Source organism: Idiotropiscis lumnitzeri, chromosome 9 (assembly GCF_059441095.1).
Source record: "Idiotropiscis lumnitzeri isolate Australia: NSW breed Sydney's pygmy pipehorse chromosome 9, RoL_Ilum_1.0, whole genome shotgun sequence".
Classification (NCBI taxonomy): Eukaryota; Metazoa; Chordata; class Actinopteri; order Syngnathiformes; family Syngnathidae; genus Idiotropiscis; species Idiotropiscis lumnitzeri.
The window spans coordinates 11,969,635-12,037,999 of record NC_142399.1 but is presented as its reverse complement, the minus strand read 5'-3'; the positions used below and the strand labels follow the sequence as shown (position 1 = coordinate 12,037,999).

The following is a 68,365-nucleotide window of genomic DNA, read 5'->3' as shown; positions in this document are numbered from 1 at the left end:
AATTTCCAAAGGTTGTCATCTTCCAAGAATGGTGTTACTTTTTTTTTTTTAGCTGAAAGTAATTATTTCTATAAATGAAGTCCATTTTATTGCATACAATCAAAAATCTGTTTTTAGTCATAATTTAGGAAAATATAGAATTGTGTTCTTTTAATATTCAATGAAAAAAGCAATATTACTGAAAAGTACTTATTTATTACAGAAAAAAATAATATAAGGAGCATAAGTTCTCATAAAAATCTTGAATCATGAAAAAAAGAATCCAGAAAACTATTATTTGTGAAAACACAAATATTTTTTCATGAATTTTTTTTCCCTGCAAAATATTGATTTTGTTTTGAAGAAAAAGTGCGATAACAATGGTGATTGAACACTTGAATAGCAGAAGTAAAAAGTCCGTTGTAGCTGCCGCACAGTCCTCAAATACAGTGCTATAAAACTTCTCAGTTAAAAAAAAAGTGGAAAAATTCAGAACTCCCTCAAGTTTGACATCCCCCAGCAGCTTTTTTGACAAAAGTTGTTAAATTGCTATAGGCAGAGTTGCGCATTTGCTCATCAATCAACGGTCATTGCCATTGCCCATGTGTCCCCTCGACAAAGGTTCTTCTTTTCTTTTCTTTTTTCCACAACAAAGATGCCACTTATTGTCCAACTGCAGTGCATCGTAGTCTAGCCAACCCTCAGGAAAAACAATAAGACAAATGTTGTTCATGTTTTTAGGCCTCGTTTGTGCTTTTCTGGTCCAGACGGGGTTCATAATCAGCTGTGTCAAAATGATTGACCACTAATTGTATCTTCAAGGCTAAATAGGCCAAATTTTCCTTTTCTTTTCTCAATATAAATATATTTCTCCATCTCTTCTGAGAAAGGCCTGGGTTCAAATGTTTTTGTCATTGTGTGAAATGACGTTTTTTTTAAATCAAGAGGTATCGGTACTTGGTATTGGTGAGTACTCCAAGAGGAAATACTTTTTGAGAAAAAAGTGGTATCCATCATCCTTACTCAATTTCATAATCAGCCTCTCGAGTGAGTATGATGTATTTTGTTTTCAGTTTTTGTATTCACTTGTATGGCGCTTTTCCACTTATGTGATAGACGATTGATTGTGAGGTGTTCTAGTTGATGTTGTTGTGAAAGTGGCAGTACCAAATTCATGGCCTGCTCGATGACCTTTTATCTTGGTGACCTTCATGCAGCCCATCGTGTTTGTCTTTTAAAAGCTATAAACAGACTGTTTCGCGTGATTCCCATCATTCTGCTTTCATTTTTTTTTTTTTTTATGAGCGGGTCAAGTCTAAAGAGAGGAATGCTTCCGAATGAAGGACCGCAGTGTTGATTGCGCGCATCACAAGTTCAAGCCAGGAGCTGAATGGCCCTCGTTGTCAGATGGCTAGGTCATCGGCTCGCGTTCGGCCGCTGGCGCCGCTGGTTTTGCTCAGTCGCCGTTTGTCCTTGGGGCAGGCGACGGTGTCGGCGGCGCATAGCAGCAGACGCTCGGTGCCGCCGACATTTGGGATCCGCAGACAGCCGGCGGCGTCGTAGCAGGCGGCCTCAAAGCAACTCATTTGCAGCAGGCCCTCGTTGCCGCCTGCGCCTGCCGCCATCTTGTGCTGCTCGGCCGCCATGTTGACCGAGTTCTGCTGGTGGGCCAGCCGGTGGTTGGGGAAGGGCAGTGCCAGGAAGTGAGAGGAGCCAATCACGCACTGGCTGAATTCAGGAGGCGGGGTGGATGGCGGCGACGGTGGCAGAGGCGGAGATAGCGGGACTTGTTTGGATTGAGTTGACTCTGTGGCAATCGCTGACTTCCTGGACGCCCAAAAGTGTCTGCAAAGAGGAAGAGGAAACACTTGTGTGCTTTTTGGTCATAAGAAAACAGCCGAAAATTCAGATATTTACACAACATTACATTTGGCAGGAGTTACACAGGTCAACACATTTTTACTTCATTTTTGATTAGAGATGTAGGTCAACTCTTCTTGATGAATTTCCTGCGCTGATTCCAACTTTTTGTTTTCTCAAGCACATCAGTTTTTCATAATAATCCAAATTTAATGACAATAACGTAATATGCATTATAGTAATATATTTAGTACAATTGATGATGAAGGGTTAGGTTCAACAATAGGTGTGATTTTTTTTTTTTTTGCCATAACTACAAATTACAACGCATTGTAAACTCAGGACTGTGCAAGCTTTTATCGGTCAAAGTTAAAAACAAAAACTGAAAACATTTAAAAAAAGTCAAGTTGTTTTTTAAATCAGCATCATAATACGTTTAGGGACACTTAAAGTTATCTTTGTTTTAAAAGTACCTATTGACCAGTGTTATTTGCTGTTGTATGTTCAATTAAAAAAAAAGTCTTATTTTTCCTTCAACTCTTTTCATTTATTTTTAAATCATCTGTAATATTATGAAAAGAAAGTTGCATTTTATTACAGAAGATAACATGGAATATTCTGAGACCGTAGAAGCCTAGTTTGGGGGGGGGGGGGGTATTCCTTGAGCCATATTTCATTAGATTCCGTTCCAAAAAATAAGTCTAATCACATGAAATGAAGGAAAAAACATTTTTTGTGTAAATAGTCAGATTTTGGGTGCAAAAGCATTTTTAACGTTTTGTTCAGAAAAAAACTTGTAATATTCCGACAAGTGATATTTATCTGAGGGAAAAAGTTTTCGGAAATAATGGATAAGCTGCTTGATTAAAAGTTTGGACAGTGCCAACCAATGTACAGTTGATGATGCCCAACATTGCTCGTGCTAGAAATACGTCACGTTTAGTTCATCTACCTGCAGCAGTGCCTCCAGGCAAGATGATGGAGCTCCAGCACGCTGAGCACGAGGGACACGCCCGATACGGCTAACATGAACACAATGAAGACGTTCTTTTCTGTGGGCCGTGACACGTAACAGTTGACCAGGTGTGGACAAGGCCAAGCCTAACCACACACACACACGCGCACACGCACACACCCACGCACACACGCATAGTGGAACTTAATGGCTGAAATAAAACCTTGAAAATAATGTTTTGATTTTAATTTTTTTTTTACCTTGCACACATATAGAGGGTTGAGGAATATTCCATACAGGAAGTACTGCAGGCACAAGAACACCACCTAAATGGAACAACACATCAACTAGAGAAAATAAAGTACCATATTTTCGCGACCTTTAAAGTCCCAAATCTTCCCCAAAACAAATGAGGCGTCTTCTCATGCGACACGCCTATTATATGGACTGTGCATCTCTCTCGACCATCGACCGTTTTTTCCCATTGGGGTATTCGGAGTGCATGTTAGCACACCCTGCTGGCCAAAGTCTGAGACAGCTATGCTTCGAATTGACTGAGAAATATGTGAATACGTATATTGGGTGATGGTGTAGGAGAAAGCTGGACAAAAAGGGCAGCTGTCCACAATGTTGTAGTCTGTCTTATCATTCATGTTCTTGCAAGCAAGAAACATCACAGGAATAGACAACAGACTGCAAAAAAAATAAAAATAAATAAATAAAAACACACTGCCCAAAGCACACCACTCACATCTCTCTAACCAGCCATCTGATTGGCTGAGGCTGAGGCTGCCAGAATGCATCAGTACTAGTTTTGTGTTATTTTTATTTCTTTTGGGGATATGAATGGCATGAGAGATACATGTTTTGTGATCATTTTATTTCTTTGTTTCATTGTTTGCTTGTATGCTGTTCAGAGATATTTTTGCTTTTTTTTTTTTTTAAACCTATTTATCTATCTGATAGCACCCGGAACATCAATGCTAGTTTGTTTGTCTGTATATTGAATTTGCCATTGTGTGTTAGCATCAATCTAGCAGATTCTTCAACCGGCAAAGTTATGAGGTCTGGTTGGACTCAAATGTTGGCATTCTTTTTGTTTTATATTTAGTTTGACAGTACACTTGGCCTCTTTTTTTTTGAAGAAATGCTCGCCAGAAATGTTGGCTGCAAATGGCGTCAGCGTTTACCTCCATGATGCTCCTGATGAGGATACTCAGCACATACGTCTGCAGCAGGGCCCCCTTCAGGCGCACTCTGCCCGCCGACGGCCCCGCTTTCTTGCCCTTTCCTGATTCCTTGTCGCTCTTGCCTCCTTGTTCCTCATCCTCGTCGCCCCCTCCGGGGTCATCGTCATCGTCCTCGCCCCCCTCATCCTCCTCTCTGTTGCGCCGCTTCTCCTCCCGCCGCACCGTGTGCATGGCGTGGCCCATGTACACCAGGCTGGGCGTGGACACGAACACGATCTGGAGCACCTGGCAATGCAACCATACGTAATAAGAGACTTGGTTTAACTTAAAATTCTCAGAATTTCAGACTCTCGCTCTCTCTGTCTCTCAGAGAATATTCACAGATTTCTATAGTGCATCGTGAAAGCAGACTGATTATCTTCCCCCCCCAAAAAAATGTGAAAGCATGGCTTTTATGTCAACATTTTTGACAATTTTCTGACAAGTTATGGCTCCAACCAGTAACTGAATACAACTTATGTTTGTGCATTTTCTGCACTGTCATTTTGAAATGTAATATAATATAATAAATATAATATAATATAATAATAATGTCCTGTTTATGACTAAAGGTCTGAGAATTATTGTCTTTATTTGATTCATCAATTAATCGAAAAAAAAAATCAACAGATCAGTCGATTATTAAAATAATGGTTAGTTGTAGCAAGGGTTTTAATGTTACAGTTTGGCTCAGGTTGTTTCCAGTGAGGAAACCAATGTTTTTTTTTATCGTGCATTATATATATATAATGTGAAAAATGAATCGAACAGGATTGTCAAAATTAGAGTGTTAACAACAAGTTGGCGAAAAGTCCCTTTAAAGCAAACTTAGTTTTTACCTCCGAATAACGCACATCATATTGGGGCAGCCCTGTGCTCAGGTCATTCCAGGCGCAATGCGGCAGAAACATCAAAATATGAATTGCACTCCAAAAATACACATTGGCTTCTAGCCCTAAAGTGAAACAATGGAAAATGTCATTTCCAGACATTTACGTGAAACATGAAAATCCGCGAACCACTATCAGTGAATTCTCAAGGAAGTTCTCTCAACAAAATAACTTATGCAATAAACAAAAAATACATTATATATAAAATAAATCTTTCAGGATAAATAACTGCATTATTTCACAATGGTATTTAATATTCTTTTTAGACTGTCTGTAACTTCCACTCCCAACTCAGGCTCCTCCCCAAATTTGCCCCTACGAAGACAATAGGGTGAGGATACATGGGACTGCAATGTGTGTAAATGCTGGCAAACCAAAGTGCTGCTTAGCGTACCCAGTATCGTATGTGCGCGATGGGGAAGGCTCTGTCGTAGCAAACGTTCTCGCAGCCGGGCTGTTCCGTGTCGCAGTTGAAGTCCTCTTGCTCGTCACCCCAAGACGACTCGGCCGCCGTCCCGAGTACAAGGATGCGGAATATGAACAAAATGGTCAACCACACCTGCAAAGCCAAACCTCCATTTCACTTTGTGTTGTTTCACTTGGACCACATTCACAGCCACTCCCATCGCTTTGGGAATTTTGTTTTCTAATTTCATGACATCATTTGTGGAATGAAATGTTTTATTAGACGCCAAATAGCAACTTAAAGAACCCCTGAGGGGCTTTCTAGTCTTGTCATGGAATCCACATAGCTTTGTCCAAGCTTAATTCTAACACACAACTTAAAACACCATAGATGGGCTAACGAAAGTAGCATCCACGTTGTGGTGGTTACCAACCTGTAAACAACAACACTTATGGAGCAGCAACACACTTTGACAAAATAACACGACTTGCATATATTCTTTATGCTCTGTGAAAAATGCCAAATTGGACTGCAGCTTACTGAGCTTCGAGCCCACGTCTTCTTTTTGTGTATATTATGACCTGTATGCGTTATACTGCCCCCGGCGGCCAAGGCAAGCACACAAGATGGAGCAGCACACTGTCCACTGAATTGAAGCATAGAATAATCATGCAAAAACAGTTTCATTCTTTACATTCTATTTGATTGTGTTCTTACTGAGCAGAAAGTGATTTCACGGCATTTACATTCATTCCAATGGCAAAAGACGATCGGGATACCAGGGATTTTAGTTGCGGAACAGAACAAATTTAACGTACGTAATTGAATGTACGTTGCTTTTTTTTTTTTTTTTGGAGTATTCCCAAATTTTCAAACATTACTTTAAGTCAAAACATGAACCCTAGTGACACAAAATGACCAGAGGCGTTATCTCGAGACAATTTTAAACTGGTAGTCGTCTGTAAAGCTTTGAACTTTCAAATAATTCCCAATGTCAAGAAGTGTACAGAATTGTGTGCGTGCGCGTGTGTGCACCTTGCCAATGGAGGTGGAGTGTTCCTGTACTTCCTCCAGGAAGTTTCCCAGTAGACTCCAGTCTGCCATTGATTTCCTCACAGGCTGTTTGGATGCTGGCTTCCACTCAGCCAAAGTCACGTACTCGCCTTGAAGTACAAAGCGTCCAAAATCAGTTTACAATCTTCACTGCCGGAAGCTTGTGATGAACGGTGTCAAGTCGGATTCTGCAAAGAGATTTTGGCTGTGGTGCCCTTACCCGTCAAACAGACAAAAAAAAAACATCCTTTAGAGATGTAAAAGTAACTTTTGAAAAGCTTGTATACAAATAGTTGCATCTCTGTTTGTCTTTTTTTTTTTTTTTAATTGACGTAATCAGCCCCACAACGAGTTTCTCCACCAACGACCGAGAAGCTAGGCTGGGTCAAAAGTCAAAGCCATTTTCAGGCCACAGCTGGACAACGCTGCAAGTTGTGCAGAGGTGCTCTGCGTTCGCTTCTCTTCTGCTAAGCAGTACATACTTGACTACTTAACAATGATATGAAGTGCTGCCTGCACCTATGAACATGCTTTTAGCGTCTTTATGAATGCCTGCTTTTTTTCACCGCACACTTTTGCCTCTGCTTCCACAAGTAGAACCTCGTCGCAACACCCTAGCTCCTCACTTGGTCGCCAAGGTAGAGCAAGTCCTGATCTTTGGTCTATTTTGACATCATACATAAAATAAAAAATAAAATAAAAAAAGGAACCTAAATTGATCAAAGAGTTGGAATCATTTGGGCTCATTGTTATGGTTCACGTTGGCTCTCAAACCCCTCAGCTTGACCTTTTTTTAAAAACATACATTTAATGTTATCGTCGTCTTACTTTAGCTTCACTTTCGGTTCCCACACTTGGGCCCGACGCGCTCTTGGGAAGGGAAACATGCATTCCCACTCGCGCACACGCACTCCCACACCCCCACGCACGCACACACTTGCGCTGCTATTCGTGTACCAACACAAGCCGCTGGAATGCCACTCACCAATGGAAACTTATTAATTTGACCACACAAGCGTCGTTACTCTTTAATTGTTGGTTGTTGTGTAATTAAACAAACATCTGTCCACATTTGACATCTCTGTAGGTTGGATGTGACTTCAAATGCAGAATGCGTTCAAAATGTTCATTTGTGCTTGCTTCAAGTGATGTTTCAGTTTTGATGTCATTTTACACATTTGTGACAATGCACATATTTGACAGCTTTCAAGTCAAAGAGAGACAAATATTTGATCAGACCACAAACTTCAGTACCAAGTTTTTTTTTGTTTTTTTTTTACTCCACCTCTAATTCTTAAATGCCCCATCCCTTCCTGTTTTTGCCACACCCCAAGTCTCTGAGATCTGTGTGCGTGTGTTTGTGTATTCACATCTTCCAGAAGTGCTCTTGCGATACTTAATAACTATATTATGTTCTTGTATCAACCATTGCTTGACCGCTGTTAGTGTGTGTGCTTGTGGGTGTGTGTCTGCATGTGTGTGTCCAACACTCAGCATTGTTCTCCATCCTGCTAAAATTCTCACCCTCCCTCCCTCCCTCTCTCTCTCTCTTTCTTTGTGTCTCTCTTTTCTGTCTTTCTGTCTGTCTGACCGTCTCTGTGTTTCTTGCGCCACAGGCATTTTTTTTTTTTTTTTATATGAACTAAATGAAATTAAGTCAGTGAAACCTACTGTTTATGGGCAATTCAAGTGTGAGGGATAAATGCAAAATACTCAAACCACTTGAAACAAAATTGCCAAGCAAATGTGACCAGAACAAAATTCTTCTTTAATCATTCGACATTTTAAAGTTATGAATACTGTGTGCGGGGGGGTGCGTGTGTGTGCGTGTGTGTGTGTGTGTGTGTGATTTCACAAAGCAATGATTTGCATGCATTTTATACGGAGTCAAACTCTTTGTTTGTGTCTTCAAAAGTTGTTAAAGCATAATAACTTTGGATTTCTCTTTTGACATGTTCCCATGGGGCAAGAACACATACCTTTACTTTCCATTGAGTAAAAACAAACAATAAACAGGTGCAATATGACAAATTTACATGTGTTCAATATGTGCAATAAGGATTTGATTTAACCCTTTGATTTCTGTCCATGAAGTACACGCTCTCAAAATTGAACTGTTGACTTCCCCATTTTCTGCCACATCGGTAGGCCCATCTCACGCCCACTCACATACCTACTAGCCAAAGCCAGCATTTGAAGGCCACGCCCCTTGAAGGCACACAGCCAACCCATGACAAAGCAATTTATTTCTCAAGGTTCTCTTTCATTTGTTTTCATACAACACAGTTTGAGTCTTGGTCACATAACGCGTTGCCCCCCCGCCCTTAAAATTCTTTAAAATCTGTTAAGATTACGTATAACGTAATTCTCTAGGTGTATTTAAGTCGAAATACACTAATTTGAAGGTTTTGAGGCTTGTTGCCAAATCTCTTGCCTCAAATTAAGCAATAGTTGCCTTGCTTCATGACTTCTTTTTTCCTATGTAATCCAATATGAACCATCACAATGTTTTTTCAAGCGTGGTTGTCTGTAGATAAGAAAAAAAATGTTGGAGAAGCCCTGCCAGGAGGCTGAAAGGCTACATGTGCGTTGCAGATGCTCAGCAACTACCTGATGACGTCGATGAAGATGATGATGAGGATGATGATGAGGGTGATGATGATGATGATGATGGCGGTGGTGTTACTTGAAGCTTGGCAACTTGCACTGGGTCAGCTAGCAGCAGGTGGTAGCTGGTCCGTCCAGGCGCCCTTGAGCAAAGCAGGAAGGAACCTAGATTGGCTATAAACCTTTGGAAAGTGAGGACACGAAGTTCGAAAGTAGACGCTCCAAATGTTCTAGATGACTTTTGGCCCTACAAAAATATGCCCGCAAAGAAAGGGAAAGTCAGCAAGTCGTTTGCACTCCAGACGCACTTCGTGTGTGCGTGAGAGGGGACGTCGGGGTGACACTTTTGTAGGCTCTCTCTCTCTCTCTCTCTCCCTCTCTCTCTCTCTCTCTCTCTCTCTTTTACTCTCTCTCTCCTTTGCTGGGTCTTTCCCTCCTTCACTCGCCCTGGGCCGTGTATCTAAAGGAATGCCATGTCACTGCGATTCACTACTCATGTACTGTGTGTGTATGTTTATTTGTGTGTGTGTGACTGCACTGTGTGCATTTGTGCATATGGGTATATGTCACACTGAGTCTATTTCTATCTGTGTGTGTGCGTGTGCGGGGGTGGGGGTGCGTGTGTGTGTGTGTGTGTGTATGTATGCGTGCATGCATGTGCTTGAGTGCGTATGTTGGTAAGTGTGTGGCACGGAGAGGAAGTCATATATTGTATGAGGACACAATGGCTTTGAGTCCTGGCCCAGCATTCACTCCTTGTCACTCTTTTCTTATCTGGGCGCTGGTTCCCCTAACGTTAGGCTTTGTGTGTGCGTGCGTGTGTGTGTGTGTGTGCGTGTGTGGGGTGTGCGGGTGTGTGTGTGTGTGTGTGGGTGTGTGTGAGTGAGTAATTGGGAAGTCGGCAAGGGAGCTGTTTTTCTATTGCACTAACGCTACCCGAAGGTCATTTCGATTGTCGACCGACAAGCTATTGTGCTAATGTCAAGGTAATTGTTTTGCCAACGACTGCATATCGCGTTTAGACTTTTGGGGGCGCATAGAACATATTGTAAGGAACAGTTTGGATTTCCCTTTGAAAGTCAAGGTTAGGATTTCTGATTAAGGATTGAAGGTTTCCAGAATAGGCTTCAAACACGGATTTGGCTTTCAAAGTAGGGTTTCGAGCCATGGTTAGGTTTTCAAATAAGGTATAAAAGTCAAGTTTTGAAGTCAGGGTTCTGGTTCCAGATTGAGGCTTGAAGGTTTCCAGACAAGATTTAGGTTTCAAATAAGGGTTTTCAATCATGGTTAGGTTTTTGAAAAGACTACCGTTGTCAAAATAAATTGTAAATCCATTATATTAGTTTAAACGTCCTTTTGTGAGGTCCCCAAAAAAATGTTTTTAAGTAAAGAAATGTAACAGTTTACTTGAAACAATGACAACACAAGCTCATAAACATTGAGCGTGGTTGACATAAACGTTTTGGGAGTTCTGCTAATTTATTTGGGTTGGCAGTGTTGGATTCCTAAGATACAGGTAGAGTTTCAAGTTTCAAGTTTAGAGGTCAAATCAGAGTTTCTAGGCTAGGTCAGAATATCAAACCAGATTTTGTGTTTCAAGTTGAAAGTTACCATCGGGAGTTGGAGAGTAACAAAATCAGGCGTCGCATTGGGAAGACACCAGCCTTATTTTAAGGTGTCAGATACTTGTGGAGGCTGCCGATACAGAAAAAAAATAATAATCTGACATTGAATAAATCATCCTCAGCAGTTTTGACACATAGGTGAATCGTTAGCTGCGTCAGAAAGAAAAGTCTTTGTTCACAATTTTTTTTTTGGCATTATATGAACTGATCTTTTATGTTTTTCAAGACGACTCGAGCTATCAGTATTCAGTATCAATGAATGCTCAATAAGTGAAGACCAAACTGGTCTGGCTGAAAACAATGTTAGGGCTTGAAATTAGGGCTTCACGCGTGTTTGAGGTTTAATTTGAAGCATCAGTCAATATAGAAGGAAGTTTTTTGTGTGCGTGCGTATGCGTGCGTGCATGTGTGTGCATGCCTGTGTGCTATTTTCGAAGAAGCGTGGCTGTCATGGTTTGACTTTTTTTAAGATGACTAAGTGACTTGGTCAGCATGTGAAAAAGCTTTTTTTTTTCCCAGGACAAGTTGGCTCACTTCTGAAGACTTGTGTTTCCAATTGACGTCACTGCAGGAACTTTTGCCTGATGAATGGCATCGCTCCCTTCTTGGGGTTGTTGTTGGTGTTGCGTTCGGAATCTGGTCTGGTCACTCCATGACTGCTGCACCAGAGAACGATTCACAATCTCACGCAACAATCACGACGAAAACTTCAACATGTTTTTTTTTTTAATCCCGCTCAGAACTTGTGACGGCACTGCAAGCCCGCCACGTTCCTGCAGGCCGTGTGCGCGTGCGCACGCGGGTGCACGCGGATTGCAGAACCACGTCCCTGCTAAATTGATTAATGCGGCGATTACGCCATGTGACTCTAAAAGTAAGTTTGGGAACATGGCTGCGAGTGTTTTTGCCCGCTGACAAAAGCTCGATTGTGTTTTTATTTGCGACGTGTGTGTTTGAATGCTGCGCTCCATCAAAGAAAAACTTCTCAAAAATACAAGTGGTCAGAACATCAGCAGATAAGGGACGTACAAACCTCACTGTGGTGACTCTGCTGACATTTTGGCGCATACGCCACATCTGGAACGTATTCACAGTGTGTCGCTTTTTCCACATTTTGTTATATTACGATCTAAAAAGGATTGAAATTATTTTCCACTCAAAAGCATTCACACTGCAAAAGCAAATTTGTTGCGAATTTATTGACAACACGAAACTGATACGGAGATAGCATCTACATTGTTACGAAACAGTCCCTTCAAGTTCAACACATAAAACCCCATTATGACAACATTAACTTAAAAAAAAATAAATAAATATTTCCAAAGAATAAAAAATAATAAATCCCTTTTTGTGTAGCCAGGAAATATTCGCAGTGCTTTCCCACAGCCTTGTTTGGATGCAACTAATTTTTTCTCAGAAATACCCTGCTCCAGGCTCAAATTTTATTCGCTGCACAAACAATGTCAAAAGTCCTTTCATACATAGGGATAAACATGTTAATAACAAAACTCATCTCAGCTCTACTTTATTTCATTAACATTTTACACAACTGAAAAGTATATTATATGGATGCAAATTGAACACAATACAATAAAACCACAAAAGACTATAATGAAAACCAATATATCCATCCATCCATTATCCGAGCCGCTTCTCCTCACAAGGGTCACGGGCGTGCTGGATGGCAGCTAACTGCTGGGCACACAAACAACCATCTGCGCTCACAATCACACCTAGGGAGAATTTAGACTGTCCAATCATCCTACCATGCCACAGTTTGTGAACACACACACACACACCTTCTTGTATTTGTTACCTTTTTAAGACCACCCATAAAATGCCTACTTTCCAGGACCACCCTTTCTAGACATTGCGCACACCCCCGCACGCACACACACACACACATCCACCAGAAGATTCCTTTTTTCATAAAAATACAGCTCTTGGTGACATTGAAACCCTGCTGCAGTGCCTCCTCTGTGTCTTAGGACGAAACGAGAAATCTTCAAGAAGTTAGGCATCCAGGCCTGGGTTAATGGAAGGTTTAGAGTTTCAAACTGAGGTTAGGCCCCTTCATTTTGTAACTAATCATCAACTAATTCTCCTCTTGGTTTAAGAGCTCCCAAAAAAACACAGCTGCCCTTCGGCCACTCTGTTGCCATTGTAGTTGTTATTCAGCGGCAACAGGTCGGTTCAAAATATTAGGAGACAATTCTCAGAATCGTCCCCAAAAAATATTCAAATTGACTTTCTGATTTTTAAAGACTGGATAGCACAAGTCAGCCTTATTGTGGGTTGTTGTCTGGGGACTGAGTGTGGATTGTCCTGTTGGACCAAACTGTGGCATTTGATTCGGTGGAACACAATGTCACGGTGGTTTGGTTGCAGCACCTTGTGGGCATTAACATGAATGGTAGCGCTCTGGAGTGGTTTAGATCTTATCTGGCTGACATAACTAAGTGTGTACGCCTTGGAAGTTCTGAGTCCCATTCGGCTCCGCTGTCCTATGGGGGTTCCACAAGGCTCAATTTTAGTGCCACTGCTTTTGCTGCCCATCGGTTCCATCCGGGGAAAATGTTGGTTTTCGTTTCATTCTGATTCTGGTAACAGTCACATTTATGTCCCATTCAAGAAAGATGACAACTTTCTCAGTAAAACCACGTTTATCAGATCTTCATTGCATAAAAACCTGGGATGCCTCGAGTAAAAGAAAACAGAAGGGATAGTGTTTGGTCCCAGTGCCCCTTAAATCTTGATCCCCTTGACTCAGTATGTGAAGTGTCAAACTTGTCAGTTTGTGTGCGTGTGTGTGTACATATTTCACACTTCGGCTATCATGTCACTGTAGCATAACTTTGCCATACAAGAACACTCGCATGCAAATATGGCTCACCTCACCTTGCGCTAGCTTTATTTTTAGGAGGCGCTCCATCAGTGTCACAGCACACACAAGTCGGGCGTGGGCTTATCTGGACGGCCACACCTCCGCTGACACACGCCTGACAGGCGGGCACACTCACGCATTTTCATTTCAAAGTAGGGTTCCAAGTCAGCCTCTGGGGGGTTCAAGTCATGGTTTGAATCCAGGGTTAGGGTTTCAAATAAGGGGGATGATTTCAAAATGGGGTTTCAAGCAAAGGTTGCAGTTTCAAACAAGCTTTACTGTTTCAAAGTAGGGTGCCAAGACATTTCTAGAGTTTCAAGTTGTGGTTTAAAACCAGGGTTCAGGTTTTCAGAACGGTTTGGGCTTTCTAATAAAGGTTTTGGTTTTGATGTTCGGTATCAGACAAGGGTTTTATATTCAAATTTGCATTTCAGTGAGGATTAGGGTTTGAAGACTAGGTTGGAAATGAAAAAGAGGTTTTCAAGATTTGTTATGAGTTTGGTTCAGGCAGGATTATAACTCAAAGAAGGGTTGGACAAGAATTTAGGTTTCGAGGTTTTTGAGTATCTTGGCTTGGCGCTGCAATATCCATTCATCCAATCACAGTGCACGCACAGAACTGGACATTTTGGGAGGATCCTTACAAGTTTGGACGGCACGTCTCAATAAGGTCTCCACACAGGCTCCTCTCCCCTGAGGGTAAAACACGCCCCTTCGATGTAGGCACTCAAACCCGCCATCACGCCGGCACCGTCGTCCCCCGGACTCTGGATGGCTTGATTGGGCCCGTAGTAGAAGGGTCCGAGGTGGCCGAGCGGAGGGGGGGGCGCCGAGCTGAGGTAGGAGGCATAGGCGGGGGGCTGGGTGGAGTAGGACAAGGCGGGATGGCGCTGGCGCTGTTCCTGATGGTGATGGTGATGATGGTGAATTCTAGGAGGCGTAGGGAAGGAAGACGTCAGGGCGGCCATCTGACCCAACAGGGACGGCTCGCTGGACCACAGGGAGGAGGACGACGAGGATCTGTACTCTGGAGAGGCGGACTGAGGTTACCCAATATGCACATTCAACCCAATCTGGAGACTACAAAATCGGAAATATGGCAATTCCATTTGGATAGCGCCAAGGAACCCGCCTTTGTATTCAAGTATTTTGGAAATTACGCCGCAAATCTGGTTACTCAAAACACTCCTGGAACTCAATCTGCAGAGGAAGTTGGAAGTGAGGCAAATCCACTTGGACAAACAACAAACGCATGATTTTACAAACTCCAAAACACTATTTGCAAATCTTGCACAATTGTTAATAAAGGAAGTAATTTTCCAATCTAGTTGCCATGGTTACAAAGATGCCAATTCAAACCACAAGGACTACTTTTTTTAAGGTGTGCTTTTTACCTGAAGATGTCACACCGCAGCTGGATGACCTGAAAAGTGTTGATTCCATTTCCTTCTGACGCTGTCCTAGTGGCGACATAAAAATCAATGGCCTTTAAAAAAAAAAAAAGAATATATATATATATATATATATATATATATATATATATATATATATATATATAATATAAACAAACAAATATCTGTATTTTTATTTTGCATGTTTTTGCTTTCACATGTGGGGGCATGTACTGACGCCTGGGCATTCGTGGGCCATCTACCGTCACCTTGATGGCCCTGTGCAGCGTGGCCACCTGAGGGGGCGTGGTCAGCACGTTGATGGACAGGGTGAAGCTCTTACCTGGAGAAGAAACAAAAAACAGCAGTGAATGCATTGTGTAACTTAACAATCACAAATGTACATTTGACTATTTTAAGTCGTGCAAGTGTCATAGCTGTGATGAATAGAAATGATTTTGTTCAATACAAGGGGCACAGCACGATGGATGACTGGTTAGCATGATGGCCTCACAGTGCAGACGTTGCGGGTTCAATTCCTGCTCCGGCCTTCCTGTGTGGAGTTTGCATGTTCTCCCCGTACCTGCGTGGGTTTCCTCCGGGTAGTCCGGTTTCCTCCCAAAAACATGCACGGCAGGTTGATTGGACACTCTAAATAGCCCCTAGGTATGAGTGTGAGCGCGGATGGTTGTTTGTCTACGTGTGCCTTGCGATTGACTGGCAACCAGTTCAGGTTGTCCCCCGCCCACTACCTGAAAATAGCGGGATAGGCTCCAGCAACCCTCGTGAGGAGAAGCAGTACAGAAAATGGATGCATATATTGTATTAATTGATTAACGTCATTGATCAGAAGTTTCACACGTTTTAAACCGTCACGTTTTTGTTAGACTTTAACCACATTATTAATACAATGAAACTTTATTCATATAGCACTTTTCACAAAAGCTGGAGCTGCAACAAACATTTAGTGTTCCTTCTACCTCTGCCACTGCGCCCAATGAAGCGCAGGTCATTGAAGTGGGCGTGCCCCTGCCTCATGGTGGCGGTAGCGTTACGTAACTCGGCGCTGCTGTTGTCGTCATTTCCCGCCATCAGCGTGACCACCGCGCCGTCTGGCACGTCTTTGCTCAGGGAAACAACCTGCGTGATGGAGGGAAATGTGACGTCAAATCCCTTTCAAGGAGACAAAGTTACCAACATTATAATTACATTGTCAAAGGAAAATGCTTATCTTTTTAATTGTGCTTGCCTCTGGATTATGACAAAATAGTGCTTCGGCGATTCTTGAGATACGATACAGTGATGGTTATTTTGTAAATTAGACTACTGGTCACTCACACTTCACATTTTCAAAAATAATCGGTTATAATTAGTTACCTTGTTTAATTTCACACTGACAGAATGGCAGGCGCTCCGGATAAACAACTATTTGTATGCAGGCGAGTGCTCACACTGAATGGTCGAGGCAAGGTCTTGTTGCACCTCCAGTGATGCGGCAAGCTGCTGCACAGGAAGTTGGGGCTATCGGTGGCCACAAGGCCTCTGGGGGGCCTTGTGCTGCTCTCTTCGGCTTCGGCCAAGTCGACGTTGGAGGGCGACCGAGCAGGTCTGTACTTCATCGCTGCATCAAATTTGACAGTCACACAAAAATGTACACATTTTATCATTGTAATATTGCAGTGCACATGTTGTTAAAAAGAAAGCGTGTATAGTTCGTTTCGTTCCTTTGAGATTTTTACAAATAATTATCAAACGCATTATATATATATATATATGTATATATATATATATATATATATATATATATATATATATGTATATATATATATATATTTTTTTTTTTTTTTTCTTTACAAAAAAGACTTGTTTCACATTAGGAAAAAACTTTTTTGGGGCAGAATATCATATTTATAGAATTAAAAAAACATATTACGTACAAAAATGTATTTGCAGATCTTTTTATCCTTATTCTAAAAAAAGACAATTCATTTAAAACGATGTAACTTCCGGATTTGTATTTTTACGTCATCAAAGCGCGCCGGGATTTCACTCAAAATAAATTCAACACAAACGGCACCAACGTATTGCCGCAGAACTTTAGGTGAGTTTTACTGATCTTGCTCTTTATGTCCTTATTTTCTCCCCCCGTCGTTGTGGCTTTGTCTTGGTCTGTCTTTTTTTGTATTTGTGGCACAATGATGTCCCCTTAACCACACTTTTTGAATACAGGGCAACTGCGTCGTTTTTATTATTCAGATTTTACTACCGGAGGGGAAGCAGTGCGGTTAAAGCACCTGCCAGTGCTCCCCCGCCCCCGTCCCCTTCCCCATGTATGTCTGTGTGTAGCCTCTTTACTGTTGTGCTGTGTTGTTGTTTTTTTACTTTTGACTAGGTTTGACATTAAGTGTGACTTATCTATTTATTAATGCAACGTCAAACCACAAAAGTAATTTCCAGTCAACTGTGGAGAAGAACATTTAAATAATGTAGACAATTACACGACACGTTTAATGCATTAAAGTTGTGAAGTTGATAAAAATGTGTTATTGATCTAGACTAAAACGTGTGTCCATGTCCTTGTTTAGGATCAGTTTGTAATTGGTCCAGAGAGGTGACATGGCTGGTGCCATCGCAGGCTCCCGAGAACGTCCTGCTGCATTCAGGACCAGTTTCACACCTGAGATACAGGGCATGATGTATGTACACACGCACACACAATCTAAGTTTTGCACGCTTTATCACACACTTACTCTTTCTGACGCACACACACATATAGGCACTGTTCCCTCTTCTCACGCACACCCAGTCTCACCTGTGTCGAAAGTGTGGCCGCTGGCGCTAAAGAGACTGTTTGAAGCCATGTTAGCCTGTTTATGAACACATGACACACAGCACATGGTCACACTACACAATATGAACAAAATGCATCACACACACTCCAATGAAAAATATTCAAAAGAATAGACAATTATATAATGTAAATGTCAGTCATTGGCAGTGTATGCATTCCATATGTAGAATGTTTTTGTCACATTAGAGGAGCGCAGAACATGAACTGTCTTTGTGTTTGTCTGTGTGTCCGTGTGTGTGTGTGTGTGGGGGTGTGTGGGTGTGGGTGTGAGTTACTCACCTGGTGTGTTGTTGATGGTCGGAGACGCCTGAAAACCAAGTTAACCCCAAAACCGAACCAAGCCTCAGCGTGAACCTCTCAACCTCAAAGCTAAACACCTCTCGGCTGCGTGAGTGACAGCTGCTGACGGCCAATGATGGCACAGAGGAGGCGGCCCAGGGAAAGATGAGAATGGATGTCGAGGATGTGGTTTTCAATTTTGTGGCTTGTCCTGGAACTACTTTCTCTATATGCAAATGGGAGATTTGCTCAAATGTGTGTGACTCACCTGTGTGCGTGTGTGTCTGCGCGCGCGTGCGTGTGTGCGTGTCTGCGTGCGCGTGTGTATTGGGGGGTGTGTGTGTACGCATTTGTGTGTGATAGGTTTGCCCTGGGAGACGCTCGCAGACCACTGCATGAGACAGCAGCTCTGGTGGAGGACATTGTGCACACGCAGCTCATCACCATGGTAACACACACACATAATAGTGGTGTGCAGTGGAAATGTTTTCATTTGTTTTCCATTTTTTCTAAAGTTTTAAAACGCTTTCATTCTAAAAATAAGTCATCTAAAGAAAGTCAGACATTTAAAGTGAAGCAGAGTTCAGACATCCTGACTCACTGTTGCCCCTATAGGACGCGATTGGTACTGCAATACAAAGCTGACCTTTTGAATCAACAATTTTCTAATGACATTGCAAAAGATATTTGTGACAACAATAGCTTGAGAATTTCCACATTACTTAAAAGTACAACTCACTGATCAGCTCCATCAGGCCAGCGAAGGCGCCACCCTTCGAGGTTCAAGAGTCATCGCCGTGGAGGATATCCTCTTCCTGATGCGCAGAGACAAGGTCGGCTCATTAAACCCTCCAATGGAGTTGAAAAAAAAATCGACACTTTTCTTGGGTTAAAAAACGTTTTATAAAAAGCAAGAATCTTTTGCAAGTGTGACTGAAATTTTTTTTTTCCTTGGTAAAAACAAAATTCAGTCTAGCAATTTTCTTGATGAAAAACAAGACCAAAAAATTATGGTACCTTTTAGTTTTTTTGGGGGGGGGTTTGCATATTCTTAAAAAGTGAGACTTTTTGTGAGTACCTTTTCGCGTGTGCGCGTGCAGAGAAAGGTGTCGAGGCTGCTGAAGTATCTCCAGTTCCGCGATTACAAGTCAAAGCTTCTCAAAGGCCTGGATGAGGACGATGGGCAGCAGGAGCAAGGTGGGTGTCTTTTTTACCAAATCATAAACCCAAAACAATTATAATAACACAGAATTGGCGCGCAGGTGTAGCATCGTCGGCCACGATCGGCGGGGGCAACCAGCGTCGCCAACGTCTGGCACAGGATTACCTGCTGTGGTTGGACCACACGGGCGAGCTCCTGTCGCTGGCCGAGCGGCAGGAGATGGACCCCGTCAAACAAGAGAGGCTGGAGGTGGTCGCCGTGGCGACGAGCACTTACCCTCGTGTTTTAAGATTAGGGTTTTCATGTTTTTTATGGGATTGCAGCGCCTGGAGCGTTACAGCAGAGCCATGGACCAGACACAGTACGCCGAATTCTGTGAGAGTCGACAGCTCAGCTTTGGTAACCGTCTTTGTTTAGTCATAACAGCTGTATGCAATATATACACGTTTCATACTCTAGACAAGATCAAGATGGTATATACTTCCTTTATTCATGCATAAATGCATGTACTTTCTCATAATACTGTATTCCATTTTGAACAATTTGTCATATAAAGAATGACAATCAAGAAAAAAATATCAAAACAGACAAAACATTGGTTCTGAAAAAGAATTGTGCATATAGACTTGTGCTATATAAATAAAAAAATAATTTTTCCAAATATATTCACATGTATAATACCTCATTCTTTCTGTCTTTCTAGAAAAAAAATAACATCCTAATATTCTACATGTTTGAATTTGTATCTATTTCTTGTAACATTGACTTTTAATATAAAAGTATTTTACTCATTTATTTTCTGTGTGCGTGTGTAGCCAAGAAAGCATCCAAGTTCCGTGACTGGCTAGACTGCAGCAGTCTTGACCTTAAACCCAACAGTGTCGCCATGGAGATACTGTCCTACCTGGCCTACGAGACTGTCGCGCAGGTAACCGCCTCATCCACCTCATCCATCATTCTTACCTTATATTTTTTTAAATGTTTGCTGGTTGCAGATTGTGGACTTGTCTCTGCTGGTGAAGCAGGAGATGGTGGCAAAAACCAACGCCATCACTCATGTCATCTCAGCCAGCCACATACACTACAACACACACGCTGAGGTACACGCACGCACACATGCACACTGTTTTCTCTCTTTCGTTTTCCTCAATTAAACTTGACTCGTTGTCCGGTAGGTCAAGAAAGAATCCGAGTCTCCTGAGGCCACACCTCCATCCACTCCTGGCTCCTCCCACTCATCCAAACTTCTCCTCCAAGGCAACGGAAGCCTGGACGGGCGAGCGCGACCGAGGAAACGTAAAAAGGTCACAACGTTATGTTCATCTGAGGCCACATCCAATGAGGCCAATATTAAGTTCTACTATGAGAAGAATTTGTATTTTTCCATACAAATTTTTTTTGCTAAGCTATTTTCACACAAAATCTAGTCTATTTCAATAAAAAAATAAATAGAGGAAAAAACATGCATGGTCATCATTTGAATGCTTTTTATCTGTTGTTTCAGAGCTGTCCTGCCACAGTGGAACCTTCCAGCGACGCAATCCAGCTTTGTCACATCCGAGAGGCCATCAGAAGATACAACTACCGAGACGCCGTACGTAGGCACGCACATTGGCATCCAAAAGGAATTCAGTGTCCACACTAGTGTTGAAACTGTTGTGTTTCTGTCAGCGCGCCTACAGGAGGAGCGGGATGGCTTACCTGGCCTGCTGACTGACACCCCCCCCCCCTCGCTTCGGCTTTTAAGTGTCGTAAACATGCATCATACACAATCTGCCGTTGCGCAAATAAACTTTATTGGTCGCTCAAACAAACGTAGAACACAATAAGTGTGTGGAACACGGTTGCTCACTTAAATGGGTTTGACCTCATGCACTGTAAAAAGGATGCGTTCAGATTGCTCAGAATTTCTGAGCGCTCGTGACCAGGGCTTCGCGCTCCGTCACAAGTTCACCATAGCGCTGCTGGAGTTCCCGCTCTCGATCCATCTGGCGCTCCACGTCCTCACGCAATGCCTACATGCGAGCGCACACACAAATTCAAATGAAAATAATGGTCTATTTTTTTTTTTCTTCGAGTATTTAGTTCATGTGTGCGTGCGTGTGTGTGAGAGAGACCTCCAGTCTTCTGGGAATGGCTGTGTCTTCTTGTTTCTTCAGCTGACTGAACGTCTCCAGCTCTGTGGCCGCTTGCTCCACCTGTTGCACACAATTAAGTATAAGACATAGAAACAGTTGCCAGGGGGCCGATGCATTGTTCGCAATCACGCATTTGTTCAAAATGTATGACTGAAAAAGTGATTTTGATAAACCATTGAGCGCCTTCCCTTTATCCGAATCACTAAAACGGGATTTAGCGTGGATTTTTTTGTGATGGACATAGCAGTGGGCGGTCGGCGGATTTGATGAGTCGGAGGCCGACCTGATCCCAGAGTTCGTTGTGCTGCTTGAGGAGGCCGAGTGCTCGGGACTGGAAGCCCCCCAGAAGGATCTTGAGCTTCTTCTCTAGTTTGGCCGCTTTGCGGGCCTCCGACGTCATGTGACCACGGTTCACCTGCACGCCGTGCAATATAAAACACCATCAGCACCAAAATACGGTAAAAGCATCTTAGCAAAAAGTCTTTTTCATTAAAAAATCAAAAGCATTAAAACGGCATTTTTTTTTTCATCTTGAAAAAATATTTTCAGAGAAATTATTTCTCAAAAATCACTTGAAAGTTCAGCACCCCCACCAAAGGTAAAAAATCTCAAATATATTTTTCTGAAAAATCAAAAACAATCACTCAAAAGTTATCCTCAGAAATACTTAGGTAGAAATTATTAAAAAAAAATTTAGACCATCTGTCTTTTTTCTCTTAACAGAGCAGAAAATAAATCAATCAGAACATACATTGATGCCGACTTACTTCTAGTTTCTTTTCCACACTCTCGAGCCTTTCCTTCTTGGTTGCCAGGTTGGCTCGGGTGTATCTGTTCTGTCCTGGCAGGTATAACACCTGCAGTGCACACACACAGGGTGTTGTGATAATTGGTAATGGAAACACGACCGGAAATGTGAAAGTGCAAACTGACCTGGCCGTAACATTCCTCCCACACTTGGCAGTAGGCCTCCATGCTGAGGTCTCCGTGACCCATGCCCGCCTTAACCACCTCCATCTCAGCCGCCAGGATCGCTTTGGCCTGACGTGTCAACACATTCACACAAATGTGATTTCTTAGATTTTTTTTTTTAACCTCCTTTACTTGATTTGAGCTTCGAGGGTTTTTGTTTCGCTTTGCTTTCATATAATTCTCTTTAAAGCCAATTTCGGCAATTTCTTTTTTAAATGTGTTTTTATTTACTTTTGAGCACCACTATGTGCTTTGTTTTTATTTTATTTTTGAATTCCTTCTAAGAAAAAAACAAGACCAGTGATATGGATTGGTTAAGTAAAGATAAAAACATCAGGCTTCACCAACACAACCCAGTCTTCCTTTTTGTTCCCGGACTTAACTGAGTGGATACAATGCTGTCATGGTGCTCGGACGAGAAGCCAGACCTTGTCCATGTCATCTGTGCTGACAGTGTTGTAGACGTGCGAGTCCAGGTAGGCGATGTGCAGAGCGTTGTTGGAGGCGGAGGCCGGTCCTCTGGCCTTGGCGCGCAACAGCTGTCCCCCGGCCGTGGGATGGTGAAGACAGTCATAGTGCATCATGGTGATCATCTCCTGTTTGATCAGCTCCTCGGCCACCTGCAGGTCATTCAGCTCCATAGAGGCCGGGCGCAGCACCGACTCGTTCACCTGATCATGCGCGCATGTACACACAAACGTGCTCACTTGGATGATGTGTGTGTGTGTGTGTGCATGTATAAATATGAAGCGGCATGTCAAAAGATTTTCCATTTTATTCTGTTGTGGAGTTGAAAATGGGAAGGAGGCAAACTTCATTTTAGGAAAGATTCAAAACCATTCAATACACCAGCTGGGCGATAATAGAGACAAATTAAAAGTTATGAGTGTGAGGTCTGATTTTCTTTATGAAATTTGCAGGATCCCTTATGAGATTCAAATTTAAAGTTTTAAATGTGTCAATTTTTCATGAAATTTTGGACATGTAAAATTGAAAATAAAAAAGTTATATCATGGCATTAAACTTCAAATAAAAAAATGTTAAAACATTTTCCACATTACAAAAATGAAAATAAAACGTACTAATTTGTACAGCTCAAGTTTCTGTACAATTTTAAAAATGTGTTCATACACTTTATTTTACGATTATAACAATTAAAAAAAACTGATACCTTGTAACTTTCAACTTTTAAATCATTTCTTTTTGTTAAAATGTTTTTTTTTTTTTACTAAAACCTTAACTGAAAAACCTTGTGACCTTTTAGAAATCAAATGTATCAACTCAAATTAGTGCGACAAGTTTTTTTATGGCATTAATCGAAATAAAAACTGAATGAAAATTATGTAATCTTGTAAAAATCGAAATCCTTCACAATTCATTAGTATCCTTAACGCAAGATGGGCCTGTATTTCTTTCAAGAATTTTTCAGTTTAGTCTGAACTCAACTGTGTGTGAGTGCAAACGTTACCTCAGTGGGTCTGGGTAGGCTCCTCTGCACAGCAGTGTGTCGCAGCTTGAGTTCCTTCTCCCTCTCTGCATCACGTTGGGCCTGAAAAGCGAGAGCGGATTCACGCACATCAACATTTGTGTGGCTAACACCTTAAACGTAGCGTGCACATTATTTCTATATGAATTTTGATGCAGCTTAAATGTCAAGTTGAGACCAGGGTTTTTATGGTTTTGCAATTTTAAGTTCATAGTTAATTTAGTTTTGAGTTTTATTTCTTAAATGTACTTAGTTTTTTTTATGGTGTGCAAGATTAAAAAACACTATTTAGATAAGCATTGTGTAGAAAAATTCTACAACATTTTAAAAATATAGGGTACAGTTTTAGCAGTCCACAGATTTTAAGTGCAGTGCATTCTGCTTCTAACGTTAGACACAGCCATGCATGCATGCATGTACCCTGAATATAATTAAGATAGGATTCCTTTGTTTGCCAAGTTGCCAACTTCTAAAGTGGATTTGTGGCTTGAATTCTTGTTGAGAAGCATTCAAACCCAGTTGTACTATATTTTTGTCTGCTGTATATGTATGTTTCAAACATGAATCAAATAACTAAAGCACTTTTTACCCATCAGTGCATTTCGAGCCGAGTTAAATGACAAAAGCAGGGGAGCCATTTGAGCCAAAGCCGCACGCAAACTCGTCTCCTCGGAGCGACGTCATCTGGTGGCTCTCTTTTTACTGACTTCTTCTCTTCTGTGCGACAAACCTTGAGAGGACTACACCTTCCAGACTGCTATTGGACCTTCTCTTCTTTCGTCTGACAGCCGTGCATAACACAGGCGGTCCTCGGGTTATAAACAAGATCCGTTCCTACGCTGGCAATGCAACCCGAATTTCCGCCTAATTCGGAATTAATGCTTTAATAGCCCCCTAATTCACTCGGCAAAGACACCGCATGCACAAAAGAACAGACGACATCACTAAGGGAAGTAAATGTGGTCCTGTGTGGAGGGGCCACGACCGTATCGTTTTATGATCTAATATCAACAGAGGAGCGATTCAGGAGGGGGAAGGAAAAACAGTATTTTCCGGAAATGAGGTGAGGCTTTTCAATTTCATTTCATGGAAATGTCATCAAAGAGTACGTCACGTCATTGCCGTCTACTTGGCTACAACTACCACTACGATTCAACATATGCTTCATGTTTTTAAAGGAGGATTAAATTAAAGTTGAATATAAAGCCAACACCGTTATTCAAAACAACTTTGTAGATTCACAGACAATCAAGCAGTCGATATCCCTCCCAGTCTGTGTCCCCGCCTATGCGGAGCACATGATGACGTCTCGGTCGGATATATGCGACCTGGCCGTCCAGACGGCGGTTGCGATGCAAAAATCCGATCAATTTACAAAAATCTTTTCAGTTTTAGTCTGAGTTATTTTGTTAGTTTTCAACTAAAATAATTTTGGTTAAGTCACTTGTTTTATGTAAGCAGTGTGCGCGTGGGCGCGCGTGTGTGTGTGTGTGCATGCATGTGCGTTGAACCTGCTTGCGGGCCTTGACGTCGGCGGCGTCCTCCACGTAGCCGACCTCCATCTCAGTCTCTTCCAGTTCTTTCTCAGCATTTTCAGGCAGGACGATCTCAAAGTCGTTTTTGGGCACAGGAAGTGACATCAGGCCCTGCCTTAGCTGCTGAAGACTTTCTCGTTGCTGCAGAGGAACGCAAAAAGTCACTATGATGTTTAGTCAGTCACCAGTGAGAAAAATTTGATTTTCCCCGTTCAAAAATATTGCTTTTCTTTAAAAGTAAATATATATGTATTTATACACACACATTGTTAATGGAAAAAAAAAAAAGTACAAATCCGCAGAAAAAAAAAGGGACTTTTTTTTCTTTTTCTGACCAGATGTTTAGCGTAGGACGGGTCAGCCAGCTGCTCCTCGCTGTTAATGTTCAGTTTGTCCCTCAGTGGCGTACGCGCGGGCGTCAGACCGGGCGTGGTCGGCCCTCGTGGGGTCAACGCCTCGCCGGCTTGCGGGGTCATGCCTTCTGACCCTTGGCCCTGCCCAGGCGTTCTGCAGAGGATAACGCAGCCAACATTCTCACACACGTCCGCACAGGGTGGGTGGAGGCGCGCTAGCCGCCGGTTACCTGAAGGGGGTGCTGAGCACGGTGTTGGGCGTCTGCACCTGCTGCCGCTGTGGCGTCACACCGCTGAAGTCGCTCTCGTGTAGTGGCGTGTTCAGGCCGCCCTTCAGCGGCGTGTCAATGTTGGTCAGCGCCATCAGATTCTGAGCTTCCTGAGAAAAAAAATTAAAAGAGAAAATGCAAAACAAGACAACAAATTTTGACAGAGGCCCTGTCAAAATTGATTTTCGTTTTTAATATTACGCTTTTGTTATTTTATGTCAAGTTTGGGTTTCGAGTCTTGTTTAGAGTTTCAATCCAGCATTCGGATGTCCAATTTGTTTTTTAAAGTTTGGCTTGCGGTTTCAAAATAGGGTTGTAAGGCAGGTGCGGGATTCAAATTGGGCTTTCAAGCAAGTGTCTGGGTTTGAATTCTGAGTTTAAGATTCAAATGAAGGTTTCATGGATAGTCAAAGGTATCAAATGAGGGTTAGTAGTGAATGCCGTAAATGACAACCTAATAGTCTGTCTGGGATAAAAGAACCAACGACTGAATATAAATAAGAGACAGAATTAACTTTATTCAATCAGTTAACTTTGTTTCTAAAAAACATTCAAATTTCATTTTTTTTTTTTTTATAAATCGGGGTAAGGATTCAAATTATGGTTTCAAGACTAGTCTAAAGTTTCCAACAAGGTTCGGGATTTCCATTCTGGCTATAAGGATTACAAGCCTAGGCTGGCATTTCAAACCGGGATTGTGGTTTCAAGCCTGCCTCAGTGATTCAAAATAAGATTTGAAGCCAGTGTTAGGGTTTCAAGCAACACTTGGGTTTTCAAATTAGGGTATCAAACAAGCGTCAAGGTTTGGAATAAGGGCTCTAAGACAAGGTTAGGGAGTCAAGGGACAAGTGAATGAGTGTTTGATGATGGGTTTGTGTTTTGAAGCTTTGAAGCGAGCTGACCTGCATAATCCTGTCCTGAGCGGCGGGCGTGCGAGGCGTGCGCAGTCCAGTGCTCATGTTGTTGGTGACGCTGTACTCGGAGAGCAGCGCCGAGGAGGCGCCGTTGGCGCTCTCGCTCTCCTCGGCCGCCTGTCGGGCCACCTCGCTGGCCACGCCCATCTTCACCACCTCCTCCAGTTCGGCGTCGCTGATCTGCCGGACAAGACCAATATGCAGTGATTACTGCCGCTTGTAAAAGTCACATGACCAAACCCAGAAAACAAGTGAGCCATGATTGGTTGTGGAAAAAGTGATAAAAACAGGTTTATTTTTCCGCTTAATTTATATTCATCAGAACAGACTAAGAGGGGTGCATAGAATATCGTAAAAACATTTGTGACTGGCCTTTACCTTAAACGATCAGTTTTATTTGCTTCTGTGCCAGTCACTCGAATTATTCCACGATATGAAACTGGTCCATGGCGAATCAAGAGTTAGTGGCCACTGAATTAGCCTCCAATGAACGCGTTAGCCTCTCACGTTACCTGGGGCGCGGGCAGGACCAGTTTGGAGCGCTTCTTGGTGAACTCGGCCACGCCGCTGGTCTGCAGGATGGCGGAAGGCAGGTCGTTCTCCTTCTTCTTCTTGATCTTCTGCTTGTCTTTCTTCCGGTCGCGGTCCTCGCGCTCGCTGCCAAGAAACCACAAAGAAGCGCCGTGAGACCGGCGCGCTAGTTCGCATGCTAGTGAGCGCTAATGCGCGACTCACTTGCGCAGCTCGCCATCCAAGTGCTGCTGCCGGAGACGCTTGAAGTTGGGCGCCAGCGGGTCGTAAATCTCCATGCTGGTGTCGTAGAAGCCCTGAAAGCACACAAAATAGCCGTTCAAACATTTGCCGCCTGTCAATATCTCAAAGTCAGTACAGTGAACCCCCCTGAGTTTGATTTTATTTACATTTTTTAATTTATTTAATTTGAAAGCTCTTTCGAGATATCATGAGAGAATTTGCGAATTTTTGCAATAAATATCAGGGCTGGTCCTCATCCCCCGTAAATCATGAAGGTTCACTGGAATACGAATTGAAGCTGAATACGAATTACAGCGGCAGGTTTCTTTTCAAAGGGGATTTCGGCGTTGTAGTCCACTCCTCGCTTCTTCTTCCTCTTTTTGCCAATGTGGATGCCCGCCGCTCTCAGCTCTCTGCGCTTTTGCAGAGCTGCCAAACGCCTGCAAAAGGCAGAACCTGCGCAGTGAGTATGGACTGCTCCAACGAAAAGATCAATCGATCACTAAGAAGAAAATGCGACCTGGCTTCCTCCAGCTGCTTCTCTCTAGCCTTCCTCTTGGCCTTCTTGCCCTGAGTGTTGGCCAGTCGAGCTCGGGCCTCAGACAGCATCTCCAGTTCATCTGAAAACATTTCGACATGTTGATTTGTGAAAAACAAACAACAACAGCACTCAGGAAACGTCAAGTCACAATTTCTCAGATAAAGCCAGTCCGTAGCATAATATACAGGTAGAAAATTATAGACACACAATTGTGCACATCTGTGACGTGTGTGTATGCATGTAAGATGCATTGAATTTTGAGCATGAAAATAATGGAAAAAAAATTGCGATAGACTGACATGCTTTTTTTCAGGGCCGATACCGATTATTTGTCGTCGTGGGTGCCGATAACCGATATTTGAAGTCGATATTCATTTGTTGAAAAAAGGGGTAAAATGGGGTCAAAATTTCGAAAAATAAACACTCCAAAACGTGACTTAGTTTAGCACGTTTATTAAACAACTTTAGTGATTTACAACATGTTTAAGCTTTTTTAGATCTTAGAAGATAGACATTAGTTTTAAAAGTCTGGTAGCTATACTGTCTTATAGTTCAATGAAAACAAACATCTCCTTAAAGTTTACTGCGACAAAATGTTTTCTGTTAGTTGTGAGTTGTAGTAGACATTTATTAAATGTATATTTGCACACGGATCAGAAGGAAATCTTGGAATGCTGTTCCATGCAATGGCACCTTAACTGAGAGAAAGAGACAGAGTGAGACTCAAAGTTAGCAAAAACAAGCGAGCAATACCCGCAGCGGTGTGATAAAGTAATTGAGACCCAAAATAAGCATTTTAAGTTGCGTTTAATTTAAGCAAAGGGGGAAAAATTGGGACTGGTGAAATGGTGAAAGGACGGAAGCGCTTTGAAATAGTGCAAGACGGACGGGAACGTGCAACAATAATTTCCTGAATAAGGACCGCGGGGCTATGACAGAAGGTTGCTCAGGTTGTAGACAGAGGACAGACTGAAAAAATAGGGTAAAGTGCCCATCTCTGGTGTTGGTGTACCTTCGTCCATGTCCACAGGGTCCGGCCTGGCCGGTTTGGTCTCAGGGTTGGGGTCTATCTCTCCCGGTTTCAACTTCCTGGGGTCCTCTCCCACTTCCTCCTCATTGTCCCGCTGTGCTGCCTTATCACTAAAATCATACACACGCACGTCAAACGTATCCTGACGTCAAGTGGCGCGGCGGCGGCATGTGAGCATACAGCAGATATTCGTAATGCTCCAGACACTGGGCGGCCGTGCGTCCTATGATGGGCGCAATGGTTCTCCACTGGGTGGGCATAAGCTTGGCCAGATGAAGAAGCTTCTCCTCCTCCTCTCGTGACCACTCCGTTTTCTTGATGCTCGGGTCCAGCCACTCGTACCTGAGAACAAACCAGAGACACTTTGGATCAATATGTAGTGATTACCGCCAGGCAAACGTTACAGACCCAGACCAAGAAAAAACCTGTGTATCCCCTTTTTATACGCAGCAGACAGGACTAACTCACCAACGAGCTTTGCACTGCTTGGCCGACTTGCGGTGGAGCAAAGATGCGATACGGGACCATTGATTTTTCCCATATTTCATCACCGCAGCCTTGAGGATTTCATCCTGGAATTGGCAGATAAATAAATGATTTACATTTTGAGCAAATTGGATTCCAAATCAGCACAACTATCCATTTGTGCTCAAAGACAGTACATTCATGAATTTACATTAGCGAATCCTGTAATAATTGTTGCATCTTTTAAAAATGTGTTTAAATAAATGTTACAAATAAATAAAGTAAACCATGAATAAACTGTTAACTCCTTTACTTCAGCGGTGCAACATTTAAACGATAATCAAATTATTCAACAAGTATTGTGTTCATTGATTAATTATTTCAATTAATCGATTCAACATTTCCTTAATAATTCTCCAAATCCTCTGATTTTGGACTCTCAACAGTAAATATTAAAAAACATGATACAATTACAAAATTGTTTGTTGCAGCCAGTAAATGTCTATATTTATGAATGAAAAAATATAAAAAAATAAATATACATTTTTAAAAACATTTTAACACTGTTTGCTCTTTCCTGCACAATTATATGCCAACATGAAAATCAATCTTACACTTTATTGACAGTTATGGAGTTTGTGTCAACTCCAGTACTTTATTTTCATGACGTTGTTTGATTAGTTCACAATGAGGATCATGTATATTCTATGTTACACAGACTGCCTTCACTAATCGCAAATTAGAAGACATTAGCCTCCCTCACTTTGTAGCTAGCTTGTAGCTACGTGATGCTATTGTGCGTATTTATTTACAGCGAGCGGGTTCTTGCTAACCACGCTAGCCGTGTCACTGCTTACCTCCGTATTGCGCCAAACACCTCCTTTGATCATAATTCGCGGCATCTTGGCGGCTTTGTTGTTTTCTTTTCTTCTTCCGTACGGAACAAAACAAGCAAATAAGTAAAACTATCAGAAAATAAAAGCACACAGCCCACAAGAGTACTCAACAATCGCCGCGAAAAAAACAGGAAACGTGCGACGCTTCTTCTTCGGCTTGCGAAAGTCAAACTAAGATGCTTCGTGGTGCACTATTGCCCCCAGCAGGATATATAAGAAACGACACGACAACAGGTAAGCGAATTAAGTGCAGTCAGTCGGCAAACCTTGGACGACAAGGGCACAGAGAGTTAAAAAAGGGGGGCAGATCAGGTTAAAAGAATTCGAATGTGAATGTTAAATATGAAAAAAATATATAATTCTATAATGAAAACCAAATTTATTATTGAAGTGTATTAATTATAAAAAATGTTTGCAAAAACAGCTAAATCAATTTTCAGTATGTTTACTTCTGTTTGTAAAATTTACAAACGTTAAATTCAACTTATTTAAGACTCCAACATATTTGTAACTCTGAAGATGACAAAATTTTCATTTTTGTTAAGTAGGCTATTTTTTTGGGCCAGTTATGCAATCCATCGATTTCTGGCATCTATCCAATTCCATTTACAGTCATACATTTAAATGGGTGTAAAAAAACAAACTAAAAAATAAATCAAGAACACAATATCTGGCATGATAATGCATTTATTTCAAGATAAATCTTTACCTATTGCACACAAATGATACCAGACTACAGGCATGGGTGCTTTTTCCCACAAGTTAGCACGACAAGGAGAACACGTTAACATGAGCACAGACATGCACAAACCAGGCCCCTGAATGGTCACTACGGGAGTGAGTGATGTCACAGAAGAGCGGGCGCAACCAAAAAGGGCCCATGGAGGGGGGGGGGCGGTGGTAATAGCTAAAATATTAACACTGAGCACCACAATAAATAATTTCCATACAGACAATTAATTATAATAAACATATCTTCCTTATGACCTCACATTCCCCATTAAATGAGCAGCTCACATTTTCACACAAACTCAGACTTTCACACTGTTACAATACTGTGTGAGTGTGCGTGTGTGTACGTGAGTGAGCAGGGACACACGGAGGTGGTTTACAGTTGATGCTTAGCTTGTTGGGATGGATTACATGCAGACAGATATGTACAAGTTCAGCTTGTGTCGTGGCCATGAAGGCCCCTCGTCCTGCGCTCTATTTCAGGTCTCCGGCGTCCCCCTGGATGGTCTTCTTGATGCGCAGCAGCATGGTGGTGAGCCACTGGTCCAGGCGGGACACCGAGTCAAACTCCTTGACGGCCTCGGTGAAAGCTTCGCTGTTTTGCTCTTCGTGGGCCTCCAGAAGTTTCTGTGTGAACACCGACAACAAGGCAATGTCAAAATCATGCAAACATGAGCATTATGCACATTTAAAGCCAACCTGTGTTGTCAGAATCCCACAAGCACTAGGACTTGTGATCATTTCATACACATTTGTGCACTATGAAAGGAAATAAATACACGTACATATTAGGACACTCAGAGGACAATATATTAGGTACACAATCTAATGAGATCGATGACATACCGTTGTTGTATTTATTTAAAAAAAATCTATAACATTTTTCTAAGGTAATAATAAAATATAGTTCATTTAGTTGTTACAGTAAACAACCGCTATATTGCGGTTCACTTTTCATGGTCCTGCATCACGGCAGTTTTTTTTTTGCTCAGTGTTATTACAGTTGTTACTCTATTACGTTTTTGGGCACTATTCGTACAATAATTTTGCGATCCATCGCTCACCTTTTTCCCAATATATTGTGTTTAAATGTTTTTGTACTGTTTTAAAAGACTTTTATAAATAAAAGCGCTGTAAATTTATGAAGGTGTTTCTGTAATGCAAGTTGGGATTTCACTTATGGCAGAGGTGGTCTGGAACGTAACTCCACAATGAGTGCAAAGCAGAGTATGTACTTTATATCAGATTCATTTAGTTTCATGATGCATTGATAAAAATTCTTGTATATACATATATACACATGTACTGTCTGCATTGCTTCTCATCTGTAGCTATGTATATATATATATATATATATATATATATATATATATATATATATATATATATATATACATACACATATATATATATATATATATATATAAATCTAAAAAATACCATCTTTAAAAAATGCCATCTTCATTAAAAGAAAAAAAGTCAAAAAATAAATTGTACCTTTAACAGTTTCAGCTCTCTTGAATCTGAAAAAGCAGGGAACATCTCTTCATACTTTTCGATGGCCAGCTGCAAACACAGTTATATGTCAAAAAAAATTTCAAGTAATACTAAAAATAATAACAGATGGAGCTAGGGGTATGCGCGTGGGCGTGTGTGTGTGGCGGTTGGCGTGTGACCTTGGCGTTGAGCTCGTCCACGATGAAGTGACACAGCGAAGCCTTGAAGAAGTATTCTTTGGCGTTGTACTTCAACAGAGGATTGTCCATGGTGCTCATGGCCACCTGACACACACAGTTGCGCACTCACATTATGATATGGACACTTAATGTTCTTAAAGTTCTCTGCATAAAATGTTCTATGTGCCTTCATTAGTCTAAAATTTAATATTGTGTTTGTGGTATATGAGTGAAGCAATAAAATCCACCTGATTTTGGCCATCTCAGGGGCGCTCATTTTGTCACTTGTCAACTGAAAATAACATCATATTTGTACTGGGCTCAGGTAACGACCATTCACGGCTCATCTGTTTTCTGAAGCTGTGTTATGTTTGGTTGTTAGTGTTGAGACCTTTTTTGGTAAATTGAATTATAATGCCAAGCTTACACCAAATCCGTTGCGAGTGTTTCTGGCGGTGCGACTGAATTGTAGTCAATGAAGTTAGTTGAAGTCACAATACGTTTGGGTCTGCCGGGTCGGACCGGCATCTTCCCGAGTGTCCAAAACATGCGGCCGCAATTCCGATGACACGACTTCAAAGTCGTTCATCGAACTGCGGCCAAGGGTGTCCTGGTGCCAAGTGCACATACGGACACCCTTAAATTTGAACATGGTGTTCGTTATGAACAATCCATGATGAGCATAAAAATCCAGTAACAGAACACCACTCGGGTTCAGCTTGGGGGGGCCGTTCCTCCCAATCACGCCCTCCCAGGTCTCACTGTCATGACCCACGTGAGCATTGAAGTCCCCCAGCAGAATGAGGGAGTCTCCAGGGGGAGCGCTCTCCAGCACACCCTCCAGAGACTCCAAAAAGGGTGGGTACCCTGAACTGCTGTTTGGTGCATAAGCACAAACAACAGTCAGTAGCCGTCCGCCCACCTTCTACCCTCTCGTCCACCGGGGTGAACCCCAAAGTGCAGGTGCCAAGCCGGGGCTCATCAGTATGCTCACACCTGCTCGACGTCTCCCACCTTGGGAAACTCCAGAGTGGAAGAGACGACTGGTACCAGAGCCCAGGGTGTGTGTGGAGGTGAGCCCGACTATGTCTAGTCGGAACTTCTCTGCCTCGCACACCAGCTCAGGCTCCATCCATGCCAGAGAGGTGACATTCCATGTCCCAAGAGCCTGTTTCTGTAGAGACCGTAGAGACCGGGGATCAGAGCGCTAAGGTCCCTGCCTCTTGCTGCTGCCCCGGCTCACGGAGCAGCCGACCCCTTTGGCCCCTCCCACAAGCGATGAGCCCATGAGCAGGCTACATATAGTATCAGTGTGGAATGCTACCTGTTCATAGATCTCGATGGCCTTCTGGTACTGCTCCAGCTGGGCACTGTAGTGTCCCACCTTCAGCAGACACTTGTTGGCCGAGCTGAAATGACACAACTGCTGAAGAATCGAACTGAGGGCCTTTTGTGTTTCCACTTCGCTCATTAGACTGCATGTGAGGCCACAAAAAAGTACCTGTTTGACTCCTCGCCTTTGTAGTAGTCTGCCGCCTGCTCGTAGTGGGCGATGGCCTTTGCGACACAAAAGCCACATTTACTAAGTATGTCTCGTACAGTGTGAATGATTGCAATGATGCAGAAAGTTGTGGTGGTTTCACCTTCTCAATGTCAACCAGCTCCGACTCATAGACCTCCGCGATGGTGATGTGATGTTTGGCTGCGATGGTGAAGCGACCCTGCAGGTGACACACCACGATGTTACTCACATTTCATAACTCCATCGGAATGTGACAACTGCTGTGCAAGGCATAGCTTTAAAATAGTCCTCAAATAGCCACAAAAGGTGCTCTCTTACGCAACGACTAATGCTGAATTGCATATGAATGGCATAAATCCAATGGATGTTAGCTACCTGTTAGCCAGTTTCACAATACACACCCTTGTCAATGCAACACTATGCATCTGCTGCCATCTTTTTTTAACTCAAGCATAATTTGGGAACATTTGGAGAAATGTTGGACATATTTCATGTTATAAATTTAAAGGGATCATCCAGCCAGGATGGCCCATTTTTCGGCTATAGCAGCGGGCAGGTTCGAAGGGGTGGAGGAGCTCAGAGAGGTACGTTGGGGCAAGGCCATTTAAAGATTTGAAGACGAACACAAGTATCTTAAAGCTAACTCTAAAGTGCAATGGGAGCCAGTGAAGAGAAGCCAAGATTGGGATTATGTGATGCGTCTTCCGAGCGCCAGTTAAAAGGCAAGCGGCAGCATTTTGCGCCAGTTGAAGGCGCTTGAGGGACGACTGGCTGACTCCGTAAAGTGCATTACAGTAATCTAGCCTAGGTGTGATTGTGTCTACGTTTTTTTTTTTTGTGCACATTATCTGGCACGATCGGTCACACGGACACTCACCATGTCGGTGTAGATGTCGATAGCTTGATTAAGACAATTGATGGCCTCTGCAGGGAAACCAACGACATACGTTTACATGTGCTCCACATACTTGGCGATCCACTGATCATGGTTAAGATGACGCTTCTCACCCTGTGGATCAGCCTTCTTGTAAGCGTTGCCTGCGTCCACGAAGCTGGTGGCCGAGTCCAGTTTGTTTTGAAGTTGCATGTGGAGTCGGGCCGCCTGGCAAAATGCATTGCCGGCAGCTACCACAAAAACACACACGCACGCACATAAACGTACACCGTGAGTGCTGGTTTACACCAATAAGACAATTCCATTTACTGCGCCTCTAAAATGCCTTTAATAGAAGACAAATTGCAGCCACGTGTACTGTGTACTTTAGCACGGAATTGTCGACCTTTAACACATTTAATGTCGGCCATTTTAACTGGAGCAACCACCCTCAATCCAGTTTTTTTTCTGGATTTTGCAAGGCCCACAGAATATTGTGTTCTAATGCTATAAAAACATAAAACCTACCAAATGATAGATTAGACACTGGGAAAAAATGTAATATGTTTCTGTTTTTTAGCTGACAACATTAGAAAATACCTAAATTATTTCAAAATTCCTATTCCGGACAAAAAAAACGGAGAAGACCTTTTTGTAAAATCAAACATTTCAAGCACAACCTTGACTTTAACACTACTATTTTTTCTTTTGTGACAGCACAAACATCTAAATAATGCTTTCCTTCTATAACAGCACAACAAAAAATGCTTCTGATAACGTAAAAAAAATATTGGACTGCCGAAATAAACTATATACAAAAGTGAGTGAGTGGCAGTGTGTGCATATGCGTGTGTGAAAGTGTTGGGGTGTGTGTGTGTGTGTTTGTGTATGTTTTGTCACCATTCCAGTTCTTTGCCATCTTGAACATGTTGGCTGCTCGAGCGTACATCTCACAGGCATCCTCTACCTTGTGGTTTCCACTGTAACACATGCGTGGACGCATAAACGCAATCATAAGTCGCCCAAGGTGATGCCTTGATTTGCACAAATGCTGTTCTTTTGACTTTCGACTTCCATTGGGCATTATTAGGAACTTGAGCTCTCTCTCCAAGAGACAGATGTATAAAACTGCAGTCATTTGTTTACATTCATTCTTCAGTCAGTGTGAAGAGTGCATACAGCTCTTAAGACCCCCAACAAGCTGCTGGCAAAACAGCAAGCCATCATTTGAACATTTATTTATTTGGATTTACCCTTTGAGATGAGCCATCTCATTTTTCAGGGTTTTTTTTTTTTTGCATATACATCACTATTAAATAAAATAGTTCCAGCCAAAATAAAAAGACAATAAAGCAAAGTAAAACAAGAAAACTGTCTTTGGACATTTGTAACTAAGGCTTCAGTAAGTTTGTATGCATATAATGTATATGTATGTGTAAAGCGTGAAATATTTCTGAATAAAACATTTCCATCTTCATCATCATTCCTAAAGCAACAGAACATTGACATCACAGAAGGATGATCCTCACATATCTTCTTCAGTTCAAGAAAGAAATTTGTGTTGATTATTTTTGTACAATGTCTCCTGGATCGTGGATTGACCTGTTCTGGCAATATCCATATACCATCACGTTTTGGAAAGTTACATCTATATTTATCATTGAAACTGATTTTATTCTTTGCAGGATAAATGTACTGTTTGGTTAAAACAGCAAATCAAGTATTTTATAAATTTGAGAATTATTCTAGCAAAATTCCATCTCCACAATTCCAAATTACACTCAAAAACTCTGTTATTTGAGGCAGAAAACAGACTATATATAAATTTTATTCTTGATTTTAAAAATATGAAAGCGATTGAGACAAGAGTTGCTTTACGTTATTAATTGAGAATTTTTGTTTAAAATCCCCCTGGTTCTTCGTTTTTTCTTTTCTCTGTATTAATAACTGTTTGTTATATTAAAAAAGTGTAGGGTTGGATGATCCTCGCAGTCACCGATAGTGTAGTAGTGCACTCGCCTGACTTGCGGGCAGTGTGGGGTCGGTTCCCTGTATATGACGGTGTCACAACATAAATATATATATATATTTTTTTAAGTGATGACGCACTCTGCGTGACAGACCAACGCAAAACGAGTGTCGACGTTTGGAAAGCAAACGAGTTACGAGGGACACAAAACGGGATCGCATCGCTGTGACTGACAAGAAAAGCACATCAAAGCGTAGAGAACGTCCTGAAGTAATGGCGTCACATTTGGAAGAATGTGCCGCATAAAGCAAGGCTTGACAAATGTTCCGCAGACGTAAACAACGCGCAAGCGCGCACGCACACACACAAACACGCACAAAAATCGGCCATTTACCCAAACATTCCGCCGAGAAACGATCCGGACGCTTTGACCTTTTTGTCGGCTTCGGCCATGAGCTGCATGGCCTCCTTCTCTTTGCCGCTGTTGTCCATGGTGGCCCGCGGGTGGTTGTGCGCTGGTTGGCGAAGGCAACGGGGGAAGGTGACGCCACGAAAACGGGCCGATGTTCCGCAGTGGAGGCGAAGGCGGGGGTGGAGGCGTGAAGACAGAAGAGCCCGCTGTGGCGCTGGGGAGGAGGCGGGAGGGAGGCGGGAGGACAGAAGAGCCCGCGGGTGCTGAGGCTGAGGGCTGCTCAGCGATGCTCTTCTTCGGAAAGATTAGGAGTGCCTCGCGATCGCCGCCATCTGGACGAGTGTTTTAGTGCCACAGCGAGCAACTGTAGCGTTTCAAAGGAATACTGTCGAAATGGTTGTTGTATGGGCGGCACAGTGGCCTTACAGTGAGACACAGCAGAGGTCGTCGGTTCGAATCCGGCTCCGCCTTCCTTTGTGGAGTTTGCATGTTCTCCACGGGCCTGCGTTTTCAATCAACCTGCCATGCATGTTTTTGGAATGTGGGAGGAAAGCATGGCGAGAACTTGTAAACTCCACACAGGATGGCCAGAGCCGGAATCGAACCCACGACCTCCGTATTGTGAGGCCATCGTGCTAAGCAGTCGGGCCGCCTTGCCGCCAAATATGAAATCCAAACCCTATTTTAAAATCTGCTTTGAAACCCTAATCCCAGTTTGAAACCCTAATTTAAAACACTAATGCTGGTTTAAAACCATACTTAAAAACCTAGCCCTAATTAAAACACACTAATCCTAATTTAAAGACTACTTTGAAACGCTATCTTAAAAACATAATTTTGAAATTTGAAACTGTTGCCCAGGTTTAAAACCCTAATTTGGGAGCCTGGAAACCTGGCCCCATCTTAACAACTTAATTAGTTTGCTCCACTTTTGCTTGCTCGCACCCTCTGTCAGCGCCACCGACGGCCGACACTCGCTGTCGCGTGTGCAAAGCAATTGTTCCCTTGTGAGTGTTTTCCACTGACGCCCATCCTGTGCGCAAACTGGGCCGGCTGCCTCGTGTGTGAAAGGCAAAGGCAGCCAAAGGTCAGCTCTTGTCGGCTGCAGCTCTTCTTTGGCACTTGATCTATTTGAAGCATCGTCTTGTTTCAGCTTCTGGAATGTTGGGCAGCCAGACAATGGCGGATGAAACCCAAACTGCGTGGCGATGTGGTCTCATGGTCGCTGGCACGACTGCCATCTGCAAGCACGCCGAGGCTAAGTTCACCGTTTGCGCAGTGCTTCTCAATTTGTTTTCAGTTTCGCCCCCCGAGCAAGAAGAAAGCAATTCGCGCACCCATCCCACCACCCACCCTCCACCGTAACTATAAATATGATCATTTTCATTACAAAACAAAGCTACACCGTAGAGTTAATACTCCCTGAGCACAACAGGCAATGAGAGCGCCACTGCCAACTACTGGAGTGGATGTGCAATTACACTTTCTTGTAATACGGCAGAAAAAAAGCATGCTCCCCAGGGTCGCACGCACCCCCCATCAGCATCGCACCCCCTCCCCACAGGGGGTCCCGCCCCACTATTTGAGAAGCACTGCGTTAGCGTGTGGCTCGGCTGTCGCGACTCATGGATGCGTTCAGGGTTTTGTCACCCTCGCCCACCCCGAGAAAGTGACTTCGAGAGATCTGACCTGCCCTCCTCCTCCGACCTGCCCTCCGAAGACCTGCACAATCCGCTCGATTCAAACGCCTTTCTTTGAGCGCACATTCTGTTGTCGTCCATTGCAGCGATCATGAGAATCTCACGGCACGACATCTTCACGGCATTGAGGCCACACTGTTTTGGTGCCATTGTTCCAAAATGTCTGTGTGGAAAATGAAATGCCAGTGAAGTAGAAACGTAACGTGAAGTGAAACACACTTTCAGTAATTAAAGATCAAATGTTTTATGAGTTCTTTTCACCAAAGTTTCTGACCTAAATGTGTTTGGAAGTTCCGATAAAACTCCCTTTATGTAAACGTGTTCGAACAAGAGTAAAAGCTTGAAATATTTCAAATCGTTTGTCTTTGTGCACTTGCAGCACCCTCTGGCGCCCAGTTTATCAATGCAGTCTTTTAATTAGGCATACTTGGGCCAGGTGTTTAAATTCACTTTAATGGGCCTCAATCTGAAGAGTTAGCACAGCTTGCTGTGTGCATTGAACAAAATGATCTGTACTAGTTTCAACTTTATGCATAATTATAACCTCCGCTAATTAGCATGGTGTAGACGTGGTATTTACATGAAATGCCCAAAGTACCGTACATAAAACGCTTGATTTAAAACCTTTCTTTGACCTAATCCATTTAAAACCCAATTTTGAAATCCTTGTTTGAAACGCTCATTTGAAACTCTAGTTCTAGTTTAAAACCTTAATTTGAAAACCCTAACCCTAGTTTGAAACCTTTGCTTTTAGATGAATACTGTCCTACATGGAAAACATTTGAAACTGATAATAATAAAAGGTATCAGTTTTGCAGCTGTTGAGTGAACCTCATTTTGTTTAGTAATGACAGAACATCACAATATAAGTGTTATTTTATTGCAGTTTGGGTTGCAAGGGGGCAGGCAAGGGTGCATAGTGCTCAAAAGATGAATGGTCGAACTTGGGAGAACATTATGAACCTAAAAAAGACAAGAGAATAGAAAAAAACAAAACCCCCAAAAGTTTTTTCTCACTGGCATGAGTCTCCCAAACACGTTTTTCTCATGTGCAAGAATACGCAGAGCTGAAACCTTGTTATAATCGGACGAATGCAACAAACCAAAGAAAAATTGAAAAGCAAAGCATGTTCAGGTTTTAGCGCGCAAACGGTATACTCACTGAAACGATTAATGGGAAATACTTGGACTGCCATGGGGGAAAATAATGGTTCCCGCTCAGACATGGGTCAATCAAACCGGTTCCTTGCAAAAAGTGGTTGAATGCAGGTTAAAGTTTAAATCCATACCCTAAGAAAGAAGCTTGTCTTTTCCCCATATCCTTACAAAAAACACAAATTAAATAACATTTGTTGGTCCTTATTCACACCATGAAGAAAGAGCTTTTTGATTGACGGCTGTCATTTGAAAAATAATCCTTTTGACTTCAAAACAAATACGTCATGCAGAGAGGCAGTTGACAAAGTCCGCAAGGATCCTTCTGCTACCACTCAGAAGAGTCACATTTTAAAAACCGTTATTTGGCTTTTTGTGTGCATTAAAGAAATGGAATTATAACACGTGCCCTTTGTTTGTATGCCACAACATGACACAAATGAATGAGGCTTAACAGTCAGTGGCAAAGGTTCCCATCGTGCGGTGCGTAAATAAGTGTGCAGCATCAAACTTCATGCAGAGAGAGCGAGAGAATTGTCAGAATTACGTTGGAGAGTGCCGACGCCTGCTGGTGATGGACTTCTGGTGAATATCCAGGGAACAGACGTTGAGAGAGTCTCAACTTACAAGTACGTGGGTGTTCATCTGAACAATAAACTGGACTGGAGCGACAACACAGACGCTCTATATAGGAAGGGTCAGCGCAGATTCTTCCGACTCAGGCGGCTGATGTCCTTTGGGGTTCAGGGGGCACTCCTCAGTGTTATGTACGGGCATAAGTGGGGACAGCCCTGTGAAAGGGGTTGGGGAAAGAGGACCCCGGAAGTGGGCGGGGCGTTGTGACGAACACTCAAGAACTTCTCTGACTCGGTGGTTGCATCAGTCATTTTCTAAGGAGTGGTCTTCTGGGCAGGAGGCATCTCGGGCCGGGACAAAAAGAGACTGGACAAACTAGTGAGGAGGGCCAGTGTCTGTCCTGGGCTGCTCCCTGGATTTTGTGGACTCAGTGTGGGGCAGGAGGATGATGGCGAAACTATCATCAATGCTGGACAACCCAGCCCACACCCTCCAGGACACTCTTAGAACACTCCACAGCTCCTTCAGTGATGGACTGTTACACCCTCGCTGTGCAATGGAGAGATTTCGCCGCTCCTTCCTGCTGTCAGACTCTTCAACAAGAACATTGGGTCAATTCTACAAACGGGCGGGCATTAGTGCAATTGTGCAATCCTACTGTACTTTTATTCAATGATCTACTATTATTGACCAACAGTGTTTTTTGTTTACCATTGCAGCATTTTTATTTATTTCACCTCTGCACTATGGACAGACATTAGGAGTGTTTCCTTACACTTGTATATGTTGAGGGATGTGAGTGTGTATATGCATGGGGATTTGTGTATATACGAATATCCAGTGTATTCGCATAGGTTTGCTTTTTCCCAATGTTTGCTGCTATTGTTATAGATGAACGGCTACATTACGCCGCCGTCTCTGTGTGATCTATATCTTTGCTGCTGTAACACTGCAAATTTCCCCATTGTGGGACTAATAAAAGCCATCTCTATCTTTATCCACTTGTCATTCATGTGCCGCTTCCAGATGTGGCAGATGGACCAAAAAGTAAAGTCTAGGATTGGAGTTAATCGACTGAACAAAGCTGACGATGAGGATCATGATGATAATAACAGAATACAAACAACGCTTCAACCATTTCAAGGTCGGGGATTGAAGATTCGGTTAGGGTGTTAGCAAAAATAAAATATGCTATTATTTAGGCAGGAAGCTTACCTTGGATGGTCGTTGATTAGGTAGGAAGGGGAAAAAAACATAATTAGGAAGGAACCAAGGTAGGAGCTCGGCTGGTAAGCAGTAATAAAGGTTTGTACTAGGTTGGTCGGTAAACAAAATGGATATATAGAGAAGTAGCGCTAGGTTGATTGGTTGGCTGGTAGGTGGCTAATTTAGGAACGAAGGTAGCTAGATATTTAGGTGGGTTGATAAATAGGCTGCTTGGTAGACAGAAACGATAGGTAGATCAGGAGGTCAATCTGCTGTTTGCCAGGTCGGTAGGCTTGTCGGTTAGAAAGTTGGTTAGCTTGGCAGATAGGTCGGGAGGTCCGTGGCTAGGTAGGAAGGTATGTTGGACCTTTTTTTTTTTTTTGTGGGTTGGTAGGTAGAAGGGACTGAAAAGGTTGGTTGGTCATTGGGCAAGTCAGTATATAGGCAGGGCTGTAGCAGATTTACTTGTGGGTGGGAAGGCGGAAAGAAAGGAGCCTAGGTAAGGAGTTGTAAGGGAAGTAAGTTGCTTGATGCAGAGAAGACTTGAAAGAGGACTGAAATAGGCTTCATGAGGGCATTCTGCATCCAGACTCATTAAGGGAGTCAAAGAAACAGTCTGCCTTCCAGCACACGTACGGCTGCTGTTTTGCTTTCTTGACATGGGCGTCAGTCATCTTCGCTGAGAATCTCGTTGGGGGTGGATGGTCGGGAATTGCCGCGCCCTCTGATCTGCGGCCTCCTGTCCTGCAGGAAGTCTCGAATCTCGCCTGGCAAACGGTCAAACCTCTCCTGGAACTCGGCCTCGATGGCGCCCTGCAACTGAATCGTACCATTGCAATTGAAATGATTCGCAAAGTCCTTTGAGGCAAATTGCAATCCTCTGCTTCGTTGAATGGGGTATGATTTTTATTTATTCTTTTTATTATTACTGCTCTTGTAAGTTGAACTATATCTGTTTGTTTTTGTTTTCTTTATGTTGCCAAGGATACGATGTTATGCGGAGGTGCCCCTATAACTATTTATAGACAAATGCTATAACTTAGAGTTGCGACGGAGAGTGGATGATGGGATTGGAGGGGGGGGGTGCAAATTGTTTTCTTCTAGCTAGGGGGGGGGTAACAGAAAATAAAGCACTGTTCTATAAGCAAGGCACTCCGCTTTACAAGGCGCCCCTCTGTTTTGGAAAATATTTGAGACTTTAAAGTGCGCCTTATGGTCGTGAAAATATGGTACATTGTTTACTCTAAAATAATTGCACAGGTCAACAGTTAATTTTAATCAGAGATTCATCACACTGATTCCAACCACGTCTTTATTTCTTTATTTATTCTTTTGGGGGGGGTATTGAAGTTTCACCAATGAAACCCGCACAATGTGTATTTTTACCATGTGTTGGAATTTCATTGCTATGATGTCTGGTTTCAGAAAAAAACAATCCACATCTTGCTATGCGCCTCTTTTGCCACATACATACTTTTTGCGCCACTGCTGACTGTATGACTATAGTTTTGTTAATGTTATTATATCAAAAGCAAATTCGGAATCAGCGCAAAACTGTATTTTTGAAGTGATATTTTTTTATTTGTCGATTTATTTTCTTTTAATATTTTGAGCAGTACTGCTTTTTGTCTGCCATTATGGTATATCACGGACCTAATGTTTTGACTCGTACAACAAAAAAAACCTGAGATAAAAGCTCATTTCGCTCATCATCATCATGATATGAATATGCCACAGTGATAATTGTCCGATTTTTAAGACCTGTGCGTCTGTGTTTTAATGGCTAATTGATTTGAGAAAATCATCAAGCTTTTCAGGTGCGAGTGTGCGCGCTACCTTGGGTTTCTGCTCGTTTATCTCCTGCAGCAGATGATTGTATTGCTCGAGCAGCTGCTCGTGCCGCTTGGCCTGGGTCTCCTCCAGCTGACAAGCACACAGACACACACGCAGACTACACGCTAGAGCCGAGAGACCAAGGATGCGGGACTTGACTTCTGCCTGCGCTCACCCGTTTGATGTTCTGCACCACTTCATTGACGTACGACTTATTGATCTCCATTTTCTCTCTGGAACACACACACACACAGACACACGTAGACGAGATGAGAACTTTTCAAAGAAATGAACCGAGCGTGGAGTGGAGTGCTGATGACGTGATGAGTGAGAAATCTTACTCTTCTGCTAGATGTTTCTCTTTGGTCTTTGCCAAGTTGATTTTTTCGGTTCTCCTGCGGTCCATTTGCCTCTTCAGCTCCTTCTTCTCCCTGAGTCGGTGGCAAAAACATGTTGTCAATATTATCTGCCACAACGATCAAATGTAAGGGTAAATAAAGTTAACTGAGTGAAATTTTTGTTGCTGGCTGTGGAACTAAAAAAAAAAAAAACTAAAAAAAACAACAACAACCCAACACAATCTCATGAGATCCAACACAAGAGCCCATTTGGAGCTGTTACGCTTACTTGCTGCAGATGTCTTTGAGTTTCTTCATCTGCGTGCTGTGACTCTCCTCAGCCAGGCTGCTAAGTCGTTCGTTCAGCTGGAGGGTCGGTAGAAAAAAGTTTACAAGCTGAGGCACAAAATAAAAAGGAATGCAAGAAACAAATGAAAAAAAAACAAACTGGTGAGGCCGGCATTCAATTTTCAAACATTACAGCCCACAATAAATGATAAATTGTCTTTATGCTGTCATCAATGAATGAATGGGGCAAATAATACCTACCCATCAAAAAACTGAATTCCAGTCATGTCAAAAAGTGAACACAATAACGCAAACCAAAACAAAGAAGCTTCCTCTACTCCTCTAGTCATGTGATCGCGGTGGCAGCGTACGTGCCTCCCTCTGCTAACGGTGAGACAGCCTGTGATGTACTGAATGCAGCTGTGAGCAGGCTACAAACACAGCACCCAAATGCCTTGTTCCTTATCTCTGGTGACTTCAATCATGCTTCTCCTTCCTCCTCTCTGCCTTCATTCACACAATATGTAACATGCCAAACCAGAGACAATAAAATATTGGACCTCTTCTATGCCAACACCAAGGAGGCGTACACGTCACTGCCCCTCCCCCCGCTGGGCAAAGCTGACCACAACTTGGTTGCTCTCCTGCCTGTGTACAAACCTCTCGTCCGCAGGCAGCCAGCTGTGACACGCACAGTTCAGCGATGGTCCGGAGAAGCCGAGGAGGCCTTGAAGGACTGTTTCAACACAACTGTGTGGGAGGTATTCAGCGAAGCTCACGGTGAGGACATTAATGGTCTAACAGACACAGTTACAGACTATATTAACTTCTGCATGGAGAACACCATTCCCACCAGGACTGTAAGATGTTTCTCCAACAACAAACCCTGGATCACACCGGACATTAAAGCTCTCCTGAAGGAGAAAAAGAGGGCTTTTGTGTCAGGCGACAAGGACGAGCTGAAGAGAGTGCAGCGTCAGCTGAGAAGGAGGATCCGAGAGGGGAAAAAGTCCTACAGGATGCGGATGGAAGAACAACTGCAGCGGAACAAGGCCAGGGATGTCTGGAGGGGCCTGAAGACCATCTCAGGCCACGGACAAGCAGGTAAGACCCAGAAGGGGGGGGGGCTTCAGTGGGCAAATGAGTTGAACCTATTTTTCAATAGGTTTGATCAAATGTCTGACCCCGCTCAGGCTTCCCTGACGCAGCCCCCACCCACCCCTCCTGCCACTGCGAACATGACCCTCTCTCCCCCTCTCTCGCCCCTCTCTCTCTCCACAGGCTCCAGTTCCCAGCCTTATCAGACAACCACCACTTCCTCCTGCTCAGCCTTGTTCCTCACAACATCTCAGGTGAAGAACCAGCTGAGGAAGATGAAGGCGAGGAAGGCGGCAGGCCCAGATGGGATCAGCTCCCAGCTCCTCAAATCCTGCGCAGACCAGCTGTGTGGAATCGTCCAGCACATGTTCAACCTGAGCTTGAAGCTGGGCAGAGTCCCCCAGCTGTGGAAAACATCCTGCCTGGTTCCGGTTCCAAAGACACCCCATCCGAAGGAGCTCAACAACTTCAGACCAGTGGCGCTGACGTCTCATCTGATGAAGACCCTGGAGAGACTGGTCCTCGTCCATCTGCGCCCCCTGGTCAGCTCCTCAATGGACCCACTCCAGTTTGCATACCAGCCTGGCATCAGTGTGGATGATGCCATCATCTACCTGCTCCACACTTCACTCTTCCACCTGGAGAAGGCGGGGGGCACGGTGAGGATCATGTTCTTTGATTTCTCAAGTGCTTTCAACACCATCCAGCCCGCCTTATTGGGAGACAAGCTGGAGCAGGCGGGAGTGGCCCACCACCTCATCACATGGATTCACAACTACCTCACAAACCGGCCACAGTACGTGAGAACACAGGACTGTGTGTCTGACGTGCTCCTCTGCAGCACGGGAGCGCCGCAGGGAACTGTGCTGGCTCCCTTCCTGTTCACCCTCTACACCTCGGACTACAAATACAATTCCACAACCTGTCACCTGCAGAAGTTCTCTGATGACTCTGCGATTGTCGGCCTCATCACTGACGATGACGATCGGGAGTACAGAGGGGTTACGCAGGGGTTCGTGGACTGGTGTCAGCAGAACCGCCTCCAAATCAACGCTGGGAAATCCAAAGAGCTGGTGGTGGATTTCCGCAAGCGTCGGCACTCTCCACCTGCACCAGTGAATATCCAGGGAACAGACGTTGAGAGGGTCTCGACTTACAAGTACCTGGGTGTTCATCTGAACAATAAACTGGACTGGAGCGACAACACAGACGCTCTCTATAGGAAGGGTCAGAGCAGACTCTTCCTACTCAGGAGGCTGAGGTCCTTTGGCGTTCGGGGAACACTCCTCAGGAACTTCTATGACTCGGTGGTTTCATCAGTCATCTTCTATGGAGTGGTCTCCTGGGCAGGAGGCATCTCGGGCCGAGACAAAAAGAGACTGGACAAACTGGTGAGGAGGGCCAGCTCTGTCCTGGGCTGCTCCCTGGACTCTGTGGACTCAGTGGGGGGCAGAAGGATGACGGCAAAACTGTCATCAATGCTGGACAAACCAGCCCACCCATTCAATGACACTCTGAGAACACTCTACAGCTCCTTCAGTGACAGACTTTTACACCCTCGCTGTACCAAAGAGAGATTTCGCCGCTCCTTCCTGCCGACTGCTGTCAGGCTTTTTAACAAGAACATTGGGTCAGGCCTACAAACAGGAGGGCATTAGTGCAATTGTGCAGTCCTAGAATGCAATATACACTACTACTTTACTTTCAGCCAAGGGTGTACTTAAACATCGACCAATGATGTATTTTGTTTACCATTACAGTATTCTTATTACAATACTTCTATCACTGTAGTATTTCTACCACTGCAGGATGTTCACTATTACAGTACTTTTATCATTACAGTACTTTTATAATTACGGTATTTCCTATCATTGCGGTACTTTTACTATTACAATACTTCATCATTGCAGTATTTTTCCATCGTTGCAGTACTTCTACCATTATAGTACTTTTATCATTGCAGTATATTTTATCATTGCAGTACTTTTACCATTACAGTATTTTTATCATTGCAGTATTTTCTATCATTGCAGTACTTTCCTGTCATTTCAGTACTCTCACCATTACAGTACTTTTATCAGTGTAATATCTTTATCATTGCAGTATTTTCAATCATTCAGTAGTTTTTATCATTACAGTGTTTCCCCCTCTGTATAATGGACAGGCATTAGGAGTGTTTCCTTACACTTAGATACGTTTATACTGTGTATATTTGCATGCTTTTTATGAATGTCTGCTGCTAATGTTATACATTAACGGCTACATTACGCCGCCGACTCTGTGTGATCTATATCTTTGCTGCTGTAACACTTCAAATTTCCCCATTGTGGGACTAATAAAGGACATCTTTATCTTTATCTTTATCTTTATCTTTTATCTTTAACTTTGCAGCTATAATCTAAAATGTACTGGATATCAGAATAGGTCTTTTTGCAAAAGTAGGAATAAAGAAATCAGTCAAAAATCAAATGAAAACAGAAAACAAAAAAACAAAAAATAGAGAATGTTATAATTAAACCCCCCAAAAAACATAATAAATGTATTTTTTTTAAGTTTAGGAAAACATAGCCACTTCACACAGGAAGGTCAAATTAACTACTTAATAAAAGTGAAAAAAAAAAACATTTTATGCAAATTTCAAAAAGAAAAAAAAGGGGTTTATAAAATAATAATTCCTTTTAAAAAAGTAAAATAGAAACATTTACCTCACAAGTGAAAATGGGTATAGGTGATGAAAGGGAAACAAATAGACTCGTTTATAAAATAAGATAAAAGATAAAACCAAGTTGGAGGTGAGACAGTTCCCTTCCACCCCAGTCGGTGGCACTCATGCTCATTATTAAGCGAAGAAGTAACATTTTGGCTCTTGCGAAAGTCTAAATTCTTCTCCGCGCTCCCCACCCAGTGACTGGTGACTACATCTCGAGTGGACGTGAGCTCACCGTCTTGACATGCTCCCTCTGCAGATACTTTTGGCTGTAGTACTGCTCCTGCCTGAGCGCCACAAGCTGCTCGCGCTGCTCGTCTCGCAGCGACTGGAGACGCTCATCGAGCTCCTCAGATTTCGAGCTCCTGAGCAAAGGCGCGCACAATTTTGTGAAAAGCGCACCCGGTTTCGTGGGGGCAAAATGTCCGCTTCCCACCTGCTCTTACTGCACTGTCTGGCCGTCTTCTTGTACTTGTTGTTGATGTCTCGCAGGAGCTCCGAGGTCTTCTTCTGGTGTCTCCTCACCAGCTCCTTCAACTCCTTGAACTGACGCCGCTGCTCCTTTTGGTACAATTTGGACTGCTGCAGGCTGGCCATCGTGCACACGGCCATGTCTGCCGACAGCACAATTGATTGATTACGCCAGAGGTGGGCAAAATATGGCCCGGGCATCCACAGACGGCCCACGGCATTCTTTACCCAATATGAACCAAGCCTTGACCTTAAAACCACGGTACATAGCAAACAGCGATATTTGTCAAACAGTTACAATCTTTGCAGATTCTAAATGCGTGAATGCACTGGAGGCCAAAGAGAGCACGGACGGACTGACCTATCAAAACACTTAACACCAAATCTTCAGTTTTTGCTGCTGGTTTGGCTGCATCTAAAGGTGAACACAAGACAAGAAACATCGAAGGAACATCCACTCATTAAACAACAATATCATCAAAAATGTTAAAAGCCTGATTTTGCTTCGATGCTCAGTCCAGGTCAGGGGTTGGCAAAGCGCTCAAAAAGCTTTCACGCTATCAGTGAGTCTTGTCAAATTTGTTACATTCATTTTGGAGTGTTTTGCAAAACTGAACAGTTATTATAAACAGTTTTGCATTTTTCACCACCACATTTGAGCACATTTTTACATAATCTATCTCATTGCGCCATTGTAAACAATATAGTAAACAAGTCTGAAAATTACATACTGTATATACTGTACAACTCATTTGACATTTTTCTCTTCTGTTAACTGGTTGGTTAATTTGTTGTAATTTAAATAATTATAAATGAGTAAGTAATAAGTATAAGTAAAGAATAAGTAATAATTGATTTTATTACTATAATAAAGTGTGTAAAATATTCATGTAATTCATTTTATTCACCAATTGATTAAACATATATATAATAATTCTTTTTATAAAATATTATTTTTTTATTAAAGTAATTTTAAATAGTTTGCGCCTATGTTTTTTTCCCCTAGTCAATCAGTAATTGGTTAATTCACTTTAGGGCTGCCAAAAACGATTATTTTGCATTGGCGACTAATCACCAACACTTGTCACAATGAGTCGACGAATTGCATCATATGTGAATCGCCCCATAATTGCACCAGCAAGTTCTTTAAGGCATGTTCACGTGAATGATATAGACAATTAAGATGATTTGTATTCAACTTTACCGCAGTATTCTAGATGTGCAACTGAGATTGAAGGCAGTACTGTGGCCTCACAATTTTTAGCTGTAAATGTTTCGTTTATTTTAAAATGGAAATAAAAAATATACACTATGCGGAGTTATACTAATGAAACTCTGAAACTATCTGTGAAAAAATACAAAAATAAAAAATAACATGTGCGATTGCCCATTTAGCCATTTTTAAAACCCTTGAGCACCAAAGTCTGCACACCCAAGTCTATGGTGGTGCCAGTACCTGCTGTAGCTGCTTGGTGATTGGCCGCAGAGGGTTTGGGTGCCGGGGCGACGGGAGCGTGGCCCGTGGGTCCGGGGACCAGGCTCAGTCCGTTCTCCATCAACGCTGACTTGGGATCGTTTTTATGCTCGGTGCAGCTGTCCACTTCGTCCTGGAAAAGCACAGGCATTTTCCATCTAAGTTGAAAGCAATGTGGCTGAAAAAGTTGGGTGAACATTCCATACGAGGTAAATTGGGCTTGGAGGCTTTCACGAAGAGGCACAATGTATAATGACGTCATGTTAACTCATATTCAGTGGATGTAAAAAGTTTACACACTTCTGCTCAAATACTGTTTTAGTGGTGTAAAAAAACTGAGCAAGATAGCAAGATATTGAATAGAATGAATAGGTAGTTAAAAAAGGGAACAAGATTCTGCTGCAAAGCAAAAGCAGTGTTTGGTTAAGGAGGAACCCAGCCACGTCCCAGTTATACGAGGGTGTGAACACTTTTGCAACCACATTACCTCACTTCATTAGTTTTACTGTACCACCCTTCGAAAAGAGATCTTTCTTTATTTGAAAAAGTTTCATACGAAAAAGGGCTGGCATTGGACCAGCGGTGTGTACACTTTTTATATGCATTGGATTGCAAAGATTGACTGAACGGGTCAATTAAAACACCCACATTGTTTTGTCCCAAAAATCAGATTTCTCTTTTTAATTGCCCCCCCCCCTATTGACTGCTTTATTTCTCCTGGCACCAAAATATGCTTTGAAACACTGTTTTCAAGCATGTCTTTTCTTTTTTTTTTTACTTTCTGCTTTTGAATACTAGATCTACTTTGCTCACAGCTATGTGGTTCTTTATTTTATTCAATGAAAGAGCTTGTTTTTGTTTTTTTTTCTTTCTCCTACTTTCTGACCTCGGTCTGCACGTCATCATCTTCATCCTCCAGCGTGAGAGCGGCCAGCTGCTTGGAACGCTGCTCCAGTAGGTTGACGTATCGTATCGGGTTGGACAGAGCCTCGATCACGTCTGGAAGGCAACACAAAGAGAACCTGGGAGGAGATGCGTGCTGAGCGCTTAGCATGTGGCTAACGCTTGTAGCGCTTCAAGAAGAAAATGAGAGACGGATTCAAAGAGATATTTTCTGCATTTCTCCCCCCACAATTTAAAACAGTTCACAAATGTCTTAATAACGTGTCTTTGTTTCGATTAGCTTTTTTTTTATGTCATTTTTATTTTATTTTTTTTGTAGGATTCAGTTTCCGCCAAAATTTTGCGCCAGCAGGGTTGTTACAAAATGCTTAATTAAAAAGGTGAAAAGATATGCATTTTTAACAAGAACATCATTCTAAAAAGCCTGAAAGATTCTGTCACTAAAATCAATGGCTTTTACATAACATAGATTGATTTTGACTATCAAAGTCTTTTTTTTATAACTAAACAGGCTTTTTTGTGTGTTTTGTGATTACATTATTTTCGGGAGATTAATTCTTAATGCAGCTCAATTTGACCCAGAACATAACAAGAGCGTTCAAGTGTTCAAAAAGTCGGCAAATGGTAGCATTGAGTTTGCTCTTGAGGATCAGGGATGTAGTAAAGTAAAATTCATGACAATTAAATGAGATATTTAGGGGTGGTAGCAGAGTGCTTGGATTCTGCTCATATTTTTGAAAAAGATGCTAATGGGTTTGTCGTTTATTGTAATTGTCAATTCAAGTGTAAGACTAGGAAAATTCATGGTCGTGTACAAAAAAAAAAAAAAAAATTCTTGGGGCTCGCGTGTACCTGCAAACGTGTCTGGGACGTAGTCTTTGACTTCCATGTAGACAAACACGGCGGGCAGAATAAGAGACTGGTTCTTCTCGTTCCTCAGGCCAATATAACGATATCCTTGAAAGAATACATGTCCCGGTACACACTCTTAGCGGCAGCGTCTCCTTGACATCTTAACGTGACTGTAGACGTAGAAGAAAGACAGGTACCAGGTCGTATGGCAGACACGGGAATTATACGATGGCCAATGAACTTCCCTCCTTCCTCAAAGGCGGCGATTCTCAGTGAGGCCAGAGTAGGAAGAATCACCTGGCAGAGAGATCGGGAAGGACTTGAACCGGTACAATTTAAACCGAAGTCAACATTGATATGTAGAAAAAATCAAAAAAAAAAAAATAAATCTCAAGAAGCCATTGCAGAAAAGACACACGACACGAAGTCTGCCATGCGTTAGACCTACAAAATAGTCTCAATTGGTCCTACAAATCCCCTAAACCGTCTTTCTCTTAGCAACGTAAAATGTGTTAAGCTTGTCAACCATGAGTAGACCCACAAAAGTCTGAAGAAGGCATGCCAGAGAGGCAATGGAAATCGGAACCCATTTTGCTTTAGGTGTAAAAAAAAAAAAAAAGAAAATAAAAATAAAAAAATCGTTCGGCATGTACCAGGCTTGAGACTGCTACTACGGCCCGTTTCCCACCTTCTTAAAGACGACAGGTTCCTCATCCCACACCGGGTTGATGGCATTGTTGTTCTGTGAGGTTTTGGTCTTCAGAGCTTTCCTCCTGGTGTCAGCAGGAATCCCGAACATCTCCACTTCCACGTAGACGCCCACCCTGCGCTCGGTGAGAAGCTGGCCCGAGATCACCTGGAATGCCCAGCGTGAAAACTAAGTGACGTGTCAGGTCTTCTTAAAAGAAGGTGAAGATGCTTCCTACTGGCAGACCTTCACGGAGAGGGTGTTGGCTACGATACCGTCCACCGTGTTCTCCGTGAAAGGGTCAAAGTGTTTGTCCGGCCGCCGCATGAACTCGGGCTTCAGCCTGTAGCCGCTGCGACCGTTGTACTCAAACATGAAGAGGTTCAACTGCATGGACAGATCTGCAACAAAGAACTTCTGGTTAGCCTCAGACTGCTGCTGTTTCTTTTTGGGGTTTGGTACCATTCAGCCACCGAAGCCTCATGAAATTTGGGAGACATGTCTATCATGAGTAGAACGCCACAAAACGTCTCAAGAAAACGTGGCCCTAAAGCCACAGCAAGTCTGCTATTTTCATCATTCAAAAACGAACTAGTCTTGGAAATGTGTGACAATGTAGCCCCCGAAGCCAGTTTAACTCAGCAATATGAGTTTTGGTAGACATGTCCATCATGAGTAGATGCTAGAAAAGTCAGTTAGAATGACAGAAAAGACACCGGGAGTCTGCCATTTTGATTTGAAGCGGGGCTTATTTTGGCCATTTCCTGGAGTTCTTTAAAAACTAACTATTCCTAGAATGAGGTGAATATTGAGCCACCGAAGCCAGTTTGCCTCAGCAACAGGAGATTTGGTAGGCATGTCTTTGATAAGTAGCTGCACAAAAAGGTCTCAATAAGCCATGCCCAGAAAGACACAGGAAGTCTTCCATGTTTGTTTGAAGCAGCCATTTTAGGTGATTTTGGACTCCTTCAATGACCAACTAATAATAAAACAGGAAAAGAGAAAATCTGCAAAACCTGGACTCTTCCTCACCTATGGTTTGATAATTTAGAGCTACCAGTTGACAGCCGGCGTTCCAGAAGAGCTGCGGCATGAAGTTGGACGAGTCCACTCTGGTTCCTTTGGGATAAATCCGACTCAGCTGGGATTTATTGTATCTGGTTGACGGCAGGTTAAAAAGTACGGGTATTACATTTGACAAATTCGAGTGTGTTGTTGCTCAGCTTGAACGACAACAAACTAATACACCCACTGGCGACATCATGAGGTGAGATCCAAATATGAAAATTATGTTGACAAAGATGATCAAGCTGCATTTTTCCCTGCCACGAGGCACTCATTTAGCAACAGGTTTCCGACTGTGCTGGTGCAACATAACACTAAAAACTGTTCCTAATAATAAGACCCTCTCATACAGATAAAGTCGGAAAGTAGCACTCCAACAATTTCAATCGAAATGTAGCGTAATTTTCAATATGGCCCTTGGATTGGATTTGATTAGCCTGTGCAGGTGCAGGTAATATGATGTCCTCGAGCGCAGGAATTCGCACGACCGATCAAACGCATTCCAGCGGCACAAGTTACCAGCCAATGCTCTTTTTTCAACAGGCATCAGATCTAAAGCGAAAGAAGCAGTCAGGATGTCAGCAGTCACCCATGGCAACCGTTGCTAAGGATACTCCACAAACTCCACCGGTGACTTGGTGAGGTGCTCCAGAGCTTTGGTCTCCACGAATGACGACATGTGGTAGCAGCGGGCCGTCTCTACACACACAACACACACACACACACACACACACGCACCCCCACCCCCACACACACACACACAATAACAGCACACACGCTTGAGCATATTTCTCCCTCATTAAATACGATGCGGCATCCACCACTGTGAACATCCGGTTGTCTTCTGATGGTCTGGCTTACTCTTGGAGGCCTCGAAGGAGTTGAACTTGGTGGGCTGCACGTAGTTGACCAGCGTGGACATCTCCTCCGTGGCCACGGCCTCGCGTTCTGCGGAGCCCTAGGACAAAAAAAAAAAAAAATACATCGAAAATTTAAAAAATTTAAAAAATACAATTTTTTATGTCAGGAGCCATGGCTTGCTCAATTTTTTTTCCCTTTGTGACGTGAGAATCGGTCCAACAATTGAATAATTGGCAACTAATCAATTTGCAGATTGATTGACAACTATTTTGAAAATTGATTCTCCGTTAACTTAAAATAGTCCACGTGCTTGGAATTTCATATTCAAATAATTAACAGATAAACAGATTTTTCAGCACTTTTGGGGGGGGACGCCATTCATTTCAGTGGGGCAAATTGATTTGAGCTCGGTCCCGGAGCAAATGAAACTCACACTGTAAGTTGAGTTAGCGTAGCAACATGCTACATCCCTACTGACCTTTTTACCATCATCGTCGTCGTCATCGTCGTCTTCCTCACTTTCAGCCGCCATGTCTGCTGGAAATACAAAAATCATGATTTCATGTCACTGTAGTTGGTCAGTTTGAAACGTGGACCTGGTTAATTCAACACAAAGTCATTCTGTGTTGTATGAGTGCTAACGGGTGTTTACGCAGGTTAGCCGGACCTGAACATTACATTGCTTTGCCTGTCGTTTAACATCGCTGGCAGAGATCGATGAACAAATATACTTCATTTGTACCAAATAAACCAAAAAAAAGTAACATATAATGGGAATAAATGTAATAATTGCATTTATTTACTTGTTGGAAGGAATTAAATATAAATAAATAAATAATAAATAATAACGGGGAATTAACTTGACTTTAGTTATATTTGAATTTCTTCCTTTTTTATATCGTGAAAATAAAAATGAAAAAAAAAAATAAAAAAGCTTGAGTTACAATTTTATGATGTGGACTCCCCCTCATACCTGTGGTGTTGTTGCTAGGCGACACGGGCTCAGGGTCCTGATTGGCCGGCTGCTCCGTCAGCTTCTTGACATCGCTGCCGCCGGCTTTGTGAGATTTCTTGTTCTTGATCAGAATTTTTCCCATCAGCTCCTGAGGACTGGGCAGCGGCATGCCCGACTCTAGCTGGAATAGAATCAGGATGAAGCCATTATCGCAACTCTTTTCTTTTTTTTCTCATTTTTCTCTGCATAGAAGAGAACATCTCACCGGGTATTTGTCCAGCGGGTCGATCAATAACGCCTCCCCGAAGATCGATCGACAATATTCCGCCATTTTAGCCTGCTGCTTCAAACTGATCAAATTATATTTTAATGTATCAGGAGGTCAAATTTAGCATTCAAGTCGGAGAAAATGTACGTAAAAATTAAAAATCTGGTGAAATATATTGCGAATGATGATTACAAAGCACTTTAGTCAGTTTGCTATGAAAGTAACTCACGAGTCGACGTGATTCTCGAAAGATAAAATGACCGGAAAAGGTGATGTCTTGAAGGCGCATTCTGCAATGGCTTCAATTACTTCCTGGTGAAAAAAATAATAATAAGAAAAAAAAAAAATATATATATATATATATATATATATATATAATAAAAAATATATATACATTAAGTAAATCCAAATGATTTTTTTTTTTACTTCAAATCAACTAAAATTGAAAAAACACGGTCTACTGTTGTCATGCGATATATTACGTTGGTATGGTTTGCAATTTCTCCATTATTTTCCAATAGTGTGTTTGTTTGTGTTGACCTTGAAGGAAATCTCTGAGGTCATGGTGAATCCGTGCGTGATGACGGGCTCCTCCTCGGCCGTACGACCTTTCCACACGTCCAGCTCCACGCAGCGGCATCCGGCCAGCAGCACCTGTCGGTACATCTCCACCGACGAGCTCCCTGCCAGCTGGCCCGCTAGAAATAAATAAAAAAAATCACAAGAAAGACATTTTATCGTGTACAATATAAATATACAGTATTATATTACTATATTATATTATATATCAATATACTGTAGTTCACTAAAAATCCATCCAGTAGTTACTAGACTAGAGTGAGGTGAATGATTCCAAATGCACAGTTTGTTGGGGGTTTTTCAAAACTTTTTCAGATGCATTGTGGGATACATGGAGGTGGACAGGGAGGCCTTGCCAATAAGGCGTGAGTGTACGTGCGTGCGTGTGTACCTGTCAGGTACGTGTTGTGCGAGGAGTTGACAAAGTAGTGCGACAGCGGGAAGCTCATGTCTTCAGACTGGTCCAGTTTGTCCGGAGGGATGACACCGTTCTCGTCACTCCACAGATAACTGCAGAAGGCCTGCAACGAGATAAGACCTGGCCAACGCACCCACACACACACACACACACATGCACACGCACGCGCACACGCAACTGAATATCAACGTTGTACAAACACAACTTCTCTTCCACTGTCCATCCGTCTGTTCATCTTTCTAATTTCCATCAGCCATCCATCCATCCACCAGGCCACTATTCAAAGTCATCAATTCATCCAGCATTCCATTATGCATCCTTCCATTCTTTTTTCATTCAATTCCTTTCTTCATCTAGCCTCCTTTCATCCATCCGTCTGGTTTCCAGTTCCTTCGTCGGAGTTCATCATCAACACATCCAACAAACTATTGATCCTTCCTTTTGTCATCCATCCATTTGTTGACAGTTTCTTTTTCGTGCTGGTGCGTGTGTTTTGTTCTCACCCTGTTCCAGCAGCGTCTTGTCGCTTTGGTGTCGTTCAAGGAGTGTCCGGGTCTGAGCGGGCCTGAGTGGCGGGTAGAGTATCTCGTTGAGTCTGGGGTCCCGCTGCTTGTTGTTGATGAAATCCGTCATTTGATCCACCGACACGGTCCCGTCATTGCCTCCCCTACGGGGAACACGACTTGAGCTTTGTCATGTTTACAAACTGCTGCTATACACTTGTTGCTAGGCAGGATTCTTGGAATCCAATCATCAGTCAAGCGCTATGGAAAATGGACAGGTGGATACAGTGGTAGTCCGAGCTCGAATGGCACCCTGCGCCCAAACACACACACACACACCGGCCCCCAAATTGTTGCTAATTTTCAACCCGTGTGGACACAAGTTTTGCACATAGCAGTAACCGCCAGGTGATCGATACACTGTCACACACTTATAAAAACCGGTGGGTGGACATGCATTTCATTGAGTGAGTACAGATGAATGCAAATGGAATTTCTTAGTTTCATATCTTTGACATGTAAAAAAAAAAAAAAATCTTACACTGTTTAGTTTTCTTTTGTGTAGAATTTTGAGCAAAAGAAAAATTATTTAATGCATCAAATGCGTTAAAAGTGAAGCCTCGTCAATACTTTCAGTATTGACGAGGCTTCACTTTTTTTAATTTTGATAAAAAAAAACAAAAAACTTTTGATATTTTGTCGTGCATCAAAGCAACTCATCTGCGTCCGTCTCCATCATGCTTCTCCCTCAATGAGGACAAATGAAGGGTGCAGTGCAGAGCGGTGCGGTGCACTCACTGCACTTTAAAGATGTTGGCCAGCTCCGGACGAGGACAAAGGTGCTCCAGGAAGCTCTTGTACACCTCCAGAGTGAAGTCCTCCACTTTGATGGCATCACCCTGTTGAGTGCATGCAAGAAGAACATCAAACGTGCTGGAGTATTCGCGCAATCTTTCCCTCAAAGAAGTTGGCGACGCAGATAAATCGAAAGCTCGTCTGTCCCCTCGGTGCACCCGTGAGCCAACTCGCAAGAGGAATGCCGTCAGATGGAGAAAGATGAGAGCATGCAGAGGACACAAAGCTCAGCAAATCAATGGCTATGGATGTTACTCGCTTGAAATATTCACATTGCATCCAAGGGAACGGAATGGAAAAAGACAATCTGGTGAGAGCACTTGGAAGTTGCTCTGAAACAATGCCGATGAAATTGGACAATATTTCACTGATATATTTTCTGATATGATGATGTAAAGTACGTTTCGTTAAGTACGCCAGTACATTCATAGATTTAAGAACATATTGTCGCTCTGTGGCGGAAAATTTGCATTTTCAAACTCAACTGCATATTTTTTTCCCACAAATCAACGCAATTGGTCTGTCCCCACATTGATATTTGACCACATTATTCACCAATTTAATGTATTGGAAATAGCTTGACAGCAAATCGATAAGTTGTCTCGGACACTGGTGTTACTTTAATGAACCTCAACAAGCAAAAAAACAATTTGACAGACCCGCCCGAAAGGAAGTCGACAGTTCTCCAACGCATTCTCCACTCGCTTCCTGTCTGATGAAAACAAGCGAACGATACTGAAAAGAAAAAAAAAAAAAAAGGAATTAAATCATGTTGGCATCGGTTCACATGACAGAATGACTTGAGATTCTGGATCCGTCCCAATATGTCCTTGAGTGGACCGGAGACGAGTCCTGGTGTGGATGGATGACACGGATTACTTGGCAACGGTCCACTTCTGAATGGCTTTCGAGAAGTGTCGCGCATTTAAACAAGAAGTGATTCATTTGGAATTGGAATTCTACTTCTTGTCACAATTCTTCTGCCTCTTTCATGGAAACTGTGAAAAAAATGACATCAGTTGATCACATTTACTTTCGAGAGACCCAGGAAGCCTTGTGGAGTGCTGAACGAATCCAATTGAACGCTTTCACTTACAACTAAAATTTTAAAAAAAAATCGGTGCCTGTTGCACCTTTGACGACCGGACATTTGACCTCCAATTTTGGCTCGGTCAAATTCCAGGTTTGAAAAGGCAGTGCGAAAGGGGGTAAAACTCCCCATCTGGCTCACCGAAACCTCAGTGTCTATCTTTCATCGTGGCGTCACATGTGCCGCCGCCGCCGCCGCCGCTGGCCGATTAGCAGGTCAGCGCTGAATTAAGCTGAGCACCTTGCCGGATCCTGTCCCTGTTTTTGCTTTCCCAAGTGCACGTGGAATTGAGTTTATTTCGGGAAGCAGGGGACAGGAAAGAGCTAAGTTATGAAGTTTGTGCACCTCCCAGCAGAAGATTGGCTCGGCTGACTGGCACACGTGGCCGCAAGACAAACAGCGAATTGTTGCAGAGCTAAGGAACAGGGGCCGACTCACTTCTTGACGGGGATTCTGCCCTCCGCGTTGGGCTGTAGAGTCAACTTCACATACCTGCCGGAACAAAAACAGATGGACTGTCTTGTTTTGTTTTTTTATGCGCAACTTCCGCATTCTGACAGAATCTATTGGGAGAGTTTTTGATTCAATTAGTCAAGAATGAATGAATGAATCAATCAATGACAAATAGGACAATCACTCCATAACATGACAAATTGAAGAAAAAACGACAAGCTTTGATGGCCAAAAAGCAAAGAATGTTGGACTCAGGTTTGATGTTTTCATGATAACAATGATACTCTGGAGCAGAGTTGGGGGAAGAAAAAAAGGAACGAGAGAAAGGGAGTCAAAAGAGAAAGGGAGTGAAGGGGGGGGAAAAGAGGGAATTTAAACAAAGGTAAAATTGTATAAAAGAAGGACATGGGGAAAATGAAGAAGAAATTTGACAAAGAATGAAAAAAAATATTACATAAACCACATTAAAACCAAAAAAGAGGAAAGAAAACAAGGACAGAAAAAAGGAAGGGAAAAATTGGGGGAGGAAAGAAAGAGCAAAGGGAACCAAACGGGAATGTTAATGAAGGAAAAATTGCATCAAAATAAAGAAAAACGGGGGAAGAATTAGGAAACAATTACAAAAAAATTCAAAGGATTAAATTAAAAAGAATAAATCAAGAATAAATGGATGAAACAGAAAGAAAGAACATGACAAAGGAAAGAAAATAATGCAATACCAACAAATTTGGGGGAAAATGGCGAGGAAAAGGGGAAAAAAAAGTCTGGAAAATTAAAAAAAAAAAAAAAAAAGAGAACATAAATGGGAAATTTCTAACACTTAAATATAAAGAATCGTTGAAAAGAAGAAAAGGGAAGAAAAGAAAGAAACAGGAAAAATGCATCAGATCAAAAATAAAAAATAGTGAGAAAAGTTGATAAATGAAAAATCTGGAATGAAAGGCATATGCAGACAATGCGTGCGTGCGTGGCGACTCACGCTTTGAGGAGGCTGCGGTCTCTGTTGAGGTTGTGGCTCAGCAGGTTGGAAGACAGACAAAAGAGCTCCTCACACCACACCTACCAAAACCATCGCATCATCATCATCATCTTCCTCCACCTCTTCATCTTCATCACGGTACCTTGGCCTCATCCTCCTGAGAGGCGATGAAGATGATCTGGCTGACGTTGACTATGTCGGAAGCCGTCACCACGGTGACCATGCGGTTCTCCAGTCGGCCCACCAGGTTGCCCACGTCTAGCAGCTCCCGCAGCTTGGCCTCCTAACGGCCCGACAGGGAACAATAGAAAAGAATATTGCAGGTGCAGTGGATAAAAGAAGTCTACACACCCCTGCTCCGCTTGAGACCAAGATAAATCATTTTGGAACGTTTCTCGCCACTAATGTGACTTGTGTACAATTGTTGACGTCAAGGTAAAAACAATCGGCAAATATTGGTCATTTTGCCGATTAAAAAGAAAAATGTAACAAAAGAAGAAAAGTGATTATAGAATAAAGCCTTAGAACATGGATGAGGGCAAAAGACAAGGAAAATATAACGAGAAAAAAAAAATTAAATGAGAAAAAAAATGGGATGTGGTGTGGAAAAATTTCAAGAAAAAAAAAAAGTAATTGTATCAAAAAGTGGTCTTGTGAATACTTTGAGTGCATGCGGAAAGTATTCACAGCACTTCATTTTTAGCATTTTGAGTGCAAAAAATGAACAAAATCAGTGGCAGCACACCACAACACACTGTATGTACAGTACATCTGTCTTGCTTTTAAGAATACACAATGAGCACTTCATCATACAAATGGTACCCTGTGTGCTTTTTTTTTCCTCGCATGAAAAAGCAAAAGATTGCGTTTCTAAGGCGACGCACAAGATGGAGGTGAAGAGGAGGCGGAAAGAAGGTGAAGAGGCCACCGTTACCTTGGCGGTTTTGGTGCTTCTGCCCGTCCGGACATCTTTGACGTGGGTCAAGTCTAACAACTCTGTCTCCTGGAAGATGTTAATACACACACACACACACACACACACACAATCCTGCTTCCTGCAGAGGCGCTCAATTGTGTGAATGGGCGAGTGTGCGTGTGCTTGTGTGTGTTGACAATCAATAATCAAGGCCACATACTGAGAGCATCTTTACGATGTGCACCTGTGTTCACTTCCTATTTATGTAAAGCATGTGTACTGCTATTCTCATCTCAAAATCATGATTAAATTGCATTGGAATATACGCTGCAATTGTGCATGTACACAACAGAAAGACAGCTGACGAGAAACAAACCTGACCATCGAAGAGCCAAAAGTCACTTTTCATGTGTAGGAATACAATCTAAAATTCATGATTCAGTACGCTATGTCTTCCATGTAGTGAACTAATAGTTTGTTAGTAATCTTGTGCGCCCAAAATAAAATGAATAATCATGAACTCTCTAATAAGTATGTGTGCTCGCGCACCTTGTTTTGGTCGGTCCAGAAGAGAAAAAGTCCATGAGGATCCACAAAGAGAGTCACGGGAGTTACAGTGGAAAGGTCCTGCGGAGGAAAATGTGAAAAGAAAGTCATTTAAAAGGGCTTTGAAGGATACGACAAAGTTACTAGGATAGAGACTTGGAGTAACTCGGGAATACCCAAAACAGAGACGCATTTGTTTTTATTTACCATTATTAGAACATACATGAGCTAAACAGGAAAGAAATGTAGCTTGAGAAGAGCAAATGAGGAAAAAAAATTCTATGTCTATAAGACGTCTACATGGTATTAAAGAAAGAAAAACATATATAAGTTAGATCCTTGGGGTACCCCAAAACTAATTTGAGCTCAAAACGGGGCTTTGTGGTCAATTAACAAATGAAATATCAACTATTGTGAATAAATAAATATGAGAGATCTTCACATATGAACACATGGGTTCATTTCTAGAGTATACACACAAAAACAGAAATCATGGTATACACGTTCTGAGAAGAGTAAAAATAAAAAAAAAACAAATGGGAGTTTATATTCAGACCATACATAAAATAAATAGGAAAAAAATGTTTGAGAAGAGTAAATGAGATACAATACAGAGTCGTTGTCTTCAGATGAAACAAAAACATTGCAAAATGAATTAAAAAAAAACACCAGGACCTACCTGAGTTAATTTTTAGAACCTACATAAAATAAAGAATTTTTTTCTGTTAATAATAATAGAAAAAAAGAGATTTTCATTTTCATTCATTCACTGAAGTGGAGGACAGAAAAAAGAAAAAAAAATATTTCAATTGACATGTTCTACCAAATTGACAATCTCGATGCTCTTCTCCAAATTGATCAAAGTTCATCAATTTAAATGCATTTTGCATTTTTATTGACTTTTAATTGGATTTGGTTGTGCTTGACTCATCTATGCGCGCCTTGACAGGCTTGCGACTGAAATATAGATCTTGAAGCGATCAGGATGGCTAACGAGATCCCTGTCAAGCATCGCCATGGCAACCAACTCTCTTGAAACAGCCAGCACAGAAAATAAAAGCTCAACTGTTATTAATATATGTATATATATATATATATATATATATATATATATATATGGGCTATGGGGTGCCCACTCAAAATCAGTATTGAGACTGATCACTCGGCCTCCAAAGTTCTTTGGGGCTATCTTAAGTGCAGAGTCTACGCAGGGAAACCCAGAACCATCACTGAACTCAAGAAAGCCATCAAGGAGGAGATGAGAGCCATCACCAATTCAGTCTGTAAGAACATCATGGACAACTTCGTGCTGCGCAAGTAATGCACAGAGCTAAATGGAGGCCATCTAGAACATATGCTGTAGAACGGTGATATGTTGATGTGATATTTTGAATACAATAAACTAGTTATGATCAAAGTTTCATTTCATTCGGACAAAACACGAAGGAACAGGGCCTAATTAGAGTTGGGGCCCGTTTTTTTGGGCCACCCTGTATATATATATATATATATATATATATATATATATATATATATATATATATATATATATATATATATAAAAGCTCACATGCTCACACACATTCATTGTCAATCATCCGTGTCATATTATACATCAGGTCTGTTTAGGAACAGGCGGCCATGCCAGTTACCATAGCAACTGCACTCTCACACTTTTCCATCCTGAGGGCACTTAAACATACCAATACATACATGAGCAGACATACACACACATGCACACACATATTGCTGGCATGCAATCAAGAGATGCTTTCAACCAAAAGATGATCAATAGATCTTTTTTTTCATAAATAGTGCCTTGACGGTCATTCTCAACTACTGAGGCAAATTCTGTTTGGAGTTTAGGTGGTTGGGAAATTGAGTGATGGCGGAAGGTGAAATGTACCTGTGGATCCACCTGTTGCCGTTCATGCAAGAGAGTCACAGCAAAGTGTTCACCTTATCTAAACTCAAGACTGCTGGATTTGTTAGGATTTTAAAAAAAAGAAGAAAAACAGAAATCACACAAAATACCAAAATAATTTAAAAATACAAATTAAATGGGGAAAATATAGTATCTAAGAGTAATTTGCTCAAAATACAAAAATGCAAATAAAAAAACACGCAAACAATTAATACAGTTAGGAAAAAAATACATCATAGAGCAGTTTGTTGGATGAATAAATTATCTTAAAACTGCCATATGTGTCAATTGATGAAAAAATACACAAAGTAAAAAGCTGACTATTCAAAAAGCAAAAAAAAATTTTACTCCAGAACATACATAAAAGAACAAATATAATTTGCAAGAAAGGTAAATGAGTTCAATATAGCGCTCTATTTTTCCAATGAAAAAATAATCAATTAAGAAATTGGCTAAATTTTATACATAAAGTAAAGTAAAACGGCTGAGAATATAAATAAGCTAAACACAGAGTTGCATGTTTAAAAAAAAAAAACTAAATGAACAAATAGATACTAGTTTCTTTCCAAGAGTAATGAGTTTAAAACAACTGTATTTTATCGATTCGTAAAATAAATTAAATAAAAATTTCATTCCCAAATTGATTTTCCAATGTTCATTTAAGAAGAATCGAAACAAAAAATATCATTTCTGAGAAGAGTAATGAGATAAAACTGCTACCTTTGTCAATTAATAAAACAAATATGCAAATGAAAAGAATACTAAAAAATATAATTCCCTCAAAAAACAGGCCTGAATTTCACAATGTGTCAGCCAATTTGCGGGTAAACGGAAACAAGATCACGAGAATTTGAGTCAACACTTTTCTTTCGGATTTGGTCGTGCGCTGTAAGATTTTTCTCTCTCGACAAATATGTGCCTTCATTCAGCCAGGACATTGTTTGTTGCATCAATGTGTTACTCAACAAAGCTGATGACACACTACTTGTGTTTCATCATTTGATTTTGAATGTCAACTAAGACCCCAAAGAGCCAATTTTGGCCATTGTCACACTTTTTGCAGCCGTCTTACCTCGTCCCATTTGATGAAGTTGCTGCCGTTGCTCAGGGTTGGGGACACAACGGGGGGTTGGAGTTTTAAGGCGTGAACCCCTGGCTGGGCGCTGGCCATGGCTCCACACGCACGTGAAGACGCCGGGGTGGGGGATGAGTTGTGGTGCTCCTCGCTTGTCAAACTCCCGTCAACAGGCGGAGACGCAGGGTTGCTGCTGCTGATGCTGCTGCTGTTGCGTCCTCCTCCTCCTCCTCCTTCTCCTCAGCATCGTCTTCTTCTTGTGCTGCTTCTGCTACTATGTGTGCTCCACCCCCGCCCCTCTGTGCTGCAACAGACAGACTGAAGCAGATGCCTTTATGGAAGACGACAACATGCGCGCATGTGTGTGCGTGTGTGCGTGCGTGTGCGTGTGTGTGAGTGTGTGTGTGTGTGCGCGCGCTCGTGCTCAGCCTCCACAAATTGACTCATCTGCGACATGCGCAAAGCGGCTTCCCACAGATGGGGGAGGGATGAGAGGGAAGAAAGGGATGGAGAGAGGAGGAGGAGTAGACGAAAAGGGAATGAGGGGAAGATGAGTGGTGGAGTGGAGGCGGAATGTAAAAAAGTGGACTTGACAATGGAGGTGAGGGGGCTGGGGTAGGGGGTTAAAAACAAAAAAAGAAGCGAATGAGGCCAACAGTGAGAAGCGGTTGACTTTTTGAGGTCTCAACAAGTGGGACCATACGTAAAAATAAATAAATGAATAATAATCATCCTGCAATGCAGTTGCAATGGGAATCCATTTTTATCCTGTAATGGACACACTGGGCCAAATTCACAGTGCCACCCCCAAAAGCAACTATCATAATTTTCATTTCATATAATTTGACAAAGTTTGAGAACTACATTATGGGGGCCAGCATCACTCATGAGATCCCGCATACACTTTGTCATGACAAGCAACCCTGTCTTTTCAAGTTTGATGAAACAAAACAGAAAAAAGGTTCAAATAAAGCTGATGGCAAGAGGAAGTAGCAACCTGGATGCAAGCTTGCTTGCTAGGCTCAGAACACGCCAGATGCATCGTTTTATGCTTTTCTGCGCAACATCGTTCCAAAACAATTGGTGGTAATACCGTGGTATCCCAGCAGTTTACTTTGAAATCGCTGGATGTTGCCATGGTAACATGACTGGTAAAAGCCTGATTGACTGAGGTTGTGGATGAGGAGCGCCAACTTCTCGAGCATTGAAAAGTGTTTTTTTTTTTTTTTTTTTGGGGGGTTGCTATTGCGGCAAAAGGTGCAGTTTGAATGTCTTGTGTAGAAATGCCGCACATCAAGTGTAAAATTAGCTGAATATTCGTAAAAAAGGGTTTGCGAAGGAGATTGATTACATTTGTTTTTATTCAAGTGTTTTACAATTTTAGAAATTGACTGAATAGTTTATACATATGAGTGGTTAACTTGATCCTTGCATGACAAGATTATCAACATTTCTGGGCAACTTGAGTACATCTGAATGTCAGGCACAGCCATTTAATTTAAAAAAAGAAAATGTGCACTTGTATAGGCAGCACTTGTCCTTTAGCCACAGGTTTCGACTTTGTAACACGCAGAATTGGGCAGCCCGTGTAAATAAGTCTACCAGTGTAATTATTGAATATGTAAAATAAAGGGCAGGACTAGATAAGTGTTGTACTTCTTCCTACTCCCTTTGAACATGTAAACCAAGTTGAATCTGCTGATTTCTCTTTCGTTCTTTCAATTTTTGTTTTTATCAGAATCAGAATGGCCTTTATTTTTATGCTACTTATCGGGATTGGAGAGATCACCTTTCCAGTGCAAATATAATAATAATTTAATTAAATATATTAACAATTAAATAATAAATATATATAAAATACATGTTAAGAAAAAAAAATATGCCGCAGTTCTAAAAGGCAAAGGTAGTTGTGTGCTAGAGTTCAGCATGGAGATGGCTCTCGGGAAGAAACTCGTTTTTCAGTCTGTGTCTTGTAAAGTGTTTGTATGTTCAATCAATCAATAAAGTTAATGCAATTTTATTTATATAGCTCGTGATCCCCCGAAAAGTCTAAAAGAGCGTCACATGCCAACAAAATCGGCGAAATCCGAATGAAGCAGATTAATCCTTCAATTTTAATTAATCCCAGTGCGCCACCATTTTGTCCTGTACGACCCTCTGCTGTTGACTGAAACTGACGTCAAAATACCCTCGGGCTCCCATTGCAAACGTCACGTAGCCAAACCCAGAAAACAGTGACTTTTGCGACAGTGTTGAGACTTGTGAAGAGACAAGATGTTTGCTTGTACACCTCTTAAGGCAAATGTAACAGAACTTTTTTTTTTTTTTTTTGCTGTCCTGGAACAGATTAATGGCGTTTGCTATCATTTAATAGGGAAAAGCGGATTTGATATCGACCTCCTGTGAAGGCTTCAGTCAATATGCAATAATAGAAATGTGTGAATTGTCAATACAAAGGTGAGACGGAAAGTAAAAAAAAACAAAACAAAAAAAATCTAGTTGCCGTTGTATTTCTTTGTTTACCAACACAAGCGATTATTACGGAAGGCGAGTGGGTGAGACCAAGGAGAATTCGGGTGGCAAAGCGCGACACGAGCGTCAAGGAGAAGCAGAGAAGAATGACAAAGCGTCTGCTGAGAAATGAAAACAAGCAAGCTGGCAGCCACACGGCGTCCGGCAAATGTGACTGGCCGATGGAGCGAGCAAGTGAGGAAGCGAACGAACAGACGAGAGGAAGGAGAGGAGAAAGAGGGGAGAGGGCGAGCTTGTTTATGTCCAATAAAATGAAATGTCCTCTGTCTGAGCAGAGGCAGGATAACGAATTGTCGTCTGCATAAACGAAGCCCTTGAGGGTGTTTCTGTGCAAAGTGACGTAGAAAGA

At 42.3% G+C, this 68,365-nt stretch overlaps 6 protein-coding genes across 13 annotated transcripts; 1 reads left to right on the top strand and 5 right to left on the bottom strand.

The window, feature by feature from the left end:
* Positions 1–223: 223 nt before the first annotated feature.
* Positions 224–9,280, bottom strand: LOC148330264 (gap junction alpha-5 protein-like). 2 transcript variants are annotated; one of them, XM_088304817.1, is made up of 7 exons: positions 8,983–9,280; positions 6,355–6,482; positions 5,308–5,472; positions 3,985–4,269; positions 3,055–3,120; positions 2,792–2,940; positions 224–1,824 (listed from the first exon to the last, which is right to left on the bottom strand). In XM_088304817.1, exons 2-7 carry the CDS (start codon positions 6,421–6,423, stop codon positions 1,383–1,385), a joined length of 1,176 nt encoding a protein of 391 aa, XP_088160943.1. In that variant the 5' UTR covers positions 6,424–6,482; positions 8,983–9,280; the 3' UTR covers positions 224–1,382. The 2 variants fall into 2 exon arrangements, with proteins under 2 accessions (XP_088160943.1, XP_088160944.1); XM_088304818.1 differs by lacking the exon at positions 8,983–9,280 and having other exon boundaries at positions 6,355–6,497.
* Positions 9,281–14,006: 4,726 nt separating this feature from the next.
* runx2a (RUNX family transcription factor 2a) lies at positions 14,007–17,740 on the bottom strand. The gene is made up of 6 exons (XM_088304815.1): positions 17,680–17,740; positions 16,331–16,500; positions 15,860–16,019; positions 15,118–15,222; positions 14,883–14,948; positions 14,007–14,515 (listed from the first exon to the last, which is right to left on the bottom strand). The coding sequence occupies exons 1-6, from the start codon at positions 17,738–17,740 to the stop codon at positions 14,151–14,153; spliced, it is 927 nt and encodes a 308-aa protein (XP_088160941.1). The 3' UTR covers positions 14,007–14,150.
* Positions 16,912–24,210, top strand: supt3h (SPT3 homolog, SAGA and STAGA complex component). 4 transcript variants are annotated; one of them, XM_088304813.1, is made up of 13 exons: positions 16,939–16,980; positions 17,465–17,575; positions 18,034–18,118; positions 18,373–18,457; positions 18,756–18,842; positions 19,110–19,206; positions 19,272–19,420; positions 19,495–19,570; positions 19,987–20,099; positions 20,167–20,271; positions 20,347–20,475; positions 20,676–20,765; positions 20,854–24,210. In XM_088304813.1, exons 4-13 carry the CDS (start codon positions 18,455–18,457, stop codon positions 20,998–21,000), a joined length of 996 nt encoding a protein of 331 aa, XP_088160939.1. In that variant the 5' UTR covers positions 16,939–16,980; positions 17,465–17,575; positions 18,034–18,118; positions 18,373–18,454; the 3' UTR covers positions 21,001–24,210. The 4 variants fall into 4 exon arrangements, with proteins under 4 accessions (XP_088160937.1, XP_088160938.1, XP_088160939.1 ...); XM_088304814.1 differs by having other exon boundaries at positions 16,961–16,980; positions 18,002–18,118; XM_088304811.1 differs by lacking the exon at positions 18,034–18,118 and having other exon boundaries at positions 16,912–16,980; positions 20,854–24,205.
* Positions 20,946–30,708, bottom strand: cdc5l (CDC5 cell division cycle 5-like (S. pombe)). Its single transcript, XM_088304810.1, has 19 exons — positions 30,485–30,708; positions 29,631–29,734; positions 29,343–29,504; positions 29,145–29,272; positions 28,112–28,211; positions 27,905–28,031; positions 27,574–27,665; positions 27,351–27,495; positions 26,827–27,018; positions 25,886–26,034; positions 25,638–25,809; positions 25,279–25,443; positions 23,750–23,830; positions 22,710–22,952; positions 22,243–22,350; positions 22,077–22,166; positions 21,593–21,724; positions 21,289–21,369; positions 20,946–21,186 (listed from the first exon to the last, which is right to left on the bottom strand). The coding sequence occupies exons 1-19, from the start codon at positions 30,527–30,529 to the stop codon at positions 21,073–21,075; spliced, it is 2,430 nt and encodes an 809-aa protein (XP_088160936.1). The 5' UTR covers positions 30,530–30,708; the 3' UTR covers positions 20,946–21,072.
* Positions 30,709–31,427: 719 nt separating this feature from the next.
* On the bottom strand, positions 31,428–37,993 carry napba (N-ethylmaleimide-sensitive factor attachment protein, beta a). 3 transcript variants are annotated; one of them, XM_088305078.1, is made up of 11 exons: positions 37,691–37,993; positions 36,228–36,307; positions 35,462–35,578; positions 35,331–35,377; positions 34,575–34,652; positions 34,433–34,488; positions 34,256–34,340; positions 32,932–33,036; positions 32,753–32,821; positions 31,955–32,014; positions 31,428–31,882 (listed from the first exon to the last, which is right to left on the bottom strand). In XM_088305078.1, the coding sequence occupies exons 1-11, from the start codon at positions 37,786–37,788 to the stop codon at positions 31,730–31,732; spliced, it is 948 nt and encodes a 315-aa protein (XP_088161204.1). In that variant the 5' UTR covers positions 37,789–37,993; the 3' UTR covers positions 31,428–31,729. The 3 variants fall into 3 exon arrangements, with proteins under 3 accessions (XP_088161204.1, XP_088161206.1, XP_088161205.1); XM_088305080.1 differs by lacking the exon at positions 31,955–32,014 and having other exon boundaries at positions 31,428–31,906; positions 32,754–32,821; positions 37,691–37,992; XM_088305079.1 differs by lacking the exon at positions 31,955–32,014 and having other exon boundaries at positions 37,691–37,988.
* A 2,273-nt stretch (positions 37,994–40,266) lies between these two features.
* On the bottom strand, positions 40,267–65,824 carry plcb1 (phospholipase C beta 1). 2 transcript variants are annotated; one of them, XM_088304043.1, is made up of 32 exons: positions 65,482–65,824; positions 62,489–62,566; positions 61,958–62,026; positions 61,166–61,306; positions 61,024–61,103; positions 60,030–60,083; positions 59,161–59,236; positions 58,445–58,545; positions 57,647–57,810; positions 57,117–57,263; positions 56,687–56,844; positions 56,376–56,458; positions 56,144–56,228; positions 55,897–56,059; positions 55,402–55,460; positions 54,924–55,020; positions 54,677–54,761; positions 54,030–54,154; positions 53,244–53,398; positions 52,998–53,165; positions 52,507–52,606; positions 52,310–52,414; positions 51,441–51,553; positions 50,537–50,687; positions 49,442–49,495; positions 49,046–49,223; positions 48,845–48,974; positions 44,806–44,882; positions 44,520–44,609; positions 44,354–44,411; positions 44,182–44,268; positions 40,267–43,164 (listed from the first exon to the last, which is right to left on the bottom strand). In XM_088304043.1, the coding sequence occupies exons 1-32, from the start codon at positions 65,578–65,580 to the stop codon at positions 43,012–43,014; spliced, it is 3,483 nt and encodes a 1,160-aa protein (XP_088160169.1). In that variant the 5' UTR covers positions 65,581–65,824; the 3' UTR covers positions 40,267–43,011. The 2 variants fall into 2 exon arrangements, with proteins under 2 accessions (XP_088160169.1, XP_088160170.1); XM_088304044.1 differs by having other exon boundaries at positions 55,402–55,457.
* Positions 65,825–68,365: the final 2,541 nt, after the last annotated feature.

Coding starts and splice junctions, on each gene's coding strand:
- napba (XM_088305078.1), bottom strand. CDS start 37,788: ATGGACAACAGCGGCAAAGAGAAGGAGGCCATGCAGCTCATGGCCGAA. Junction 35,378..35,461: donor CAAGAAGGCTGATCCACAGG/GTGAGAAGCGTC, acceptor GTTTCCCTGCAG/AGGCCATCAATTGTCTTAAT. Junction 32,015..32,752: donor GAGAGCTGAAACTGTTAAAG/GTACAATTTATT, acceptor TTCCTTTCATAG/TGCACAAATGTGTATGAAAT.
- LOC148330264 (XM_088304817.1), bottom strand. CDS start 6,423: ATGGCAGACTGGAGTCTACTGGGAAACTTCCTGGAGGAAGTACAGGAA. Junction 5,473..6,354: donor ACTCCACCTCCATTGGCAAG/GTGCACACACGC, acceptor TTGGCTTTGCAG/GTGTGGTTGACCATTTTGTT. Junction 3,121..3,984: donor TCATCAGGAGCATCATGGAG/GTAAACGCTGAC, acceptor TGTTCCATTTAG/GTGGTGTTCTTGTGCCTGCA.
- supt3h (XM_088304811.1), top strand. CDS start 17,496: ATGGCTGGTGCCATCGCAGGCTCCCGAGAACGTCCTGCTGCATTCAGG. Junction 19,421..19,494: donor TCAAACAAGAGAGGCTGGAG/GTGGTCGCCGTG, acceptor ATGGGATTGCAG/CGCCTGGAGCGTTACAGCAG. Junction 20,476..20,675: donor GACCGAGGAAACGTAAAAAG/GTCACAACGTTA, acceptor CTGTTGTTTCAG/AGCTGTCCTGCCACAGTGGA.
- plcb1 (XM_088304043.1), bottom strand. CDS start 65,580: ATGGCCAGCGCCCAGCCAGGGGTTCACGCCTTAAAACTCCAACCCCCC. Junction 59,237..60,029: donor GGCAGAATCCCCGTCAAGAA/GTGAGTCGGCCC, acceptor TTTTCTTTTCAG/TATCGTTCGCTTGTTTTCAT. Junction 56,229..56,375: donor TTCGAGAATCACGTCGACTC/GTGAGTTACTTT, acceptor TAATTTGATCAG/TTTGAAGCAGCAGGCTAAAA.
- runx2a (XM_088304815.1), bottom strand. CDS start 17,740: ATGGCTTCAAACAGTCTCTTTAGCGCCAGCGGCCACACTTTCGACACA. Junction 16,501..17,679: donor CGACACAGGTGAGACTGGGT/GTGCGTGAGAAG, acceptor AATTTGATGCAG/CGATGAAGTACAGACCTGCT. Junction 15,223..15,859: donor CATTGGGCGCAGTGGCAGAG/GTAGAAGGAACA, acceptor TTTCTTCTCCAG/GTAAGAGCTTCACCCTGTCC.
- cdc5l (XM_088304810.1), bottom strand. CDS start 30,529: ATGCCGCGAATTATGATCAAAGGAGGTGTTTGGCGCAATACGGAG. Junction 22,953..23,749: donor GCCTACCCAGACCCACTGAG/GTAACGTTTGCA, acceptor GCGCATGATCAG/GTGAACGAGTCGGTGCTGCG. Junction 21,725..22,076: donor GTGTGGAAAAGAAACTAGAA/GTAAGTCGGCAT, acceptor CACGGCGTGCAG/GTGAACCGTGGTCACATGAC.